General features: G+C 36.1%; 7 protein-coding genes and 3 long non-coding RNA genes across 13 annotated transcripts; all 10 read left to right on the top strand.

Annotated features, from left to right (window-relative positions):
- Window positions 1-1,361: 1,361 nt before the first annotated feature.
- LOC118437009 lies at window positions 1,362-2,525 on the top strand. Its single transcript, XR_004835839.1, has 2 exons — window positions 1,362-1,937; window positions 2,195-2,525. It is a non-coding gene; the product is annotated as an uncharacterized LOC118437009 (long non-coding RNA).
- A 2,344-nt stretch (window positions 2,526-4,869) lies between these two features.
- LOC118437041 lies at window positions 4,870-6,947 on the top strand. Its single transcript, XM_035855809.1, has 4 exons — window positions 4,870-4,890; window positions 4,983-5,619; window positions 6,616-6,752; window positions 6,843-6,947. Exons 1-4 carry the CDS (start codon window positions 4,870-4,872, stop codon window positions 6,945-6,947), a joined length of 900 nt encoding a protein of 299 aa, XP_035711702.1.
- A 2,240-nt stretch (window positions 6,948-9,187) lies between these two features.
- LOC110854925 lies at window positions 9,188-17,100 on the top strand. The gene is made up of 6 exons (XR_002548383.2): window positions 9,188-9,365; window positions 9,488-9,541; window positions 9,691-9,754; window positions 9,859-9,970; window positions 10,072-10,168; window positions 17,008-17,100. It is a non-coding gene; the product is annotated as an uncharacterized LOC110854925 (long non-coding RNA).
- Window positions 17,101-19,590: 2,490 nt separating this feature from the next.
- LOC118436972 (RCC1 and BTB domain-containing protein 1-like) lies at window positions 19,591-21,780 on the top strand. Its single transcript, XM_035855693.1, has 3 exons — window positions 19,591-20,356; window positions 20,489-20,590; window positions 20,669-21,780. Exons 1-3 carry the CDS (start codon window positions 19,958-19,960, stop codon window positions 21,242-21,244), a joined length of 1,077 nt encoding a protein of 358 aa, XP_035711586.1. The 5' UTR covers window positions 19,591-19,957; the 3' UTR covers window positions 21,245-21,780.
- A 3,121-nt stretch (window positions 21,781-24,901) lies between these two features.
- LOC110855119 (RCC1 and BTB domain-containing protein 1-like) lies at window positions 24,902-27,873 on the top strand. Its single transcript, XM_035855616.1, has 8 exons — window positions 24,902-25,369; window positions 25,450-25,817; window positions 25,879-25,980; window positions 26,044-26,439; window positions 26,551-26,678; window positions 26,965-27,071; window positions 27,138-27,268; window positions 27,586-27,873. Exons 2-8 carry the CDS (start codon window positions 25,770-25,772, stop codon window positions 27,757-27,759), a joined length of 1,086 nt encoding a protein of 361 aa, XP_035711509.1. The 5' UTR covers window positions 24,902-25,369; window positions 25,450-25,769; the 3' UTR covers window positions 27,760-27,873.
- Window positions 27,874-29,015: 1,142 nt separating this feature from the next.
- On the top strand, window positions 29,016-32,331 carry LOC110855006 (RCC1 and BTB domain-containing protein 1). Of its 2 annotated transcripts, none has more exons than XM_022103439.2 (8): window positions 29,016-29,362; window positions 29,442-29,812; window positions 29,874-29,975; window positions 30,039-30,434; window positions 30,546-30,673; window positions 30,968-31,074; window positions 31,146-31,276; window positions 32,091-32,331. In XM_022103439.2, exons 1-8 carry the CDS (start codon window positions 29,086-29,088, stop codon window positions 32,253-32,255), a joined length of 1,677 nt encoding a protein of 558 aa, XP_021959131.1. In that variant the 5' UTR covers window positions 29,016-29,085; the 3' UTR covers window positions 32,256-32,331. The 2 variants fall into 2 exon arrangements, with proteins under 2 accessions (XP_021959131.1, XP_035711508.1); XM_035855615.1 differs by lacking the exon at window positions 32,091-32,331 and adding an exon at window positions 31,354-31,447.
- Window positions 32,332-38,728: 6,397 nt separating this feature from the next.
- LOC118436927 lies at window positions 38,729-41,067 on the top strand. The gene is made up of 3 exons (XM_035855618.1): window positions 38,729-39,293; window positions 40,349-40,488; window positions 40,555-41,067. Exons 1-3 carry the CDS (start codon window positions 38,777-38,779, stop codon window positions 40,654-40,656), a joined length of 759 nt encoding a protein of 252 aa, XP_035711511.1. The 5' UTR covers window positions 38,729-38,776; the 3' UTR covers window positions 40,657-41,067.
- Window positions 41,068-42,807: 1,740 nt separating this feature from the next.
- LOC110854931 (RCC1 and BTB domain-containing protein 1) lies at window positions 42,808-45,881 on the top strand. The gene is made up of 8 exons (XM_022103363.2): window positions 42,808-43,146; window positions 43,226-43,596; window positions 43,658-43,759; window positions 43,823-44,221; window positions 44,326-44,453; window positions 44,748-44,854; window positions 45,162-45,292; window positions 45,604-45,881. Exons 1-8 carry the CDS (start codon window positions 42,870-42,872, stop codon window positions 45,814-45,816), a joined length of 1,728 nt encoding a protein of 575 aa, XP_021959055.2. The 5' UTR covers window positions 42,808-42,869; the 3' UTR covers window positions 45,817-45,881.
- A 3,419-nt stretch (window positions 45,882-49,300) lies between these two features.
- LOC110854930 (paxillin) lies at window positions 49,301-52,858 on the top strand. Of its 3 annotated transcripts, XM_022103361.2 has the most exons (7): window positions 49,303-49,456; window positions 49,603-49,628; window positions 49,704-49,845; window positions 50,692-50,976; window positions 51,628-51,804; window positions 52,167-52,337; window positions 52,462-52,858. In XM_022103361.2, coding segments are annotated over exons 2-7 (912 nt in total). In that variant the 5' UTR covers window positions 49,303-49,456; window positions 49,603-49,626; the 3' UTR covers window positions 52,597-52,858. The 3 variants fall into 3 exon arrangements, with proteins under 3 accessions (XP_021959054.1, XP_021959053.1, XP_035711510.1); XM_022103362.2 differs by lacking the exon at window positions 49,603-49,628 and having other exon boundaries at window positions 49,301-49,456; XM_035855617.1 differs by lacking the exon at window positions 49,303-49,456 and having other exon boundaries at window positions 49,485-49,628.
- Window positions 52,859-55,942: 3,084 nt separating this feature from the next.
- On the top strand, window positions 55,943-58,260 carry LOC118436928. The gene is made up of 3 exons (XR_004835780.1): window positions 55,943-56,147; window positions 57,364-57,446; window positions 57,682-58,260. It is a non-coding gene; the product is annotated as an uncharacterized LOC118436928 (long non-coding RNA).
- The last annotated feature ends 2,688 nt before the right edge of the window (window positions 58,261-60,948 follow it).

The raw sequence follows: 60,948 nt of genomic DNA, 5'->3' as shown, positions 1-60,948 counted from the left end.
ATTATGTGTGTAATCGATTGACACTGTTTGATTAAAATCTGTGAGCATATGTACATACATTCGGTTAAAGAGCTCTAATGTGAGTGATATGTAGTTCTTTTAGCCTGAAAAGGGGAAAGGGTTTTCGGTTCGAGGGGATAATGGACCGTACATAAAAGATGTTATGGTTTGTTGGACCCCATTTCCACTTTTAGCTTCATTAGGCCGCTGCTACAAATATACATATATTTGACCTGCTTAACTTTGACCAATCCCCAAAATCAAGGCACATATTGTTTGTACGGCCCTAAACGCAAACATTTGAAAGGAAAATAGGGTCCAGTCCGCATCTGGATCCCGAGTCGGGATTCCCGACAAAAAGAAAGACATCCTATTTATTCCGTGGTGAATTTCAATTCACATATTTAACTTAAACTGGAGCAATTTCATAAAATTGGACATTGACAAGTATCGAATACTGGCAGGTCCCAAATAAAAAAATTTATTTAAAAATATATAAGAATACCAATTGCAAATTAAATATATGCAAAATAAGACAAAAAATTAGCCGAAATTAACAATAATACATATTGTCTAGATTTTTATAATGGAGCCTCCTCCAAAGAAAATAAACGCTCTGGAGCTCGCACTAAATAATCCGATTGTAAGTATGTACACATTACTGTTCAGCTGATATTAATAGTCTGAAAAAAATCTGAGAGGTTTTCTGGCAGATAATTGATATTTTTTTTCCAAAAAGCCAAATAACCTCTCAAAAAAATTTCTAAGGAATTGGGACTGTTAATATCGGTTCAACACCAAATTCTAAAGGCCAAATTCTAAGATTTGGCAACCAATTCGACAGAAAATGACAAACAATTCAGTTTTCTAACAATGATTCATTGTGAGAAACTTTCAGAAATTTACGTTCACTTCCGCCTCAAGCGATTTAATTCATTGGGAATGCATTAAATCACCCCAGAACTTGTTTATTTGATAAAAAATGAGCATTACAAGAAAATATATCAAAAAATTAAGCCAAAAATTAAAAAAATAAAATCGTTTTTATGGTCATATTTTGGGGATTTTAACGGTCATTTTTCATTCATATTTGGAGGTTTTATCGGTCATTCATATCCGACATCTGCACATTACTGTTCAGCCGATATTATTAGTATGAAAAGTTCTGAGACGTTTCCTGGCACATAATTGATATTATGTTCAAAAAAAATAACCTCTCAGAAAAATTTCCAAGGAATTGAGACTATTAATATCGGCTGAACAGTAGATACTTCGTAACTCGAATAATTTGTTCAAAACAATGCAAAAAATTTTACGAAATTTGAAACTGTATTTGAACCTTTTAAAACTTACAGATTTTGTCACAAATTTTGCAACAGAAATCCGCCCCGCTAAAAGCTGCCCGACACGTGTCCCATTTTTGGAATGAAATCGTCCTCTCCCTTCAAAATACGAGACTCGCGCTCTCCCTTAAGTACGAAATTTCCCCCTTTTTCGATTTCATAGACGACCGACTCGCGAAACGAATTAGCGCCAAAATTGAAATCTATCAAGAGCACGAATTACAATCCAAATTGATCCACCTTTGTGACAAGTTTTCCGACCGGGTAGAAATTTTGAAAATTATGATCAGATCCGAGAGCTCTCTACCAGCCGTTTATCAAATTTTAAAAAGTGGTTGTCCAAATTTGAAACAATTTCGAATTTTTCACACATTTGTATATTCCCATTCCGAGGAAGTTTTGTGCGTATCGCTGCAACCAAAACCGAATTTGACGCAGTTGGTGGTCAGAAGTTTGGATGCGGTGGCTCCATTTCTCACCAAATTGACGCACCTGGTTGTGCACGTGGCGCCAAATTTGCGCGAGGTCACGCTTCCCTGGGGATGCTGTCCAGAATTGGGAAACTGCAAGGATCTCGACTCCCTGACCATAGCGGTGGGTGAAAAATTCATGAACAATGAGTGATCAATTTTCTAAAAACATTTGGACGAATGAATACTGAGGGTAGTCCACATCCGTGAAAACGTTTTTCACCTTTTATATCTTTGGCGCTAGTAGAAATTTTGAATTGACATTTTTACAATTTGTTCACCTTATAGTCAGCAATATGGGTGCAAAATTTCAATTCTCTAGTGTAAAAAGCAGACCTTCAACTAACCCCACAGTAAAACAATGATGTTTTTTTGTTTCAGACATAAATTACCCGGGTAGAAGACATGGAGCAGTTGCTGATAGGCTAGAAATGCCAGGAAATAGCAAATTGTGTGAGCCCATGTCTGTAGTACACAATGCAGTTTAAATTTTGATAAAAAATAGCTGGGTAGAGTTTCAGAGTAAAAGTTATAACAGCCCCCAAACTGTCAAAATGTCGCTAATTTTTCCCAAGTACCTCCATTACACGAAATTAAACATTTGTAGTCCAAAATCTGTTTTCATTTCCATCAGTAATGTCTCCTCTAACTTCCAAAATAATAAACATAAAAACATTTCAACTATTGTGATTTATAAAATTCCATTTAACTATAAAAACAAACTTTATTGACACTTTTTTTGTACAAATCCACCTGGTATGAAATGAATTTAAAAAAATTGGGAAATTTTGAGTTAGTAAGCCACATAGATGCCAAAAATTTTCGTACCACCCACATAAAATTCCACAAACAATTCACAATTCTAGAAGGTTTTAAAAATATTCTGAAACGTAAAATTTATGCAGTTTTGGGCAGTTTTAGAATAGCACTATTTTTTCGTATGCAAATATCTCTGGCGCCATTTGGACTAGAGAATTGAAATTTTGCACCCATAATGCTGACTATAAGGTGAACAAATTGTAGAAATTTAAATTCAAAATTTCTACTAGCGCCAAAGATATTAAAGGTCAAAAACGTTTTCACGGATGTGGACTACCCTCAGTATTGCATAAATATTTATTCACATCTCAGGGAATGTATGTTACGAAATCCATCTGATAAGGCGAATTTCAGATAAAATGTACAAAACATGATTTCCGGATTGTTCCAACCCACACAGACTCCTACCCATTATTTTCTAAATCTCTCCCGAAATTATGACGGTTTCTACTAGAACTGCCAAATCCGGATACTTCGAATTCGAAAAATCCGGATTTTTCGGATTTCGAATTATCCGAAATCCGGATTTCATTTTGGACTGAATCCGGATTTCCTTAATTTAAAAACTAATTTTCATATGAACTGCAAAGATACAAATTGTTGGGAAAAGTGTAAATTAACAAACGTTTATTCATGTTATTCATCCCAGGTAGTTACTTTACTATATTCGACATCAAACTCACCTTTTTTGAAATTACACATTTTTTTAGTCCATCAACTTAAAAATATACCAAGAAACTATCATCATGATCAAAAAATTTTAAAGCATGATGAAAATTTCAAACCAGCTTAAATTTCGATTGAATATGGTAAAGAAGTATTCGAAATCTATCAAACTCATTCAAACTTCAAGGAACTTGATAATAACAATAAATAATTCAAATCCGGATTTAAATCCGGATTTGGGCCCAGACGAAACCGGATAATCCGAAATCCGGATTTGAAAATTCGGAACGGATTTGGCAGCCCTAGTTTCTACGCGCACTACATCACATTAATTGGATCCAGAAGCCCGACAACAGATTTCAAAATTATTGTTCCGTCCAAGGACTCCTGGATACATATACCGCAGGATATCTTGCGACCAGACAGACGGGTGAAGTGTTAATTGATTTTTCCAATGATTTACATCGTCCTGAGCATACGCACCACGACGCTGGAACATTAATTTTACTATAGTTCATCTATAAATTACATATCAGTAAAAGTCTCATTTTGCCCCGACCACACCCCCTGCTGGCGAGGGGGTGTGGTCGTCAATATGTCTTTACTTGTGCTACCATATGCTGAAAGCCGCATTTAAAAATATTGAACAGTTCAACAGTTGTCTTGATTTTAGTGGTTTCGATGAAACCACACCCCTCTGACTTGAAGGGGTGTGGTAGCTAGGTTAAATAATTTTTTTACGATGTAGGGTGCCATGGGGTACCATCCATGCGAAAAGAGAAAAAATAATTCCAAAAAAGGTATTGACCACACCCCCTAGAAATGTATTGCCGAAATCAATTTTCAAAAATATTGATCTATTCTGGAGATATCTTGCGGACAGGTGCCCAGTAATCTGATACATTTCCCTACCCGAAAATTTGAAACTTTCGAAATTAATTTCTCAGCTCTTTATGGCCATGGCATCAAAAGCCTCAAGGGTTAAGGTTCACTCATCCCAAAGTATCATTGGTAAAAATTTCAAGCAGATCTGTTATTAGCAACCTCGGAAGCTCCCCTCCTTAGCTTAATTAATTATTGCTTATTAATAAAATAAGCACATAACGGATTGGTTTGTAGACTGGTTGTATGTATGTATTTATGTACTGGTCAGAAAGAGCCAAAGTTCGTTCAATTTACACACGGAAAGTTTCGAGCGAGGCACTTTCTCTGATGGCACAAGGATTATAAATGACTATAAGAATAGTGTAGTAAATATTAATACCAAGGAAAAAAATATTGATACGAAAACGCAGAGAATCAGTCAGAATTGACGACATAACGGGTTGAAGTTCGTGGGTGGGGGATAATGGGTAGGAGTTTATGGGTGGGAGATAATTACGGGTAGGTATCCGTAATTATCCCCATAAACTCCTACCCATTTCCTCCTACCCGTAATTATCTCCCACCTGTAAACTCCTACCCATTAACTCCTATGATAAGAATTTACGGGTTGGGGATAATTACGGATAGGAGTTAACGGGTAGGAGTTTACGGGTGGGGGATAATTACGGGTAGGAGATAATGAGTTTATGGGTGGGGGAAAATTACAGGTAGAAGATCATGGGTATTAGGTCATGGGTGGGAGCTAAGCATATCCTACATAAAATTAATCCAATTGAATGAATGAATATATGTCCAACAGGTGGATGACATTCAACTATCTGACATCACTCGGGGGGACGATTACCTTATTGCCATTTCGCGAATGTTGAACCAACTAGCCACCCAGCTGGTCAAACTCCGCTTTTTAAGTAATGTCATCGAGTACAAAGGGAAATCTCTGTTCGGCAATTTCGATTACATACCCCCAACCAGATTCAAGTTGCCGAGAATGATGTCGAAATTACGGCTGTTTCGCAACGATCTGGTCGACATTTTTAGGTGTTCGGACGACCTCTTTGAAAGTATGTCTGCTATGGAAACTTTGCTGATTGGGGATATAAATCGACATCCAAGATTTGTAAATAAAATTTTGCGAAATGTTTGTTCCGCGAAAATGATTTGGCCAACCTTGCGGAATTTGCGGATTGTCGAGTTGCACGATCCCCAACTCTTGGAGGGATTGCAGGAGGCGTTTCCTAACTTGGTGAAGCTCACGGTGGACACACGGCACGCTGCGGACTTTCGCAGGTTAAACACCACGATGAAGTTGCCTTTCGTTCTACCGGCCTGTTTGGGATGGGAAGGGTTGAAACATTTGAATTTGGCGCTGCCAAGGTATCCAGAGAAGATTGTGGATGTTATCAAGATTCTTTTGGATTGCAAGGACTTGCTTACCCGTGAGTGTCAAATTTGTCAATTAGTAATTGTCAGGTTGTAACAAATTAAAATTTGCATACAAATAGTGTCAATTCACGACTTTAATGTCTTCAGTATTTCGTATCGCACCTGATTTACTTAGCAAACTTACGAATATCAGCAAATATTTGTGTCGTGAGAAGATTGGAAAAATATGACTCGGCAAATCTCGTAAATCTACAATAAACACATTTTTTGATATTATTTCCATGGATTGCTGCCTATTGTGAGCAGGGTTCGCTACCCCGGGTTTTTGTGGGTTGGGGTTTTTGGGGTTTTTGTGGGTTTTTCCGGCGTTTTTGTAAGATTTTGGGGATTATAAGATTATAAATTAGATTAGATTAGATTAGATTGTAAGATTATAAAATCCCTTAAATTACAACTTAAGTTAATGAGAATTAAATTTTCGGATTCAGCAGGAAAGTTTGAACATTTTATGTGCGACTTGAATTTTCAAGTATCATTACATATTCCTGGTTTATTATTGGGTTTACATGTTAAGCATTGCATTTTGACTTACAAATCCAAGTCAATGAAAACACATCAAATTTCATGCTGAGTACGAATATTGAATTAATTTTACTCTAACATATAATTTTAGGAATTTGGTCGTAACCCCGCCCCATAATCTGCAAAAACCCACAAAAACCCAAAAACCCACAAAAACCCCAAAAACCCCGGAAAAACCCACGGGGTTGGGGTTTTCTAGAAAAACCCCGGGGTTTTCCGAACCCTGATTGTGAGGATGACATTGCGAAATAATTTTACGAAATAGTTAAGAACATGTAGAATTACTGAGTAAATTTGCAAAAAGATATCTCACGGTTTTCTACCAAAATTTTTACGAAATCTCGCAAATCTGGGCAAGTTACAGAATAAATTCATATGCTGCTATGCTAAATTTGCGGGATATGCGAAGGTTGACATTATATTTAATTTTTCTACACTGATTTTTTTTGTGTCAACCTTCATTTCAGAGCTCAAAACGTTTCAAATTACGAAGTACGAGTCGTGTTCCGTGTATTCTGATCTAACAGAAGGCGAGCTCGATCTGTTCAAGGAACTTCTCAGCGCAATGAATGGAATGGAGGAGGTCGAACTTTGCCAGTTTTACGTGAGTTTTCATGTTATGATATCAGCATTAATTTAATTAATGCCAAATTAATCATTTATAAATTTTAATCATATTTGTAATTTTCTTCAGTTGAGCCAAAGGACAGTGAAAACTATGCTCGCTTTCATGAAGACGAACAAAATCTCCAGAATTAGAATAATTCAGGACGGAAAAATATTGCATGACATCGATTAATTGCAAATTGAATATTAACAAAATTTCCTCGAAATTCGGAATTAATTCCGACTTAATTAAGATTAATTTCTCGGAGAAAGATGAACCTCGAAAAACTAAAAAGTTATATCCCTCTTTACGTAAAATAATATTAGGTTTTTACGGGCTGTCGTAAAAGATTTTGCAAATTTCGAAGTGGACTCTGTCCCTTATTCGGGCTGAATGAAGTGTGTGCCGTATGTAGGTTTTATGGGCAAAATATCTTGCCAAAACATTTTTGTTTTCAGGATTTGTGTAACTATAGTTTTTTTGTATTACACAGCTTACTACCATAAATTTTAACATATATGTAGCTAAAATAAATATATTATAATTTCGAAAAGTCCTTCCCGTCAAATTTTCCGTGCCATTCCTGCACTTTGTAAGTTTACTTTTAGGTTACCATCGTAACCCCGTTTTTGAGAGTGTACTTCTGTACGAGCTCGTACGACCCAATCGTGTCAGTGCATAAGGTTTAATTTTACTAGAATTCAAAAATAATTGATTATTTGAAAACTTGAGAACATTTTTAGTCACATGTTCTAAAGATTTATTGCGTAACTAAAAGTGAGTTATTACACTCTAAGAAATTTTATTACCAGGCGGTGAACATAAATGACTCTACCGTGCTGGTAGATACTGCTATTACTGCGCAGTAACAACCCAGTTTTGGCACTAGACTAGATACTGCCTTGCCGTGGTGGAGGACGAATTGAGACTCTCAACCTAAACAGGCTGGTAGTCTTTGCTACCTCTTGGTGGAAGAAACGGTAATAGATCGTTACCATACTCCCGCTGATTGTAATACCTAATTTTAACACCAGGCGGTAATACGCGGTATTAAGAATTTATTACCAGATTTTTTAGAGTGCATGTACTTGTATAAATATGTATTTACTGATGCATAACGTGTAATAAACCTAAAAATATATGTAAAGTAAAAAAAATTCTAAATTAAGTATGTTATAAACATTTATGTATATTAGTAACAATGCCATTTACAAAGTAAGTTTAATCTTGACTATAATGATAAATACTGAAACACCTACAAATTATTGGTATAGTTACTTATCTATGTGAAAATTATTTGTTTATTACATACATATTTTCATGCATATGCATGTATTTCTGTAATTAGGATAAAATATAAAAACAAAATAACAACACAAAAGAAAAACGAAATGCCAAATTCAATTGGAAATACCATTACCATTTTACGATTACCAAAGAGACAATGTATAGAAATTTTTGTGCAAAATGGAAATAAACTGCAAAGGATGGTCTTCTCTTGCGCTAGGAATCCAAGCAGAAATGCATTAAATGGTCCTAGAAATGCGTAATCCTGTAATGGGTGGATGTACATATAGATGTATAATAAATGATCTGTTTGTGTGTTCATGTACGAATGAGCTAAGCCTGTTTGCATATACATTAACTGTGATTCATAAATTTACTGTATCTATGTACCTTACAATAAATTAGTGGTGAATTGTGAACATATAGTTTCGGTTCAAGCTGTACATCCGGTTAAGCCACGAATACGACATATGTACATATGTACATATAAAGTTGCAAGAGATTTTAACATTTTCTACTTGTCAAATTCTACATACATGCATATGTATCAAGTTTTATTGCATTTTATTGTTTTATTTTATTCCTAATGCACAGTTCAATACACTCTAATCAAAAACGAGCAAAACTTACTCAAGGTTGGATAAAAAATGGGATGACACAACCAAAACACAAAATTTAGCCAACACTGTGCAGAATTTGTTAAACGTTGGGCCAATTCTGTGGATCAACAAAAATTCAGACAACGTACCTAAAACCAAAAGACTACTGCATTCTGAATGTTATTTTAAGCATTTAGGGGCGCAGTCCTTTCTTGTACCCCGTCAAAAAGCATGCGAGTAAACCGGTAAGCCCAGGTGCGTGCATAAAGAGTGTCACCAAGAAATATGACTAGCGACGCTGTTTGACAGTATCACGAGGTAACTTAACGGGCGTGAGATACCATAACGATGGAGCAATTAAAACCAAAACTAAAATAATGTCGTTATTAGTGAAATGGCCCCTTTACGGACAAAGAGAACCACGCACGGACAAAGCTTTTGGTGTAGATTGTACTTAAATATGCACATCATGCTTGCGTTAACGGTTCGTTTAATGCTAAATTTGTACCCAACTCTACTTTTACTTTTAGTTATGTAAATCTTTACTGGAAAAAACGGCCATTTATTCCATGTCCTTACTTTTGTCGTGACATATGCAACAACTCATTTCCTGGTTGAAAATGTGAAGTTATTACAAATTGAGCCAAGGTGGGAGGTGTGAGGTGGGGCTGGTTCACTGGTAGAAGGTAGAGTAGAGAAACCAGGGTTAACCTAATTTTTTGTGGTAAGAAGTTATGAATTTATTCATAAAAATTTGGTGAATATTTAATTATACCTACATATATCTTTTTGCAACGATAGTTATCGTAATATATTTAATTTTTGAAATGTTTTGGGTTAATTTAGGTCGTTGCGAAGTGAAATTGTGAAATGTCAAATGTCAAATTTGGGCTTTAGAAGGTACACAATTTTGGACTCCAAAATTCTGCTCCAAAGTTTGGAGCAGAAATGAATTTGTTATTTATTTGAATACAGAATCATGCACATATTTAGTTGTAATATCTTGACATGTGTAATTTTAGAATGTTTTTCTCCAATGATTTATATAGGCAGCTGCTGAGCAGACTTGTGAACTTGGTACAACTCGGGTTCGGAAATTAATTGAAATTGCAGGTACGTAGATTTGAGAGGAAATTAATTCGTGTACAATTTTGCGATCTAAATTTGCAATGATCGAGTTTTTAATGTCGACAAATTTATGGTTTTATTGTTACAAGATTTTCCACCTATTTTTATTGGAAAGATTACCACCAATGATTTACACGTTCCTAAATTTGGCTTCATGTCGGACACCAGATTAAATCTTTGGTTCATGGGCTATTTATTACGGTAAGAGGATATATTTACATAAGCTAAAAATATTTTGTGAAGTTAAAAAAATATTTCGTGGCTATAATTTCGAAAATGATGAGTAATTTTGTTGTTTCTAGATTGAAATTGTAATTGAAAAAGTCATTTCTACCCAGACGACGAATGAAGAACAGTTCTAGGCGACCAAACAGGACAACTTGCACGGGGAAATAGTTTGTACGGATATTATCTAGTTCTAATTATTCAGTTGAATTATAGCATCCTTTTGCCTATGTTTTTGCATATTCTTCTTTCCTTAAAAGCAAATAGAAACGATAACACGAAAGATATAAATTTATGTATCACACCATGATAGATAAACAATTGAATAGGAAATTTTGGGAATATCTTGTGTTCGTAAAGAACTTTACAAAATATAGGGTAACCTTGCATTCATTTTATGTAAAAGCGTGGTTTAAAAATTCTTGGGTGCTTTTATACTCGATCAAGAATTTTGCAACCTTTACGTTACGAGATTTACCTTCTTTTCTAATTTTTCTCTAAGAATTTCAATGCCGCACTAAACCATCGAAATGGAGTTTAGTTAAACATGTGTACACAAATTTCTTCTTCACAGTAGTACTAAACTTCTATAAATAACAAAAGTATCTGTAGGTTTCGTTTTAAACCTAATTTAAAAGTAAAATCATTTAATTGAAATGCACATTTACGTTACACGAGTAATCATGCTTACCTAGGGTTGGGTCACCTAAGCTTACCTACATAGGTACAAAAATTATCTAAATTATCTACTAATTGTCATTAATTATAAAAAGAGTCATTGTAGATTTACATAAATTAATTAAAGTTGTAACACACTAGTAGTGTTTGCAAACTTTATAAATATGTATATATGGAGCTTGTTGCTTGAACGGATTTGCCGGAATTGAGGATCATAGTTCTGCTGTCTTGTCCTGGGTGATGCACATGCCCAAAAACTGATTGAGTGGTGATTTCGAAAGCAGTTCTGAAAGAAAGATGATCTAAAACTTGATTTATTACTTCTTTGCTGCTTGAAGTAATTAGGTCATCGCACACTGGTCCGGATTGCTTTATTTGTTTGCCAAAACCTCTAGCTCTCGAACCATTCCATTTTGTCTAATTCTGCCTTCGGGAATCGAGATATCAAATTCCAAGGGGCATGAGTAAAGCAACTTTAATTGACCACCACCCCCTCTTGGGGGTGTGGTCACAGGTCAATATTTATTTTCTCGCATTACCCCGTCAAGTGGGGTCTCATTTGAAAGGTCTAATCAAGCTCTAAACAACTACGACCATTATTGGAACATTATCGGCACACCCACTGCCAGGAGGTGTGGTCGAAATCCGAACTTGAAAGTTTTGTTTCGATAATTTTGAAGATGTATTATCATGAAATGACAATATTCTATAGTTTTATGAAGCATTTTTGCCCTCTAACTTAATTAACAAAAGAAATAGGACCAAAATTAAAAATTTCGTCATGCCTCCTCAGGGGGTCACTAATTCCTAAAATTCCCCCCACTCGAAATGAATTTTTTGGAGGGGTTTGTTTTATCATATTTCCTTCCCCAAGGAGTGGGCAAGATATTTTGAAGCGATTGTGTTATTTGGAACACTCGAAAATTTCATACGTGACAATGATTGGAGCACTCCAGATATTTTGCTTTTGGCAATTTGCAATTACATAAATTCAAATCTCTCTGGCTATTTGTAATGGTGGCAGCTGGTGGCAGCAGTTTTTGTAGATGAGATATGAGGGATTAATAATACATTCACGGTTCCTCAGAAAAGCACAGGAATAGACAGGATTTTCAACTTGAAGTTATTCCCATTTAGCCCAATGTTATGAGCCAAGTTTAGACACACGCCACGCCATAACCACTTGAATAATTCAAATGAAATTTTCCAAAATTGAACATCTATGTCAAAGGTACTGAAGACAGTACTTTGTTTTCGAATCGGTGAGCATAGGTTTTGGCCAACAAATTCAATATTCCGGACCAGCGTGCATCGTCAACGTAATCCAATAGGAATACACTAGTTATGAAGCTTTTGCTAATGTAAACGGAAGAATCACTTGTAACTTGGGACAAATTAAAGCTTGCAGCCTCGGGGACATAACCGTGCCTTTAGTCAATAGTTTTGTCTGCATTCATCTTAATTGGATAAACCCATTTTCCATCCAAGGTTCGAACGCCTTTAGGTTTCTTTACTATTTTGAAGGTTTTGTTTTTCAGTAAACTTTAAAATTCTGGATTCATGGTATCCATCCATTCCTTCTTTTGTCGGGACCATTGCTTCTGGTAATGATTTGGGTTCCTCTTTGAAAGCAGTATTAGGTGCATATGTAATATTGGAGGCGTTCTGGTGATTTCAGTTTGGTGCGATCCCGCAAGGCATGTGAATGCGAAGGCTGCTGCGGATTTATTTGTTGTGCATTATCTGCTTGTGGGGCGGGCCCATGCTCTTCTTCCTCTGTTGCTTCTGCTGGGGGTGGTTAGGTTAGGCTAACCTAACCTCACCTCATCCTCGACAGTGTTCTTCTCGTCACCTATACGTAGCTACAGAAGCATCAGCCTGTAATGCACACTGTAATTGTTGTTGTGGTGTTAGCTTTTATATTCTTCTCGTTTTTGCTCACTGCATAATTAAGCGAAAAATTAGATGTACGGCGGAATTTTTGAGTGGTATTTGAATCGTCTTCGCCGAAGCTTTTATAGTCGTCCGCCTGAGTGCAGTCTTTGTGATTTGCATCCCATAATGCTTTGCACTGTGTAAAGTTAAATATTTTTAGACAAAATTCTCCAAAGCTATTAGATCCTGTCCGAGTACTAACAGAAGGGCAAAAATTAGTACTTCGAGGAACGTGTGAGACGATTCCCGAGACGGTTTATCTATTCGGGCACCACACATAGGTATTCAAGAGGTGTTTCTGCGGGGATCTGGTTTTTATTGGCTTGGTTCGTGGGTGCCTGTGTCAGAGGGCAATTTCGCATGTGGAATTTGGTCCTGCTGTGACTTCTTGCCTAAATTCACAAAATTCCATAAAATAAAATCACAAAACCGACAGTTAAGGGTTGATTCATAAATCGTGGCACAGTTTTGCCTTTACCTCCAGATTTAACAAAGATTCAAATTTTTGTGTATGACTTGTTTCATATGATAGCCCAACCGATGTAGTATTAGGGTTTTAGTTCAAAAAGGCTGGTAAATAAACAAGAACATCGTCAGACAAAAAGAAAAACAAGTCCTACCAAATCTCTTGGTGTACTTTTACAATAACGCGGCGAAAAGTTTGCACCGAGCAATTTGTTATTGCTACAAGTCGTAAGGATATGAAATATGAAGTTAATGTATTTCCCAAAGTCAAATTCGCAAAAACTGACAGATTTGGTTAGCCTTGGACGAAAATGGAGCAATTGCAAAGCCCTCAATTTGGATTGGACCATGACCCCGTGTCTTTATTTATCAAATTGTATCAAACACCGATTAATTCCTTACATAAATGGTGATCAGGAGACTCAGTCAGATTTTGGTTATATGAAGCCACCTGCCATTACGGTTGAATTATTACCGACCACCTCAACGATAAAAAAATTTGGTTTCTGGCAAACTTGGAACATGCCAACAATTTTCTCCAGACAAGTGGGATTGAAAAATTTTAGGCTTGATGCGAAAGAGAACATTCATGACGACCGAAAGTGACGAAAATCCTGCTTTGAATTCGACTCGTCATGAGTCAAACCTGAAGATTGTGCGGAGAAAGTCAGGAAAAGCAGAAATCAACAGGATTGGAGAAACCTGTGAGAAATTTCTTCTAGAGGGTCGACGGGACCAAAGTGATTTTGGTCAATGTTGTGCATCGCATTTGTAACAATTATTAACAAAGTTGTTAGCATTTAAACTTATTGTTTAGTAATGAACGCCTTTTCAAATCGTGCCACGATTTATGAATCAATCCTTATTTTCTTCCCCGACTTGGTTAAATTTTTATTGTTTCAGTCACGATTGTTGCACTGTGAATAATGTTGCAAATTTGCAGCTGGAGAATTGTATTTATATGGGTTTAAGGAGTAAGTAAATTCCTGCTGAATAAAATAGCATTTGGCACAGGAAAATCTAACTCGCATTTGAGGAATCTGTAATTGGCAGAACTTGCTGATCTGTGCCAAATTGCTAGCTAACTAGGCAATTTTGGGCCGTTTGTTTTCTTTCGCGTTTCTGTGTTTTAGCATACCCATGGATAAACTCCAAACTTTTTTTTTCATTGTATTTATTTCTAAACGCAATTCAAGATTTTTAAAGACCACACTTTTAGCAAAGTCATGAAGAATTTGGGAAAATAGTTGTGCAAAAAGATTAATCAACCAGGTTAGTAAGATTTACCATCCTCTTACATATTTACCCAAGGTTGGACACACTTACAAAACTTTGTAGAAATTTTATCCAATTTTTTAAGAGTGCAAAGTAAGTGAAAGACATTTATCTGCTCACTTGTGACTTGCGGGTAGAAAGTCACAAGATAAAAACGAATTTAAAAGAAAAGTGCATATAGAAATCAAATCATGTATGCGACTAGACCAGATACAAATTGAACTGGAAACGTGACATTTTCCAAACTGGGTAACGCTTCATCAAACCCCTCATCAAAACTAGTCTCTATATGTGACTCTTTCTCTACAATTTAGTGGTTATTTAGTATGTACATAGCTAGCCTTGTAAATTACAATCTTTCAAAATACTTTTAATAAATTTACGCCATTAAGGTACTTGGCTTTACAAATTGGCTAAATCACCTTTAGCTTTGCAAAATACGTCATTTTGAGTATACATGGTATGATTAACATGAAGTGTATGTACAAAACTACTTATTAATTTAGCATGTTAGTTCGGTATAACCCAAGAACAAAGGGTTTTTCAAAGATTTTTGGTGATTTTATATTAACTCCACGAATGATAAAGAGGTAGCCGCTGGCAACTTGGCAGGATATTGAGATTTTCAACTGTTTAGTATGCTATGGTGTAGTGATATTACGCTTGTAATACCTTTGATAAAATTGTAACTTTACAAAGGATTATTTCGAATACGAATATTGTCTTTCGATGAATTGCTGGAATACTTAAAAAAATCAGTTATGTCTGTGTAACTTGATTTTCCAAGTTTACTTTCCTACAACAAATTAACTTATGGTGAGTATTTGAAATTTCAATAAATACGAATTTCCTGTAAATAATTTAGATTCTATTTCCTACCGGGTTGAATACTTAATGCATAGTCCACCGGGTTAGGGAATTTAGTGAAAGTGTAATATTTGAATTAAATTTTTTCGTGATTTACATACACTCGGTGGAACTGCTGATCATCCTCACCTAGTGCGCTCGGTTCCAATGGTCACCGAAAGGGGGACGGCCGACCAATACCAATCAAAATGGCATGAAATGTGCAGAAATATGTTATCAATCAGTCTATTCATCAACAACTTGTAGAAAGTTATCTAGATGCATTTTATACGACATTAACATGGAGAAATTCATAAACGGGCTCGCAACTACTGCTCATCCGCTTAAAGCAAATTCCATTTATTTTTAGATTTACCAACTTAATTTTACAATTAGTAGTTTGTGTGACCACCCTTGGCCATCAGGACTGCATTGACTCGATTTGGCATCGATTCCACTAATTTCGCTGTTGTTTCCTTCTGGATGTTGTTCCATTCTTCGTCCACAATTGAAATTAAATTTGTTCTGGAAGTCGGGTTCCTTTCAGCAACTTTTTTCTTCAAAATTGACCATAAATGTTCAATTGGATTTAAATCCGGGCTCTGTGGCGGCCATTTCATTACGTTTACCCGTTTTGTTTGCAGCCAATTCGTGACCAATTTGGACGTATGTTTGGGGTCCCCGTCTTGTTGGAAGACAAAATTCTTCCCTAGTCGCAGGCTGTTCCGAGATTTCATCAAATTTCGGTCCAAAATCCCTTGGTACACTTCTTTCGTCATAATTCCTTCAATTACTTCCATGGTTCCCACGCCTTTCCACGACATTGCACCCCAAACCATAATGGACCCACCACCATGCTTCACGGTCTTCTTGGTACAGTTACTCTTGACTCGTTCTCCTGGTTTTCTCCAGACAAAAACTTTGCCATCTGATCCAAATATGTTTATTTTGGTTTCGTCACTCGAAAGAACTTTTTTCCAATCGGATACGGACCACGTGGAGTGACTCTTCGCCCAATCCAAACGCTTCTTAATTTGGGGCTTTGTCAGCAGTGGCTTTTTGGTTGCGACTCGGCCTTTAAACCCCATATTTCGGATCCGATTTCGAATAGTGGAATCAGAAATCTTCGTACCAAACTGCTGAGCCAATTCCACATTGATTTTTCGGGCAGATAAGAAGCGATTGGAATTTGCTTTCTTCTGGATAAGTCGGTCGACTCGAGGAGTGGTAACACGACGGCGGCTATTTCCCTTCAAATCAGTAATTGTATGGTATTTCTTCCATTTCGACAGCATGGATTTGATGGTGGGAATCTTCACTTTCGTCTTGTTGCTGATTGCTGTAGGTTTCAATCCTCTCTCGTGGTAACTTATCACCAATTTCCTAATGTCGTGCGACAAGTGTTTTCCAGGCATTTTCAGCTCTGAAAAACCAAAATGACAATGAATAAAATGGTCTTCATTACTTGAATTAATAGTAATCAAGATGCACTTACCCGCATAAAAAAATGATAAATCAAGAAAATTGTTTCCACTCGAAAATTGTGTTTTTGTTGTGGCGGATGAAGACTAGTTGCGAGCCCGCTTGTGTCTTACTCTATGCTCATTCCGTGTAAAATGAGTGCAGTTAACTTTTTGGAAGTTTTTGCTTAATTGACTGATTTAGTACATATTTCTGCACGTCTGATGCTTTTTTGACATATATTGGTCGGCTATGCCCCTTTCGGTGACCATTGGAACCGAGCGCACTAGGTGAGGATGATCAGCAGTTCCACTCAGTGTATGTGTATATCTGATAAATTTATCTTCACGTAGTTACATATGTATGCTGATAATGTCTAACAATGTATAATTTGTTGATTAATTGTTTGATTTGAATAGTTGCAATAATAAAAATTGAAACATCCATAAATTTGTGCTATCCTTATTATCTGTACTTGGAGATACACATGGAAATTATTTATTACACGTGCATATTTTCTCATATAAATGTTCGAAAATATGGATTTACATAATTTACTTAATTTAGAATTCAGAGTGTATGCGCATTGTAAGTATATACATTTTTATCTTTTAAAATTTGTAACATGTTTTATAAGAGTGCACATTAACTCACATAACTGAATTTGTTTTCTTAATTTTATATCCATAATTGAAACCACGCTTCCTCCGAAGACATGCAGTATAAATACATATGTATTCCCGTCCCGCTACAAAAAATATGGCGGCTCTACAACATATCATTCTCCTGCTACTGCGACCTCTATTTGTAGACTGTATGTACATACAAATCGTATTGTGCGAAATTGACAGGTTTATACTGTTTAAATGGGTGCAGTGCGGGCTACGAAACTGAGCAGGATTTCCCATCATCTGCTCCCTTTTAATTTAAAATTTGTTAAATATTTAATTATTCTGCTACCAAATTACAAATAAAGTACTTCTAACAATACGATGACGCCAGTGGTCTCGCTCCGATTTTGACGAAACAACGATAATTATGTAACCTTACAGAAATAATTGAACACGTGTTTCGGGATTTTTCATAATGCTCAGCTTAAACGAAATTATGACGTGATCCGTGAGCGAGGATTTCCATTTCTACCGTAACGTCCGTAACATTTTTCTCGTGATGGAGAAAAATCCAGATTCATGCTTAGCGATTCCATCATAATTTCGTTTAAACTTAAAATGCGTGGGCATGAAGTGGCTTTCTCCCGATTTAAAACAAATTTTGAAAATTTTGAAAATTTTGAAAATTTTGAAAATTTTGAAAATGCAACAAACTAGAGATTTCCAAAAATTAAATTTTTTGAAAACCAGATTTTCCTTAAGTTACTCAATGTAATTCTGTGCAAAAATCTTTATGCATTTTTGAAACCGGATAAAAATTTGAAAATTTACTTTTTGCTTAAAATTTATTCCAAAATTCAGCAACAAGCGAAATAACCCTAACCGTATTTTTATTTTTTCATGAAGACGCGAGATTTCGGTTGTAGCGGAAATTGAGTCAATTAAGAAAATTCTTTTTGAGTAAATTAAGAAAAATCTGGTTTTCAAAAATTTTGATTTTTCGAAATTTCATGTATGTTGAATTTTCAAAATTTTCAAAATTTGTTTGAAATCGGTAGAAAACCACTTCATGCCCACGCATTTTAAGTTTAAACGAAATTATGATGGGATCGCTACCGATAAGCGTGAATCTGGATTTTTCTCCCTCACGAGAAAAATGTTACGGACGTTACGGTAGAAATGGAAATTCTCGCTCACGGATCACGTCATAATTTCGTTTAAGCTGAGCATTATGAAAAATCCCGAAACACGTGTTCAATTATTTGTGTAAGGTTACATAATTATCATTGTTTCGTCAAAATCGGAACGAGACCGCTGGCGTCATCGCATTGTAAGTATAAAATAACCCAATTTGCGATCTATCAAATAAAATCCATTCTTAGTAAAAAAAACTACCTCCTGGTTTTCAAGTTATAATTTCCAAAATCGAATGCAAATAGATACTAGAAAAATATGTGCAAAGGAAAGAGACGAGTTCCTGGGACCTCATTAATTAACCCACTGAATGTCAGTGACCTAATTTTAAGTGATGGTGAGGTATTTGGATCCTAAAAGGAGAAAATCCGCCATAAATTCGGAAAGTGTACATAAATTGTGTCAAATTTACGGAGCATTTTCTCCTTTCCGATGCAAATATCCAGCCAAACATGAACATTGGGAGATCATGTCTTCTGCGAAATATATTCGAATAATAAATTCATACCCTTAATTGCAAAGTTTAAAAAGACAAACAACCTGGTTCTATGTAGAAGCATTTCAAGTCTAAATTTACTGGGTAAAATTAGTGCCAACTGTGAACACGAGAATTTAATGAGCATACATAAATAAGTTATTGCAGCCTCTATATATATACGATTTATGTAGTTGAATCAAGAGAATTATGCTTCTCTGGGAATTAAAAAAACTGCAAACGGCTGAACAATGTATAAATTTACATAACTTTTTGCACAAATTTTCGCATCGCGACGTGACATTTTTTCATACGTAACTTGGTTGGAGATTTGCACACTCTATTTCGGTATAATGGGAACGGTGGAGGTTTTGTCATGGGATTGGAATGTATACGACCGGTTGACAACGGACACGAATCGATATGCAGGTTGTGATATTGTCAATGACAATTTGTCATAAACTTTTCAGTATGTTTTAATCACGATTGTGCAAATCAAGCTGCTCAATAGAAATAAAGTCAAGAGATTGTTCGCCAGGCCAGGATACCGATAAGATAAAATGGACTTTATCACTGAGTTGGATTTTATACAAAGCCCAGACTTGTACATTCATTCAATTGTTCAGAATTATAATTATTCAACATATTATGTGCAATTTTAAACTAATTATCAACTAATTTCTTAAAAAGAGGGGAATAAAAAGAAGGAAATTATGGGTGACTTGGTCGAATTGTGTACATTTCAACTGACCCAGAAAACAATACCTCTCAAGGAATTGAGAAAATGGAAGCTTTTCAACCCCATCGGCGACGGTTTTTTGCAAAATATTCGTCTCGCCCATGTCCACGACGAAGTTGGATTTCTCGTAACAGCGAACGATGATGTATACGCTATCAACATTTGCACATCACCAGGCATCAGAACGCGGGCGTCCATACCTATCAAAATAGACCCTCTTTGTCGACAAACCGTGAAAAGTGAGAATAATATTGTCGTAAGATTTGTGCTTTCGTGGAAAATGTATGTGCATGGCACTTTGGATAGAGTTCGCCATTTGGAGCAGTAAAGGTCCCTATTTCGTGCTTACTGCGGATGGGCGAGTTCTCTCGTGGGGCGATAATTATTGTGGTCACTTAGGGATTGGAACGAATGACAGATTAATACCTACTCCATCATTAGTTAAGTTTGAAGAAGGTGTAAGAATTGCTAAAATTGCGGTCGGATATGGGCACAATCTCGCTTTAACTATGGACACGTCTGAGGTTTATTCATGGGGAGCGAATGAACGTGGCCAGCTAGGCCTGGGAAATACCACGGATCAAAACCGACCTTGTAAAGTTGCTATAAATCTCCAGCACGTTAGAATCCAACAGATTTCTTGCACCTGGGGCAGCTCGTTCGCCGTGAGCGAGTCGGGAGAGGTACATATTTAAAGTTCTAACGATTTGCCTTTTTATATAATTTTAACCCTAGCAATGGATATAAATAGGGTCTAATTTTACAAAACACATCATACTGATTTAAATTAAACAAGATTAACATTTTCACCTAAGGTGTACTCATGGGGATATAATAATTATGGGGAATTAGGCATAGGAAGCACCACAGCTGTAAATGCACCAACAAAACTAATCATTGATCAACCTGTAAAGAAGGTGAGCGAAATATATACACATTTCAAAGTTCTTGCAGTATATGAATTTATTAAAATTATAAATGAGTCAACTATGTAGATTGCATGTGGGTCATACCATACCATTTTACTGACCACAACCGGGGTGATCTACTCTACCGGTTATAATGTACTAGGACAACTGGGTACTGGAATAAATAAAAATCTAACATCGCCAACCAAGATTCCAGCAACTTTGGAGATTTTTGATGACATTTGTTGCTACCCTTGGAGTCATCAAAGTTCTGCAAAATCTATGGACAGAAGTTATGTTTGGGGGGAAATCCATAAAGAAATCGTTGGTTGGAACCCTATCGAATTGGCGTCAGATTTATCAAATTTTCCACGACTTCCCCCCATGTTTAAGGGGACAGCACAAATTATGTTTAAATCGCTATGCGCAATAAACTGTGCGGCAAATCCCCCCACCATCCGAGAAACGCTACAAACGGCGATAGTAAGTTTTAGGCTAGGGTATACACATATTTGTATAGGCCACAAGGTTTACTTCGCGTATCTCAGCCCCATATGCTTCGCAATACATGTTAACGCCATATCTGCTCCTGATTTTTCGCTGAAAGAATATCTTTTTGGCCCTTTACCATTTCCTCAAGAATCGATTTGCTACAAAAGTTAAAAAAAAATACTATGTTACATGCAGCATATGGAAATGGAAATGTGTAACGAGTTGGAAACCCTACACCCATGTCTCTACAAAAATTTAGTGCAGAAGATCTAGATGATTTGTTATCAAAAAAGTTTTATTTCAACTGTTATTACATGGGAGCTATGGTTGGTCATCCGAAACTATCCGATCCGATCGGATTATCCGAGATTATCCGACCACTTACTACAGTCAAGAGCAAAACTTTACGACATATGGAAGCATACCTGGAATTTCTTACCCAACCACCCAGCAATGCTGGGAGAACACTTGGGACACTTGGGAGAACACTGGAAAAAATGCTTTGCATTTGGCCGGTAATGACGCAGCAAAAATTGAATTGCCAAACCAACTAACAAGGGACACTCACTACCTGTCGTTTGACTCAAACGGTTCGAGACCAGAGTACCCAGTATATTTTTTAGAATCTACTAGGATCCCAGATGAAGGATTCATTCATATTTCCGTGTAAAACTCATATTTGGCGTCGTGCCGTGGCGCCAAAGTCGCCAATTTTGAATGTTTTTATTTCTGAAACCGCCATAACTTTTGAAATCCTAAACGGATTTTCAAAATTTTTGGCAAAAGTCATGACAAGGAGTTCAACTTTCTTATCCCATGAAATTTTTTCCAAAATTATCGCTTTTAACTTTTCGCAAAATTTCGTAATTTTCTTAGAAATGAGGGTTCGTCGAAAAAATGCTAAAAATATAAAAGGATGGGTCAGGATGGGTGACCCATATTTATTTTTTGAAATTGCTTACAATGGAACCTCTTTTCAAGCTACACCTGAATGGACTAGCGAGTTATGTCAAAACATCAAGCCAAAAATTAAGTCACGCGACACTTATCTTTCCGTTAAATGGCCCGTTTGAAGAAAAATATTGGCGATTTTTGAGCAAATTTTCTCTTGCTTTTTCCTCCACGGGGTGAAAACCAGGGAGGAGTGCGAACTTTGACCCGGAATATTTTTCTTCAAAGGGGCCATTCAACGGGAAGATAAGTGTCACTTGACTTCTAGTTTTTGGCTTGACTTTTTGACATAAGTCCCCAGTCGATCCCGTGTAGCTTGAACAAAGGTTCCATTGTTAGTAGGAAATAATATAGAGTGGAGTGTTTATTTAGCCCGAATCAGGGTCAGAACCCGCTTCAAAATTTTTGTTAGATGACCCAACTAATCGTAAGGAGGGGAAATTCCGTACTTGCAATAGATTTCTATGCCCTTTAGACATGTGACACTGTCCCATGAGTGTACTAAAACAATGAAGTTGCTTTACCCGATGACCAAGGCCGCCACACCCACTTACACAAAGAACAAAAAAATCCGTTTTTACACGTTCAAACCTTCATAAAATCCAGTTTCTCTCGGATTAAAAAAAAATTAGCCATTATACGTCCAGAGAGTTGTTCTCTTATACCCTTATTCTCTTATAACTTTTTCAAGTTTTGATTTTTCCTACGATATGTTTTTACCTAGTCATGGAATTTATGATAAATAAATATATTTTGATGTAGGATATTATAAAACTATTATCTGGGACGACAATGGTACACGAATTTTCAAACTGAGATCAAATTAGGATTTTTGGCGAGCGTTTCTGAAAAAAAAACACCTGAGAACTTTTCTGGCAAATTATTTTGTATTGCATATTTAGCAATAGCAAAATAACCTTTCAGAAAGTTTTCAAAAACGAATTGGGACTATTAATATTGACAGAAATCGTACCAAGTACTATTCTACCAATTTCTGAACGCAGTGGAGATCATCTTGGGTCATCTGGCATGAAAATCTTACAGTTTAAAAATTTTGTATTTGTTTGTTCTACCCCAGTAGCTTTATACAAATTTAAGCCTTCTGTGTCCATTTTAGAAAATCAGTGCACGGGTGAAAAATTTAAAGGATTTTATGCATAAATTTGGCTGGGTTTTAAGCAGAGATACGGTAATATGTATGGAGCTTCTGTGAGAATGAGAAGTTTGATGTGAAGGTTAAGCTAATAAGGAACAAAAACGGACGCGATTCGATATGCGGTTGTGATATTATCATAAACTTTTCAGTATCTTTTAACCAAAATTATGCAAATTAAGCTGTTCAGTATGAAATAAAGTCAAGAGATTGTTTGTCAGGCCTGAACACCGATAAGATACAGTATAGGCAGAAATTCTTTCCACCCTCATGCTTTTTGCACTTAAAGCGTTATATTGCTCACGGAGCTTTATCGAATAAACTGCAATTTTGCACAATTGCTTACCACGATGTAAGGTTTTCGAAACCATACTTTGGATAACGGTGAAGCACAAGAAGCGAAACGGTGTAATTATATCCAAAATCCCAATTGGAAAAAAGTCTTTCCACCCTGATTAAATTTTAATGTAACAAGGTAAAAGAAGTGTCGAAACTCTCCAATTCAAGATTAATGGTGTCGAGAAATGGTTTGAGGTTTGATAGTTTGTGCTAAACAATTTTGGAACTCATAATTGACCATAAATGTTGACTAACATTTATTTTTGGTAATTTCTAACTTCAATCGGACAATTGATTCTTCTTTTTTGTCAGACAAGACTTCAATAATTTTGATACGTGCTCGGGACCACCATTCTATTTGAAAATAAAATTACTCCCAGATCGTAATTTCCTTCTGTCATCATCAAATTCGTTTCAGAATGTCGCAATAGTAGTTGGAGTCCATGATTCCTTTGATTTTATAAAAAAAATTGACCCCCTTCCAAGACTTTTACGCCCTAACCTTTCGATTTTCACCTCCATGCTTAATGGTATGTACACAGTACTCAGGTTTGTCAGCATTTTCTTGTCTTCTCCAGACCCAAGGGACCACATCTGAACCAAACAGGTTCGTACTGGTACCGTCGCTCCGAAGTATGCGTTTCTAGCCCTGAACGGTCCAATAAAGGTACTTTTTAGCTAATTTAGAATGCATGGCCATATTGGACTTTGAGAAAAATCGCATTTTCCGCGCTGCTGGGCCTTTAAATCCATGTTCCTCGATCCTATTCTTTCCAATTTGCACAGTAATTTGAAGGCTATATTCTTACCTGATTTCTAGTTGATTTTTTAAGCTGTAGCAGAAAGTTTCACTGATTCTTGAAGAGTATAGCGTCATAGATTCTATGGGTCGAATTCCGTAGTCTTTTAAAAGCTGGCTGGTTCGCCACTATCCCAAGTTTTTTGCACTTTCGGACTATTCTGGTAAATGTTTACTTCCTCATGAGCAGTTTATCAAAACTTCTTTGATGTCGAAGTCCATTATCACTAAACTTACCTACCTTTTGCCCCAAATCTGTGCTAAGATGTTTTTAAGGTAATATTAGCTAATATTGATAACAAACAATTAGTTTGGCGGTACACAAGTGTAATTTTTCAAAGAATTATTAACCATGAAGAGGGTACAGAACGATTTTGGACGATGTTTTAAAGAAATTACACCATAAGTGCAAAGAAGTCATAGAGTGGAAAGACTTTTTTCCTGTAGAAATTTTGGATATAATTACACCGTGTCGTTCCTTGTGCCCATTATCCATAGTATGGTTTCGAAAACCTTACATCGTGATAAGTAATTGTGCAAAATTTCAGTTCATTCGATAAAGCTTCTCGAGCAATATAACGCTTTAAGTGCAAAAAGCACGAGGGTGGAAAGAGTTTCTGCATATACTGTAAAACGGACCTTATCACTAAGCTACGTTTGATATAAGACCAAAACTTGTACAACCATTTGTACCACTCTAACTCCAATTGTGCAAAATTATTTTACATTTTATTTATCATCCTTAAATTAGTTAAATTTCTTAATAAGAGAGCAACCATGGGAGACTTGGTCGAATTACGTACATTTCAACTCACCCAGAAAACAATTCCTCTCAAGGAATTGAGAAAATGGAATCTTTTCAACCCCATCGGGGACGGATTTTTGCAAAATGTTCGTCTCGCACATATCGATGGGCAAGTTGGGTTCCTGGCAACTACAGACGATAATGTGTACGCCTTGGGTACCAATGCTTATGGATCCCTTTGTATCGGCAGCATAACTCGGGCCTCCATACCTGTCAAAATTGACCCTCTTTGTGGACAAACGGTTAAAGGTGAGAATAATCTGGTCGCACAATTTGTTCCTACAAAGAAATTGTATGCTCAATTAAAAGCTGCATGCTGCTTTCGATAGAGTTCGCCATTGGCTGCGGTAGAACTCACTGTTTTGCGATAACCGCGAGTTTTCGGGTGGGGCAGTAATTCATATGGGAGATTGGGGACTGGAACGGATGACACGTCAATATCTACTCCAACATTAGTTCAATTTGAAGAAGGGGTAAAAATTGCTAACATTGCGGTCGGAGGTTGGCACACTCTCGCCTTAACTATGAACACGGCTGAGGTTTTTTCATGGGTTACAACATATATGGCCAACTAGGCCTGGGGAATAACACGAATTAAAATAAACCTTGTAAAGTTACTGGAAATCTCGAGAACATTAGAATCCAACAGATGTCGTGCAACCTTTACAGCTCTTTCGCATTGAGCGAGTCGGGAGACGTAAGGTTCCAATCATAACATTACGAATTTAAATAAATAATTAACATTTATATGCATTAAGGTGTACTCGTGGGGATATAACGGTTATGGGGAATTGTGCCTCGGAAACACCACTGGTGTAAATGTACCTACTAAAATAATCATTGACAAACTTGTGAAGAAGGTGACTACAAGAATGAACAGTTATGGAAGTTTATGAAATTAAAATTATAACATAATGCAATAGATTGCAAATGGGTTACATCACACCCTTTTACTGACCACATCTGGGGAGATCTATGCTTCCGGTCATAATGCACAGAGACAATTGGGCACTGGAAACACTACAAATTTATCCACTTCAACCAAAATAGCAGAAAATTTGGGCATCTTTGATGACATTTCTTGCATGCCGTTTAGTAACCTGAGTTCGGCAAAGTCTGCGGATAAAATTTTTGTTTGGGGGGAAATCCATAAAGGAGTCACTTGTATTAATCCAACAGAACTGGAGAATTTATCAAATTTTCCGCCCCTAAATTTTATCAAATTTAAGGGGACCGCACAAATTATGCATCAATCGCTAAGTGCATCAAACTGTGCCGAAAATCCCCCCACTATCCGAGAAACTCTACAGACGGCGATAGTAAGTATTTTAATCTCTAGGCTAATTCTGATGAATTTAGTAAAAAAAAACATAGTATGTCCAACTTATTCGTAACTACGCTAAGTAGAATAAAATAAAATTTAATTCAAGGACGGAGCAGGGACCGACGTAGCGTTTAAACTTGAGGGACACCTCATCCGGGTCCACAAGCCCATACTTATTTTGCGAAGTGATTACTTTTCACGGAAATTTTCACAAGATTGGAAGCAACTAGATAAGTCGGTGCTTTGTAAATTAACGATTCAAGCCTAGTACTCAGGACGTACTTTTCATATGAAAAAGTTGAGCAAACACGGGGAAAATACATAATTTAGTAACATTTAGCACTGGGTTTTAAGAAACACTCCCATCTGGTAGACTTCATAATAAAGGTCAAGCAAATCCAGTGAAGGGTTATGGAATTTAGCCACATCCTTCTTTACGTGGGAAAAATACGTCCTGAGTACTAGCCTTAATATTGTGATTAGTCTGCTGGGAATTTACAAAAAGCAACTAAATTTTTAGCCCGATCGAATTGCAAGATATTAAACGGGAAACTTTCTACGCATTGCTGTATTACCTTTACACCGACAAGCTATATTTCTCGGATGGAGAAATTGATAAAATTTTAGGTGCAGTATACAAACTTTGTGTACATCCGCAAAAAAATTGTTCAGTTGTTTTTTTCTTTCATACAGATTTGCTAAAATTGGCTGCCATATATTGCGCTACTGGTCTAAAAGGAAAATGCGAATCGGTTTTGGCGAAGCAGATGGCGTTGGCAAATGTGCTAACAATTTATATAGCCGCCGGAAAGTGTAGCGCGCAAGTACAGTATCATTTTCATACATACTTCGCATTAAGTTTGTACAGGGTGGTTAAAATGCCATGCTACATAGAATGGAAAATTTTTGGATGGGAAAAATTCTAGAATTTCCATTAGTTACCGAAATTTTGTCTCTAAAATTAAACATTTTAAGACTTTTGTCATCAGTTTTGATGATAATTATAAAATAGCAATCTCAAATTTTTCAATTAATGGAGATTTACGGACTTTTCCCATTGACAAATTTTCCATTGTAGCGTAGTATTTAAACCACCCTGTATACAAAACGCTTGAGACACTTGTCTTGTACACTTTTTTAGAATCTGCGCGATGCTGCGTTCAACTTTGGAGTTGAAAATTGGATGACGTTATCCAAATCAGGATTACTTGACCAAGCCGACGTGAGCGGTCAAGACTTGAAGCAATTCGTGAAGGCTTGGGCGGCAAGATGTGAGGAGGCAAAGGTTGGTGAAAATTCGAATAAACCAAAGTAAATACATACACATATGGAGGTACATACCTTTAAAAAGTGAGAAACTTTATGTTAAGGTTACACTAATAAACTGTCTAAATAATAATAATTATTGCTGATCAATCACAACATCTAATTAATAAAATAACTCATTTTACTCAAATTAGAGAAGGGGAATTTTCAAAAATTTATTAATTGTGTTAAGGAACGTGCATGGTTTGGAAAGCTAAAACGCTTACCGCGCCACAAAATTAGACACATAAATTTGGCTAAATTTAAATAAATTCCTACATTTGAGTATTTTAAAATAAGTGGGAAAAGTATTTATTAAAATTATGTGCACATTTAAAAAAGCCGACAATAAATAAATGAAGTTAAATGGGACACATTTCGAATAGGTCAAAATATGTAAATAAGTTCTTCATATTCGCTCGTATTTATATAAATATTGAGGGATTTGAATTTAAGTTTTTAACCAAAATAACTACCTTATTTTGATAAGTTTACGCAGGCTTGACGTGAATTTATTATGAAGACAGTTTTTGCTACAAAATTTCCCGTCGGTGTAACCAATAGAAATATTTTATTTCAGCTTAAAAAGCAAATATCAAACATTCGAATTATTTACGAAGTTTTCTTTACGAATCAAAACCTAACTTTAATAAAAATTCGTGAGTGACATTTCCCTAGAAATGTATGCAAAACTTTAACAGGTTACAAACGTAGACGTGAGTTTGTTCTTTTTAATTTAAATGGTTTAAATTTACCGGGTAAAATTCGGAATTAGTGTCAACTATGAAGGCGAGAACTTAATGAGCATACATAGGTTATTGCAATCTCTATATGATTTATGCAGTTGAATCAACAGGAGATTTATGTCTCTCGGGGAATTGAGAAACTGGATGGTTCAACACTGTATATACATATATGCTAATTTTTTGCACAAATTTTCGCATCGCGATGTGAGATGATTATTTCATATGCAACTTTGTCGGAGATTTGCACACTCTATTTCCCTATAATGGGAACGGTGAAGGTTTTGTCATGAGATTGGAATGCATATGACCGGACACGATTATATAGGCAGCTTGTGATATTATAATAAACTCTTCAGCATGTTTTAGTCACCACTTTGCACAAAAAGCTCTTCAATATGAAATAAAGCCAAGAGATGGGTTGTCTGTGTGAACTGCGATAAGATAAAATAAACCTTATCACTGAGTTACGTTTAGCATAAGGCCAAAGCTGGTACATCCATTTGTATCATTCTAACTTGAATTGTGCAGAATTATGTTACAAATTATTTATCACGTTTAAATTAATTAAATTTCCTAAAAAGAGCGCAAGCATGGGCGACTTGGTCGAATTGCGTACATTTCAACAGACCCAGAAAACAATTCCCCTCAAGGAACTGAGAAAATGGAAACTTTTTAATACCATCGGGGACGGTTTTTTGCTAAATGTTCGTCTCGCCCATGTCCACGAAGAATTAGGATTTCTGGTGACTACAGACGATGATGTGTACGCCTTCGGTACCAGTTATAGTGGATCACTTGGTATCGGCAGCATAACACGGGCGTCCATACCTGTCAAAATTGACCCTCTTTGTGGACAAATGGTTAAAGGTAAGAAAAGTCTGGTCGCACAATTTGTGCTGCATAGAAATTGTATGCTCAATTAAAAGCTGATTGCTGCTTTGGATAGAGTTCGCCATTGGGAGCAGTCACTGTTTTGCGATAACCGCAGATGGACGAGTTTTCGCGTGGGGCGATAATTCACATGGCGAACTGGGGATTGGAACGAATGACCCATCAATATCTACTCCAACATTAGTTAAGTTTGACGAAGGGATTAAAATTGATAAAATTGCGGTTGGAGGTTCGCACACTCTCGGTTTAACTATGGACACGGCAGAGGTTTTTTCATGGGGTTGGAATGTACATGGCCAATTAGGCCTGGGCAATGCCACGCATCAAAATAAACCTTGCAAAGTTACCGGGAATCTTCAGAACATTAGAATCCAACAGATTTCGTGCAGCTTTTACAGCTGGTTCGCCTTGAGCGAGTCTGGAGACGTAAGGTTTTAATGATAGATAAATTGATAAATTTAAATTCATAATTAACATTCATATTAAGGTGTACTCGTGGGGATATAAAGGTTATGGGCAATTGTGCCTCGGAAACACCACTGGTGTAAATGTACCTACTAAAATAATCATTGACAAACCTGTGAAGAAGGTGACTACAAGAATGAACAGTTATGGAATTTTATGAAATTAAAATTATAAAATAATGCAATAGATTGCAAATGGGTTATATCACACCCTTTTACTGACCACATCTGGGGAGATCTATGCTTCCGGTTATAATGGAAGGGGACAATTGGGCACTGGAAACACTACAAATTTATCCACCCCAACCAAAATAGCAGCTACTTTGGGCATCTTTGATGACATTTCTTGCATGCCGTTTAGTAACCAGAGTTCGGCAAAGTCTGCAGACAAAATTTTTGTTTGGGGGGAAATCCATAAAGGAGTCACTTGTATTAATCCAACAGAACTGGAGAATTTATCAAATTTTCCGCCCCTAAATTTTATCAAATTTAAGGGGACCGCACAAATTATGCATCAATCGCTAAGTGCATCAAACTGTGCCGAAAATCCCCCCACTATCCGAGAAACTCTACAGACGGCGATAGTAAGTATTTTAATCTCTAGGCTAATTCTGATGAATTTAGTAAAAAAAAACATAGTATGTCCAACTTATTCGTAACTACGCTAAGTAGAATAAAATAAAATTTAATTCAAGGACGGAGCAGGGACCGACGTAGCGTTTAAACTTGAGGGACACCTCATCCGGGTCCACAAGCCCATACTTATTTTGCGAAGTGATTACTTTTCACGGAAATTTTCACAAGATTGGAAGCAACTAGATAAGTCGGTGCTTTGTAAATTAAGAAATCAAGTCTAGTGCTCAGGCCGTGCATATTTTTCATAGCAAAAAGTTGAGAAAAAAATTAAGTAATATTTAGCACTGGATTTGAAGAAATACTCCCATCTGGTACACCTCATAGTAAAATTTAAGTACCTAACTCCAGTGAAGGTGTATGTAATTTAATACGAATATGGGATATATCCTTCTTTACGCGAAAAAATCCGTCCGGTGCACTAGGCTTAATATTATATGTAATCAATTTGCTTCGAATTTACAAAAAGTAACCAAATTTTTAGCCCGATTGAATTGCAAGATATTAAACGGGACACTTTCTACGCATTGCTGTATTACCTTTACACGGACAAAATATATTTCTCGGATACCGAAATTGATAGAATTTTAGGTTTTTCATAAACGCAAAGTTTGTATCCATCCGGAAGAAAATATTCCGCTGTTTTTTTTCCTTTCACACAGATTTGCTTAAATTGGCTGACATGTATTGCGACGATGGTCTAAAGGGAAAATGTGAATCGGTTTTAGAGAAGCAGTTGTCTTTGGAGAATGTATTCACAATTTATGCCCTAGCTGGAGAGTTTAATGCGCAGGTAAAGTCAAATTTGCATATAGTATTCTCCTTGTTAAGGGTGTTGATTTAATTCGTCCCGAGTTTTCCTAAATACAGGGTTTCGATTGGTAAAACCCAAATTGACCACGGCAGCGGGAAAAAGTGGGAAAAAGGCATTTTTACCACCCACCCAAAATAGGTGGGAAATGGGTAAAATGGAAGAAATGGGAAAAACTGGTTTGGGGCAACCAGAAACAACTTCCTTAAAACTGATGATTTTCAAAATTTGACTTCATATTCGTGTTCTCCATCAAATTCTGAGAAAATAAGTTGGTAATACGGCTAATTTCGAACAATCTCTAAAATTAGCATGTGTGCATATGGGAAAAGTAGAAAAACAATCAAAATTGTTCAAAAGTGGCAGTATTACATATCAAAATTTTCAGAAATTCGTGGAGATGACGAATATGAAGTCCAATTCCGAAAATATTGATTATTAAAGAAGTTAGCTTTCCCCATACCTACCTATAAATACATGGGCAGCCATATTTTCCCATTTTGAACGGTAAAAACCGTTTTTCCCGGTTTTTACCACTTTTTCCCACCTGCCGTGGTAAAAAATCGTTTTTGACGGGAAAAACGAAACCCTGCCTAAATATATGAAAACTTGTAAGTAAACGCTACGAAAACTCTCTTTTGATGAACGTTATGACGGGATGACAAAATTTCCAAGAAAGATATTAACTTGTTTAAAAATTATGTAGTTTGAGCCCCGAAAACCATCTTCCGGACGAATTAAAGTAACACCCTTTATATGCAATACATTTAACACACTTGTCTTCGATCGATTACAGTTTTTGCTTGATTCTGCCTTCAACTTTGGCGTGGATAATTGGGTGGAGATATCGAGTAGCGCAGTGCTCGACCAAGCCACCTTAAGTGAGCAAGACTGGAAGCAGTTCGTGAAGGCTTGGGCGGCAAAATATAAGGACGCAAGGGTTGGTGAAAAGTCAAATTAACCGCGGTTACGGATTGTAACATACTGACGAGTTTTATGCGAAAGTTTCGCTAATAAATACATAACAAAAACAATAATATTTAGTGTGCTGCTCATATGGTTATTTGTGATACGTAAAACACTTAGGTATGTAGATAAATATGTACGTAAATTAGGGAAGGAGAGATTAAAAAAACATTTGTTAATTGTTGTAAATATGCATGATTTGGATAGTTAAAACTTTTACCCAAGGACAAAATCAGGAGAGAAAAATTTCAAGTGTCAATATTGGATAAGTAGTAATCTCCAACTCCAGGTGAAATCTAAACTATACATACAGACTTGGGTATACGGCAAATTTTTCATCCGGGTGTCGCATAAAAGTTGCGACGAGTGTCCACCCAAATTAATTTTTTCCCATATTTTTTCGTATGTTTCGAAACCATACCTGTTCACTGTTATTCATGAGACAGGGTATGAAAGAGCATGATAATGAATTTCCTGTGATTTGAATGAAAATGAGTGAAAGATTCAGTCATTTCAGATGAGTGACTGTGAATGAAAGGATATCTCACTCGTTTGGGGAGATCCTTAAATCGAGATTTTCTAGACCCCTTCCCCCCCTTCACATGTGTCACGTGAGCACGATATCGTTGAAGCCTTGAAGCCCCCCCCTCTCATGTCACATAATTTGTGGACCTTCCCTTTCATTTTTCACCCTATGCTTAATACCATATGGGGCGTATGTAAAAAATGAAGTCGGATGAAGTAAAATGAAATGAGTTTGAGAGAAAATGGGTGTAAATGAAAATCGTTAGTCAGAAATTGGGATGACTGAACTTTGAAAAGTTTTTTTTAACAGGTACCTATCATCAAAACATTTAAAGCCAAATGGGTTTTATTCATTCGCAGTTCATTAAAATCCTAGTACATGGACCCTACGAAATAAAGCTCGAATTCCCAGCCTGAAATACATATGTAGGTCACTGAAGAAAAGAAAGGGTTAGGGGCGATCCATGTGTTACGTCATCAAAAATTCTCGATTTTTGCACCAATCCACCCAACATTAAGATTGATGGATAGGGAATTTTGACATAGCCAGACCTAAAGCACCCACCCACTAAAATGATGACGTAATATAAGGACGTTCCCTTTTCTCACCGAGTCAAGGGACCGTGCAAAAAATATGCGATGTTTGGTTGAGTAACGTTAAGTGACACGTGCCGTCGCTATAAATATTTGATCGGCCTGTAATACAATTCCCAAATTCAAGGAACATTTTGTTTGCACGGTCCCCAACACGGAAATTTTGTCGTTGTGGAGTGAATGAAGAATATTGTCCAGCCAACATCTGAATCCAGACAAGAATAAAAACAAATATTTGGCTTAATTAATTATTAAAATAATTTTAAAATTGCGACAATTTCGTTAAGCTAAACATTGAAGAAGCAGGTTCCTACTAAAACAAAATATTCGTAAACATACTAAGTAATTGCAAGTTATATATTTCGAAAATAATAATATGCATTTGTTTATCACAAATTTTGAAATTTTGTAACAAATTTTCTGCAATAGTAGGGATTTTTTCGACCTCTGTTCACAACAATGGAGTCTCCCCCAAGGGAAATAAGCGCTCAAGAGCTTGCGCTAAATAATCCGATTACAATCGATTGTACGTATTCACATATCGAATAATTTTAAAAAAACTGGTTCAACATATTATATATGAGCGAATTTTTTGCATTGACCATTGATCGTAGTCAACTTTCTTATATTTCACAACTTAATACTTGCAATCGAACCTCTTTTCAAGCTACACCGGGATCGACTAGCGAGTTGTGTCAAAAAATCAAGCCAAAAATTACGAGTCACGTGACACTTATCTTTCCGTTGAATGGCCCCTTTGAAGAAAAATATTGGGGGTCAACGCTCGCTCTCCTACCTGGGTTTTGCCCCGCGGAGGAAAAAACAAGAGAGAATTTGGTCAAAAATTAAACTTTGCGCCAATATTTTTCTTCAAGGGGGCCATTCGACGGATAGATAAGTGTCACCTGACTCCTAATTTCTGGCTTGATTTTTTGACATATATGTCAAATCGACTGGCGAGTTATAACTCGCCAGTCGATCCCGGTGTAACTTGAAAAGAGGTGTTATTGTTTTTGTATTCTGCGAAATTCATCCAATTTCATATAAATTGTGTTCTCCATAGGCGCAGCCACGGGGTGGGCAGGGTGGGCATTAGGGTGGAAAATAGCAGGATGGGCACTCAAAGCAAATGCCTCAAAAACTCCAATATTCTTATAGGGTTTAATAAGCGTTGTTTTTACCTGGGATTAAATTTTTAATTTAGAAAAATTATTTGTTCTCCCAGTGTAAATTTTTTTGGTACCATTAGAAATTCTTTACACTCTGCATAACAAACTAAAGTGCTTTAATGCTGCATATCTTCGTCGGTTTTTAGTGTCACTCACTCAACCCATGTCAATGTCTTCAAATCCAATTTCTAAAGTCGAAATTATTTTTCAGGAAATTTATTGTGAAACATGGTAAATGAATTGGCTAATGTTTTCCCCATCGAATTGTTTATAGAACGCAAACTAACATTTAGATTCAAATATTAAAAGTTGCATTTATCTCTACCTACTAATTTTAAATTGATCGGGAACAGAAAATAGCTTACCTAAATATTTGCGATTTTTTAATGTGCGTTTTTTGTCTGTGACGGAATTTTTAAATATGGAGATTTTCTGCCAAAATCAAGAGGTTTTCAAGACTTACCAATTTTAGCCTGATTTCAAAAATTTAACAACATGTCTGTTCCGAAATGCATGGAGTAATTAGAAAAATAACTTTGCAAAATTTCCCGTTTTTGGAACTTTTAAAAGTCCGAAGTATCTAGCATAAAAATTTCGAAGTTTAAAATTTTTTGGAAGCGTATTTTTCTTAGGAAAGACCCTCTACATGCCCCTCTTAGATCTCGATGTCCTTTGGATATTTGATAGTCCTTGATGGATGAAGGATAACCCTGAAGTGGTTTGATGCCATGGCCACATTTACGCCCGCCACATCCACTCAAAAGTGCCCCAAAATCTCTTTCACTCCAGCTTTCACTTGCTCAAATCCACGCCAAAAATCAAATCTTACTCGTATTTTGAAATTTCTTTCACCATTGTACTTCCAGATAGTTGCTTTCTTATATCCAACATCAAACTCGACTTCTTGAAATTTTTAATATTGTAAAATTTAAAATTCTGAATGAGCATTGTTGTCGTAATCAACAACACAAATTATTCCTGCCTAATAAGCATCAAACAAGTTGAGTTTGATGTTGAGTATAAGAGGGCAACTATCTGGGAGTATAATGGTGAAAGAAATTTCAAAATCCGAGTAAAATTGGATTTTTGGCGTGGATTTGAGTGAGTGAAAGCTGGAGTGAAAGCGTTTTTTGGGCACCCTTGAGTGGGTGTGGCGGGAGCAAATGTGGCCGTGGCACCAAACCACTCTAGGGTTATCATTCACTCAGCTAGGGCTACTACATATGCAAAAGTCATCGAGATCTGAGAACGGCGTGTAGAGCAGTGATGGGCAACCTCACATGGCCTCGGCCTAACCGAGAAAACTCCAGGCCTCGACCTCTCAATTTCGACCTCGTCCTCACCTCGAAAATCTTGCGCCTCAGTGAGGTCGGCCTCGGCCTCTTCAATTTTCAAAGAGTAGGCCTCAGACCTCATAGGCCTCGGCCTCCCCGAGAAAGCTCTAGGCCTCGGCCTCTCCGAGAAAGCTCTAGGCCTCGGCCTCACACTTTGAACCTCAGGCCTCAGCGAGGTCGGCCTCGGCCTCTCCAATTAAAACTATGGTGAGGCCTAAGACCTCACTAGGCCTCGGCCTCACCTCGAAAATCTTAAGCCTCAGTTAGGTCGGCCTCGGCCTCTCCAATTTTCAAAATATATGCCTCAGACCTCACTGGCCTCGACCTCGCCGAAAAGTTCCCGGCCTCGGCCTCATAATTTCGGCCTCGGCCTCACGTCTTGAACCTCAGGCCTCAGCGAGGTCGGCCTCGGCTTCTCTAATTTTCAAAGAGTAGACCTCAGGCCTCACTGGCCTCGACCTCAAATTCCTTAGAGGGGCCGAGGCCGAGGCCTGAGGTCACAAAAAATGGCCTCAAAGAGGCCGAGGCCGCCCATCACTGATGTAGAGGGTCTCTCCTCCTTAGGATTAGTGAGACAAATACCTAACGGCGAAAAAAATTATTAAAAATGCGATGGTACGATGTGTAAACTTCCAATTTGGTTAATATTTTAAAATTACGTACTCCAAGTTCATAAAATAATGTTTCTTGAGAATGTTTGTGAGATAGCCGGAATTTGTCAAAATATTCGAGGTCGAAGTGGAAAAATGGACGATTTTCCCATACGTGGAATGAGTGGTCTCTTTTTACCAACAGAATGGGAGAGGAGTTTGCTTCTTCGGCTTGTAAAAATCGCCCATTTTTCAACTTTGACCTCGAATATTTCGTCAAATTCCAGCCATCACACAAACATCCTCAAGAAACGTTGATTGTATTGACTTGGACTACGTAAGTTTAAAATTTAAACCAAATCGAGGGGTTACATTCCACACCATCGCATTGTAATCCCTTATTGCGAAGTTTACATTTGATATTAATTTTAAATTCAATTTTTGGATATTATATTTGAACACTAAATTTGCTCTAAAACCGATTTTGCAAAGAATCGAAAACCGGTTTCGTAAGATTTTCTAAAATCTGATTAATTGAAGACCGATTTCGCAAAATTTTGCAAACTCCGATTAACCGAAAAACTGGCTTTTAAAATTTTCCCAAATCCGATTAACCGAAAAATCTGTTTTTAAAAATTTTCCAAAATCCGATTAATCGAAAAACCGGTTTTTAAAAATTTTCGATTTTGGACGCCCAAGTTCTAAATTTTATTGGCAGAGTTGCGTCATTAAATTGCTGCTTTTTATTCTCCGGATTAGGGATTAAGGATTAATTTCTTCAGATTGTTTGATTAGAATTAAAATTAGCCAGTTTTCAGAGATTAGTTATTTTGGAGAAACAGCTTGGATTAAGGATGAAGATTAAATACTCTGGATTAGTTTCATGATTCTAGGGATTAGTTTTCTTCAGTCTTCAAACTAAATCATAAATAATAAAATTTGTCGACCCTGGGCGTGTTTTACCCTCTTTTTATGTAAATATCTCCGCCAATCTTGCGCTTTGGCAGATAGTGCCATTGGCAAATTTCGTATTAATTAAATTTGTGATCCAATGAGTTCCAGTGATCCAGTTTTTGGTCTAAATCTAGAGGAATGCGTTGGGAGACCTCTATTGCTAGATTTCTAATTTTTTGAGACCTTGTTTATTATGATTGCATGTAAGTAATTTTTAACAAACATATTATTTAATTTTTGAAATCGGGTCAAAATTTTAAAACTTATAGCGCCTTGAAAAATTACGATCTCGGCTGAATATGTATTCAGAAAATCAACTGCAAGCGACAAAACTAAATTGAGTTGAATAAATCGCCAAAAGATATTTCCGTGAGGGAATGACTAAAAATTTGTCGAAATCGGGGGAAAGTATTCCGTAGTTAACCAAGCCAATGAGTACTATATTCAAAAACTGGTTGTTCGTGATAAAAAATTGCCTAAGGCCCTAAGAAAAATTAACCTGACAATGAATTTCGGGATATTTCTAAATTAAAACCGCTTCCTAATTAAAAACGCTCATTAAAATCTGGAAGAATACGGGAATATTTTGAATTTTTTACAATTTTTGCATAATTTAAAAATAAAATGCATATAAATGCAAAAAAATATTTAATTTCTACTTACTAAATATTTTGCACTTATTGTATTTCTATATTATGAAAGAGAAAAATCAAAATTCTACATATAGTCTCTTTATTTTGCAAACCTGAAACATTCTATCTTGAGAGCCAAAAACATCTTCATTTAAAAAAACCCTTGGAATATGACACATTTCAAAATCGATGTTTACACAGAAAATGCCAAGAATGAAGAAAGATAATTTGACTTACAGGCCTGCAAATGCAAATAGCAGATTAAATATATGTATCTCCCAAAAGTTCTGCCTAGTAAGGTTGAAAGCACTATTTAAAGGTACACTCTAAGAAACCTGGTGATAACTACCACCACGCGGTGGTCATATGTGACTCTTCCGGAATGGTGACAGCTGCAACCACCGCAAGGTGACAACTGCACCACCGCACGGTGATTGATCATCACTGAGCTGGTGATGGGCATCCACCATCCGGTGGTCTTCTGCCACCTGCCGGTAGAGTCACATATGACCACCGCGCTGGTGGTAAAATTTCTTAGAGTGTATAATATTTTTCAGAAAAGTGCCCACCCTGGAAAAAATCCGTGGCTGCGCCTATGGTGTTCTCAATTTGTTCAACTGAATGAATTCTAAATGAAGGCATATTTTTAAAACAGGTGTATGCCCTTCCACCCGCTGACATCGCTCGGAGGGACGATTACCTTATCGCAATTTCGCGAATGCTGAACCAACTAGCCGGGCAGCTGGTCAAGCTTAGCTTTTCATTTCATATGCAACAGGAAACAAGCCTATCCAACGTGCTGGGCGGTCCACACAATTTCGACACCGCAACCCAATCTAACTTCCGGTTACCGAGAATGATGTCGAAATTACAGCTGTTTCGGAACGATCTGGTCGACATTTTTCAGTGTGCGGACGACTTGTTGGAAAGTATGCCCGCTCTGGAAACTTTACTGATTGGGGGAACAATTCGAAAGGCGAGATATGTGGAGGAAATTGTGCAAAATATTTGCCATGCGAGAAAGATTTGGCCAAACTTGCGGAATTTGAGGATTATCGAGTTGCACGATCCCCAACTCTTGGAGGGATTGAAGACAGCGTTTCCGAATTTGGTCAGGCTCCAGTTGGAGACATATTACAGGACGGACTTTCGCAGGGAAGTGAGCAAGATGGAGTACCCAGAAGAGATTGGGGATGTTATCAAGATTCTTTTGGACTGCAAGGAATTATTTACTCGTGAGTGTCAGATTTATTGATTACATAAATAGCATTTTGCAAAAAGTTTATATATTCAAATAATTCCAGTATATTTATGTTAAAGGTGTTGATTTACGTCCCCGTTGAAATTACACAATTTTTTTTCATAACACCAGTATTGTCTAATGGCATTTTGAATAATGTCGAATTATGTAGACAGCAAGTTAACATAATTTTAATGCTACTTAACATAATTTTTCTACTGTCAGTAGGAAACTTCCATACTTGCCAACAACACACTTCGATGCCCTTAGCATAGGTATTAGTATGGCATGAGTGAATAAGAACCCCCAAATGGTTTGTTACCATGCAATAAATATTATTCAATAAGTTATGTAAAAGTGTTTTATGCAATTTCACATAGGACCGTTGATTTACTTTTTCATTTTAGTTGTTTTTTTAAACCTGGCAGAAATTTATGAAGATCAGTACAAACTTAGAAGAAGAGAGTGTAGGGTATGATCATGTAGGATACACAAATCGCGGAAACACTAATTAGCAATATTATATCTCTGATACAAAAATTTAGCTCGACGTTTTCACCCGTTTTGAGGTGCAAGTTTTCAAATATTGACCCGAGAAAACGGGTCGAATTAATACAATAGGATTTATCTTCTATCTATCTTATATGCTGAAAATGTCTGTCGGCAACGGAAGTGAAAGCAAAGAATGTCAAGTTTCGAATGGCGTGAAATTAAAAATAAAATAAATTAAGAAAATTAAATGTTTGGTGGTGATTATCTGTTAGTGGTTATCTGATGGTGGTTATTTTGGGTGACCCCCCTGAGGTAGGTAGGAAGCTATTGACATTTTAATGAGACCTCAGACATTTGATTTTTTGAATTTAGTTAATTTAGAATTTGCGCAAAATTCGAAAGGCTACTTCTTTACTTTCACTTTCATTGCGGAATATTTGCTTTCACTTCCGTTGTCCCCGCAATTTTTGCTCGCCCCGCGAGAGGCGGGCTTATACGCTAGTATTAAGTATCTGAATACATTGCTGCTTTGATTTTTTGTCCGAAACTGAATTTCAGAGCTGAAAACTTTGCAAATTAAGCACTACGGTCTATGGAGTAGAGCGGATTTTGATCTAACTGAAGACGAAATTGATCTGTTCAAGCAACTTCTCATTGCGATGAATGGAATGGACGAGGTCAAAATTTGCCAGGTTTACGTAAGTGTTCATTTTAAAATTATCAGAATTACTGCAAAATTGAATGTTTGTAAATTTTGCTTCCAGTTGTGCGACAAGGCAGCAGAAACTATGCTCGCTTTCATGAAGGCGATCAAAATGTCCACGTCCAGGTTTATGATAATTCAGCGCGGCACAATGTTCACATAATTATGACAGAATTAATTATCAAGTTAAACTGGTTAAATTAAATATTTATTAATTTATTCGAGTAAGAAGGATCTCGACAAAGTATAAATTTCATATATGTATGTAGCTTTCATTTGTTGAAAAAATAATCAATCAATCACTTACTTTATTAGAATTTTCTTAAGCTACATATGCGAAGTACGAAAGCAAATTTGATTTAAATTTAGGCTTAAATAAATATGTAGGTAGGACTGCAATACAGAGGCTATTTTTTCGACCCATTTTTCGATACTTTCGATATTGTGGACTTCGGTATCAACAATGTTAGATATTTAAACAGATTGTGACATAGTGTCGTGGAGTTTTAGTGAAAAATATGATAAATACTTTGAACCACATTTAAATTAATGCAAAAAGAAACAAGCAAATATGTACGAGGGGCCATTTTTATTCAGATGGCCTGACCTAGAAGGAGGGTCATTTTGCCCAACTTTTTTAGTTGGTGTGAAAGATATACCCATATGTATCTCAGACTTCATAGCTTAAAATTTCACGGTCACGGTTGACTCCAGGAGGTCGTCAGATGTGACCAAAAACCGCGAAACAGACCAAATCGCTAAAATTGATACCAGGTATGCTATGCGGATTTGGACCTTCAAAACGGAAACCCGTACTTCTTTTTGTATTTACTCACTGGAGAATAAACCTGGGTTGATTGTTCTGGTCCTAATAGTAAGCCAGAGAGCAAGCAGTGGAAGTATTCATCCATAAAGGAGAAAAGGCAAGCAGAAATTGCCATTTTGGCAATGGCCTCCGTTTTTGGGGGTCAGAAGGACTTCTGCTTCTGGACGTTGTGGCTCCGAAAACGGCGATACCTGGTGCTTATCATGCCGCGATTTCGAAAAATTAATCCAAGCCGATGTGGAGAAACGATAAAAACAAAAGTTGCGTGGCTTGCGAAAACGCTCACTACAACTTTACGGGTCACAAATCCAAAAGTTAATAGGATGCCATTTCAAGCCAAAAAACACCAAAATTATTTCATCCCCCATACAGTCTACCCCTGGCCTCTAGTGACTACTACCTATTTCGACATTCTCAAAAAAACCTCAGGGGGAGGAGATTTCGCCGATAGACCAGGTGAAATCAGCAGTTTTGACTTTTTTCGAAAACCCTTCATAAAACCGGGGTAAAGTATTTGAAATTTAGCGGACCAAGTGTGCTGACCTCGCAGGGGACCACACTAAAAAGCAGTACGGCAAGTACCCCAAATTTATTGCTCCTTCATGGTCAGGGCATCTAAATAAAAATGGCCCCTCGTATGGGCAAATAATGAATGAAAAAAGAAATACATTAAACACACAAATTTGGTTAACGTACATTTAAATATTTTAAGCTCAGTTAGGGAAGTATAAATATTGCATAATTTTAATACCTAATTTTTTAATGTGAACATTGAAATTTCCAAAAATCCAGACAATGTTGTAAATAATATGTGGACGTTCTCATACCTTGTCAAACGTGAGCATTGATAGATGTTTCCTTAAAAGGAAACATCGCAAAATTGCGAAAAATACTCACTCGTTACTCTAATAATAAAGTACGTAATATGTAATTCATGCCCTGGATTAGAAAATTTGAATGAGGAAAACGACCTGGTTCCAGAAGTGTTACAATTCAAACCTAAATTTACTGGATAAAATTCTTAATGAGTGTAAACTGTAAAAATAGATGCGATAAGTTAATTTAATGACCTAACAGGGAATTGAAAATTCGAATCGGGTCAATGCTGTACATGATAGGATTTTGAACAAATTTTCGCATCGCTATGCTAGAATTTTGTAATCCTTGGTTATAAATTTACACACTCTATTTCACTCCTACATACATATTTATACTTTAAACGGTGGATGTTTTGTCATGGGATTGGAATGCAGATGACCAGTTGCCAACGGACTCGAATCGATATGCGGCTTGTGATAATATCATAAATTTTTCGGCATGTTTTAATCCCCATTTTGCACAAAAAGCTCTTCAATATGAAATAAACTTAAGAGATTGTTTGTCAGGCTGGACAGCGATAAGATAACACGGACCTTATCACTGATTTGGGTTTGATATAAAGCCAAAACTTGTACATCCATTTGTAACATTCTAACTGCAATTGTGCAGAATTATTTTATACGTTATTTATCGCGTTTAAATTAATTAAATTTCTTAATAAGAGAGCAAGCATGGGTGACTTGGTCGAATTACGTACATTTCAACTCACCCAGAAAACAATTCCCCTCAAGGAACTGAGAAAATGGAAACTTTTTAATACCATCGGCGACGGTTTTTTGCTAAATGTTCGTCTCGCCCATGTCCACGAAGAATTAGGATTTCTGGTGACTACAGACGATGATGTGTACGCCTTCGGTACCAGTTATAGTGGATCACTTGGTATCGGCAGCATAACACGGGCGTCCATACCTGTCAAAATTGACCCTCTTTGTGGGCAAATGGTGAAAGGTAAGAATAATCAGGTCGCACAATTTGTGCCTGCGTAGAAATTGTATGGTCAATTTAAGGTGCATGCTGCTTTGGATAGAGTTCGCCATTGGGAGCAGTCACTGTTTTGCGATAACCGCAGATGGACGAGTTTTCACGTGGGGCGATAATTCAAAGGGCAGATTGGGGATTGGAACGAACGACACATCAATATCTACCCCAACATTAGTTAAGTTTGGCGAAGGGGTAAAAATTGATAAAATTTCGGCGGGAGGCAGGCACACCCTCGGTTTAACTATGGACACGGCAGAGGTTTTTTCATGGGGTTGGAATGCATGTGGCCAATTAGGCCTGGGCAATACCACGGATCAAGACAAACCTTGCAAAGTTCCCGGGAATCTTCAGAACATTAGAATCCAACAGATTTCGTGCAGCTTTTACAGCTCGTTCGCCTTGAGCGAGTCTGGAGACGTAAGGTTTTAATGATAGATAAATTGATAAATTTAAATTCATAATTAACATTCATATTAAGGTGTACTCGTGGGGACTTAATGATGATGGGGAATTGTGCTTAGGAAATACCACAAGAACAAATTTACCAACTAAAGTAACCTTTGACAAACCTGTGAAGAAGGTGACTACAAGAATGAACAGTTATGGAAGTTTATGAAATTAAAATTATAAAATAATCCAATAGATTGCAAATGGGTTATATCACACCCTTTTACTGACCACATCTGGGGAGATCTATGCTTCCGGTTATAATGGAAGGGGACAATTGGGCACTGGAAACACTACAAATTTATCCACCCCAACCAAAATAGCAGCTACTTTGGGCATCTTTGATGACATTTCTTGCATGCCGTTTAGTAACCAGAGTTCCGCAAAGTCTGCAGACAAAATTTTTATTTGGGGGGAAATCCATAAAGGAATCACTTGTAGTAATCCAACAGAACTGGAGGCGAATTTATCAAATTTTCCGCCCCTAAATTTCATCAAATTTAAGGGGACCGCACAAATTATGCATCAATCGTTATGTGCATCAAACTGTGCCGAAAATCCCCCCACCATCAGAGAAACTCTACAGACGGCGATAGTAAGTATTTTAATATCTAGGCTAATGCTTATGAATTTACTAAAGAAACATATCCAACCCATCCTTAACTATGCTAAGCAGAAAATAATAAATTTTAATTCAAGGACGGAGCAGGGACCGACGTAGCGTTTAAAGTTGAGGGACACCTCATCAGGGTCCACAAATCCATACTTATCTTGCGAAGTGATTACTTTTCACGGAAATTTTCACAAGATTGGAAGCAACTAGATAAGTCGGTGCTTTGTAAATTAACAAATCAAGTCTAGTGCTCAGGCCGTGCATATTTTTCATAGCAAAAAGTTGAGAAAAAAATTAAGTAATATTTAGCACTGGATTTGAAGAAATACTCCCATCTGGTACACCTCATAATAAAATTTAAGTACCTAACTCCAGTGAAGGTGTATGTAATTTAATACGAATATGGGATATATCCTTCTTTACGCGAAAAAATCCGTCCGGAGCACTAGCCTTAATATTATATGTAATCAATTTGCTTCGAATTTACAAAAAGTAACCAAATTTTTAGCCCGATCGAATTGCAAGATATTAAACGGGACACTTTCTACGCATTGCTGTATTACCTTTACACGGACAAAATATATTTCTCGGATGGAGAAATTGATAAAATTTTAGGTACAATATATAAAGCATTGTGTACAGGGTGGTTTAAAAGTCACGATACAATGGAAAATTTTTCAATGGGAAAACTCCTTAAATCTCCATTACTAACAAGATTTTGGATTGAGATTACTATAATTATTACCAAAACTGATGGAAAACTGATGAGGAAATTCTTAAAATGTTGAATTTTAGAGACAAAATTTCGGTAACTAATGGAAATTTACGAAGTTTTCCCATCTAAAAATTCTCCATTGTAGCTTGCAATTTTAACCACTTTGTACATCCGGAAAAAAATTATTCATGTATTTTTTTCATACAGATTTGCTAAAATTGGCTGACATGTATTGCGATACTGGTCTAAAGGGAAAATGCGAATCGGTTTTGGAGAAGCAGTTGGCGTTGCAAAATGTGTTAACAATTTATGTGGCCGCTGGAAAGTGCAGCGCACCGGTACAGTACACTCAAAACAAAAATTTGTCAAATCGACACCGCCGGTGTCAATATATGACTTAACCGCCCTGGTTACAATGTTGATTCCGAGTTATGATGATTTTGATACCGGAAATAATGTTATGACCGGACGGAAAAATGTCATAACCACTCGGAATCACAATTGTAACCAAGGCGGTTAAGTCATATATTGACACCGGCGGTGTTAATTTGACAAATTTTTGTTTTAAGTGTAACATTTCCAGACTTATTTCGTATTACGTAAGTAAGTATACAAAACGCTTGAGACACTTGTCTTGTATACTTTTTAGCATCTGCGCGATGCCGCGTTCAACTTTGGTGTTGAAAATTGGATGAAGTTATCCAACTCAGGATTACTTGACCAAGCCGAAGTAAGCAGTCAAGACTTGAAGCAATTCGTGAAGGCTTGGGGGGCAAGATGTGAGGAGGCAAGGGTTGCTGAAAATTCGGATAATCAAAAATACAGACACAAATGGCGGTACATACGTACCTTTAAAAAGTGAGAAACTTTATGTTAAGGTTACGCTAATAAATTGTAAAAATAATATTTATTGCTGATCAAAAATAACTTATGTTAAAAATGTTTTTAAACGTGTTAATTGTGGTGAGGAGCATGTATTGTTTCGACAGTTAAAACGTTTACCCGGCCTGAAAATTAGGAGCGAAAACATATCGGTGTCAAAATTTCATTGCCCCCTCTGATTTAACAAACGCTTAACTTATTTCATGATATATTTATTACAAAGTTTACATATTCTTGACGTGAGTTTACTTTGTAAATCTTTTTTTTCTGATTAATGTCTCATAGGCCTAAATTTAATGCACCACTTAATTAGCTGAAAGTTCCCACTATTTTTGGCGGTACCTCCCACTAGCTGAAATCTTCACCATGTCGGTTTTTTAGCCACCCAATTAGCTAGTGGTAGCCACTCATTTATCTGATTTCTCACTTAAAGTGATTATGCAAAAATTCTCATAAAAAGCTCAAAAATGTTGATTCCCGTCTCCAAAATCTGCGCTACTTCATCCTTTATAGCGTCCGTCATACACACCTACCCAGTACCGCTAATTGTTATGTCCAACGCATTCCGCATTAGTTGAGTTGTTTTAGAGAGTTGTACTATTTTTTATTGCAATCTCCAGGCAATTTTCTATCAGAAACCATGTTTCGAAATTTGTTGTAACTCAAGGTGGCAAAATGATAGCTCGGAAGAAACAACATGTTGCAATTTTTCAGCAACATTTTGGCGAACCTGGGTTGCTACATTAATTTATGTATGTATTGGATATAACAATAAAGTAAACTTTTTGACATTTCCTGAAAAACTTAGAAAATTAACAAATATTTTGGTGCCGGATATTATAAAACAACTTTCTGGGACTACAATTGTAGAAGAATTTGCAAAATTTGATAAAATTTTGATTTTTGGCGAGCTTCAAAGATGGTGATTTTGTTTTTGGGCCATTATGAGTGGGTGTGGGGCAGGGCAGAAATTGTAATCAAAAGGGTTTTGGTGAACTAGTGGGATCCTACAAAATCTATTTTTGGCAAGTAAGGAAGCTTTCCATCTGAGAGAGGGTTTACTAGTAATTATCCTTAGGATTAGACTGGCGGAATTTCAAAAGGACTTGACTGCACAAGCCCTAGCCTGTTACCACAACCGTGTTCAAAATTTTAAGTCAATCGGTTAAATTGTATGGTTAGATAGACGGACGATCAGACTGACACAACGGTTGTATAAGGCCTGGTTACGACTAAAGGCATGGTTACTAAAATAATTGTTATGCGCAATCAATTCTTCACTGGTCACTTTTGTCGCCACACTATGGGAAGTAAAATGATTAATGTCTGATAAGTGTAACCTACATACATATATCAACCTCTGATTTCAAGTGAAAATGCAAATATGAAAAAAACTCGAATTATTTCTAAGCTTTTGTTTACGAACGAAAAGCATAATTTTCGTAAAAATAAAATTCCTGTGTCAAATTTCCTCAGAAATGTGTGTACAAGTTATAAACTCTACGCAGTTACGAAGGTTATAAACGTTGACGTGAGTTCCTTCCTTTTAATTTAATTCGTGTGTTAATTATGCACTTCCATTCATATTATTTTAGTTTAAAAATACTTGGTATTGAATACAAATGACGGAAAATGACGCATTTTGAGTGCAGTTTTCTACGAGCCTCCGACAAGGTAAGTGCATATTAAGTAAATGATAATATTATTCTCCATCAAATTACTTTGCACCTAAGAGGAAGGGGGATATTCATAAATTACGTCATAAAATTATTCATAAAAGTTTTGGCCGAACTGCAGACAAATTTGAAAAGGGGGTGTAATGCGGGTCTGAAAATTCGGCACTTTTTCGTCACGTAATTTATGAACGTTCCCACAGAGTAAGCAATTACTTATCTGTTTAGTTGTCATTAAATTATGTTTTTTCTTTACTTGTCCTCTCCATTGTACATACGTTAGGCTGGTGTGTGTGCATTACATGGTTTTGAATCCCACTCAATCATCCACTCACCATGAAAAAAACTACCATGAATAATGCAAACTTTTAATTATTTAACTAAGTATGATAATGTGAACTATGATTCTCCACAGTTTGCCTGTAAATATGTAATGTCGTGTAAAATATTTATATCAACAAAGCCGATAAATTATGTTAGTGAAAAAAGTATGTGATGTTCCAACCCATTTCATACCAAATATGAAAATCCTGGAGCCATGAATGGATCTAAAAAATAACAAAGAAACTGTACCAAATTGATGTGCTTATTGTGATTTTATTACGTATTTTTGACAAAACCAAAGGTAAGCGGAAAAAATATGTGTACACTCTTAAAAAATAATGTTGCCATTGCGAAAATTAAATACACTTTCAAATTTATATTAATTAAACTGTACCAAATTCAGAGCAAAATTTACTCTTTGTAAAGTTTACGTTACTCTGGATTAATCCTAAGTGTAATTTACTTAATATAGAGTTCAGAGTGCATTTACATATCTAACAAGGGACACTCACGACCTGTCGTTTGAGTCCAGGGTACCCACTATGTTTTTTTAGAATCTACTAGGACCCCAGATGAAGGATTCATTCATATTTCCGTGTAAAATTCATATTTGGCGCCATGGCGTGGCGCCAAACTTAAAAATTTGCATTTTCGACCAACTTCAAACCCCCATAACTTTTGCATTTTATGTCGGATTTTCAAAATTTTATGCTTAAAATGATCACAAAAGTCGAAATTTTTGACAAAAGAATAAAAAGAAAAAAAGAAAAAAAAGAATAAAAAAAAATAAATAATTCCATGAAATCTTTAGAAAAAATTTCATGGAATAAGAAAGTTGAACTCTTTGTCATGATTTTTGCCAAAAATTTTGAAAATCCGTCCAGGATTTCAAAAATAAAAACATTCAATTTTGGCGAATTTGGCGCCACGCCACGTCGCCAAATATGAGTTTTACACGGAAATATGAATGAATCCTTCATCTGGGGTCCTAGTAGATTCTAAAAAACATAGTGGGTACCCTGGACTCAAACGACAGGTCGTGAGTGTCCCTTGTAAGTGTTAAAATAGTCACATTATTTTTAAGAGTGTGCCAAATCGTGCTGCATGGATATGAATAAATATTTATGAATCATATCAGTCATGCATTCATCCCACTCCACACCATTTATGTAACTAATGCTTGAGTCAGTCCGGTGTGGGGCCGTACGTAAAGAATGTGATCGATTCTAGGACAATCTTGACCAATTGTGCGAAGGATACGCCCCATGTTATAATTAACATGGGAAGGATAGGATTCCTTGACACAAACCCTGACATCAAAACGACCACATGCTTGCTGCACAGCCTCTGTTAACGCTTGACTTGTTCATGAAAAGACAACAGGACGGGTGAGGAAATGTGTGTGGGTGGGCAGCAGGCAAAGTTGGTCATGTGAAGGTGGGCAGTTACATAAAAATGCAAAATATTCAGACATTTCGATGCCGCACCTGCATCTCTCACCAAATTCAAGAGCACTCATCGTCTAGTGAGTGACATGACCACAACCAAAAAACAGATTCGGTTGGTATGTAGAAATTAAAAGTTAGTTGGAAATTCTTATCAAGAAGAAGAGAAACACGAAGGGTAAATACCTAATCATTATTTCTTTGTAATCTTTGCATATTATTTTGCATAATTTTATTTTATTTCTTAGTAATCTTCGTATACATACATATTATTTCTTCGTAATCTTCGCATATTATTTTTCTTCGTAAACTATTTATTTTAAGGCAGGAAGCTGGACTCGGAGATATATGTAATTATTAATCTCTCGCCAATTTTAGCGCACTGTGATTGCGAGTATTTTATTTTTGTAATTTTGTAATTGAAGGAATAACATGTACAAGAGGAGAGAATTGTCGTCGTCCTTATCACGGAATTCTTCGAGTGGGTTATCATCCAAACCGGCCACGAGAAATGCGAGTTCTTGCTCCACCTCGTCCGTCATGACCACGGCAACGAGCGGATATGGGGTACGTTCAGCAGATAATTTTTTCAATGCACTATTAAAAATAACTTTGTCAACTTTTTGAAAGGTAAATACATACACTCTGAATTAAATATTGGTAAACGGTACTAAATCCAGACTAGACTTAACTCTCATCAAGTTATCGTTCCTTACGATTTAGCAAAACCTAAATAAAAATAAGTAAAATTAACTCCATGTTAAGTAAAAAAAAATGAGAATGACAAAATCAAAAATTATATACAATTTATCCAACGTTTGTGATACATTTGTCCAAAATTGAGTAAAATTTGTACAACGTTGAGTAAATCTTGTCTTTTGGTTGTGCCATCCTATTTTTTAATGTGGAAATTTTACTAATTTTTGTTTAGAGTGTACCAACGCTAACGTCACCTAGAATTCAGAGCCAATTTATGTACTTTCGATTACGTGATTAATTGCTTATTGTAAGTGTATCTTTCGATCATTACATGGCCACAAATGTATCCAAAAATGGCTATATCGTGACCCATTCATAATTACGTATGTACATACGCAGTAGAAAAATTTTAATATTAAATACACTCTTAAAAATAATGTTACTGTTTGGAAAAGTGAATGCACTCTTAATTTTATGTTAAGTAAACGATACTACATAAATCCAAAGTAACATTAACTTGATAATTAGTAAAGTTTACTCTGAACTAAGCAAAGTGTATTAAATTCTGAATTTATCTACATTGCATTCGCATTTAAAAAAATGACATTATTTTTAAGAGTGAACTTACATAAAAAATTTAATGATTGACCCGTAAAATCTAATTGTGTCGTTAATATTGCTTTAAGTATATTTAAATAACATAAATTCTTCCAGGGTTCGACAACTTCCACGTCAAAATTTTCTGAATTTGGAGAAACCTTTTCGACCATCAGTGAAAGCAAGTCTTCTCTAAAAAGCATAAATTTTGCGATGGAGTCGTCCGCCGTGTTTAATTTTGAAGAGGAAAATTTTGAGTTTGAGACTGGTGGGAAACTTTCCGTAAACAGTATTAAAAATCAACCGCCTAGTTCGAACCAGAAGGATTTCCTCTGCTATTTTGGACCTTCGGGCAGCATTACGGAAAAATGCGAAAAGTGTGGAGTATTCATTAAGGAGAAAGTAAGGACGTTCCAAATTCTATGAAAATATTTACGTATGTATACACTCTAAATGATTTGGAGAAAAATTGTCACCCGCAGATGTCTAATAGTGCCGTACTTTTGAGTAATATTTAAAGAGATGTTTCATCATAACAGGGAAAATAGGTCAAAAAGTCAAACCAAAAAGGGAAAGGCTATACCTGTTCAAAAGTTTAGTTTTCATTCAAAAGTCAGTGATTCGGATTTCTGACTGAAGATTTTCATTCACATTCAGACATTTTCATGTAAACTCATTTCATTTTACTTCATCCGACTTCATTTCTTACTTGCCCCATGTATCACATAAGCACAGACATTGTTTTTTTTTTCTTTTAAAATTTTACATTTTTATTATCCGAATACAAATTCTTTTAAATGAATTACGTATGAATAGTTCGCATGAGAAGCACACATGAGTTTTTTAAATAACCATTTCCCCCTAGTTATTACATATGTAAATTTTTTATTTCCTTAAATTAGGTGACAAAACGCTTCCTTAATCAAGTTACCCAAAAACGGAACACTATGTAACCTACGGATGATATTTGTCACTAAATTATTTAGAGTCTGAGATTAATTATTGAGATTAATTAGATAAGAGATTTTAAACATGAAATTCAATTTTATACAGTTCGTCACCGTTGGAGATTTAGTATTTCACCCGAAATGCTTACAGTGTGCGAAATGTGGGACAGAGCTAAGATCCGGAAGTCTTTATGAGGATGATGGCAATTTTTACTGCAAAAAAGATTACTTGCAACTCTTCTCAGAAATTTGCAGTAAATGTAGCAAGCCTTTAGATGAAGAGGTAATAAAGCCAAATAAATATTTACGAATATCATTTGAAGGATTCACGGTCACTTTGGCAAAGGGTTAAATTGGCGAATATTAACGTGGTAAAACATATCATGCCACGTGTGGAGATTATCTGTAATGACACGTTTGGCGAAAATTCTAAAATTAAATTTGGTGACAAACAAGTTTCACATTTATTCACGTCAAATCACTAAAATCTAAAATACATTAATTTAAGATTATTTTATCCCTAAAGTTTTTCGCCATGACAGTGTTCGCCAAAGTAATCGTCTTCCTTCTGAATGCATATGCAATTTAGTCAAATGAAACATCCAATGTGATAATTTCGGTTTGTTAACTTTTTTACATTTGCAGTATGTCCACGTGGGTGACAAGTTGTACCATTTTAAATGCTTTACATGCAAAGTATGCCACCGTAAATTGGACGGTTACATGGAGAAGGATGGAGAATTCTATTGTGATAAAGATTACCAGGAGCGTTTCTCACCCAGGTGTGGAAAATGTAACAAAGCTTGTAAAGACAAGGTGAGAAAAGAGAATACATAATTATATTAAGTTAAGTGAGATATGTGCGGTTGGGGCAATATTGAATTTCATTTTGTTGTAGCGGTTTATTTAAATTTGTTTTTCATCCCTTAATTTTTTTCAGTTTTTAAGGACCACCGATAGAAAAGTTTTTCATCACGATTGCTTCAAATGCAACGCGTGCGGGCGTAAACTCAAGAAGCATTTTATCAGCGGGACCAAGTATTATTGTTCAACTGCTTGCGCGAATAAGCGTTGATGCAAGAAAGAAAGTGATAAAATTACCAGTAAAAATACATATAATATTTAGGGATTATAAGGATTAATTATGTATTTCCAAGTCAGCAATGTGCATGTACTAATTAACACACGAATGAATTTGTTTGCCCTAAATAAAATGCATGTCCGTATATTAATTTGCCCGATATGTATGTACATGCATACATACATAAATTATGTATTACTCTACACGTAAATTTCGAGTGTCAAACCAGAATAAATATTTTCTCCCTGTATCGTAATTTCGTTTCGGTTAGTTTTATTAGCATAATGCTTGATAAGGTTGGATACATACGATTTAAATTTTACAGAAATTGAGAATTCTGTGAAACTACAAGTCTCAAATTTCCAAAAATTATGCTGACTGGGGACGGACGTGGCGTAGTTTCTCAAAATTCACAATCTCTGCAAACGTACCAGACAGTAGTGTGTGTGAATGGAGAGTATGTAAATATTCCCCATTTCCGGACAATCAGGACCAAAATGAGGTGACAAATCAGAGAATAATTGCGCAGCAACATATTTTGTACCATATTTATCACCCTTAAATTAGTGTATCTTGTGAGATGATCCGTTGGAACTTGAGGCATTTTGAGATCCTCATTTTCTTCCAGCGTATGCATTATCTCCGATTCTGACCAAATTCATTTCAACCAACCACAAGATTCTTGGAGTTGTTGAGTTTCACGCTTATGCATTATTTCACTGCATCGTTCTCACAAAGACCTGAAAAATCCGTTGCCCATCTTAAAAACATTGTCAACCTTTTTCTCCCCGTTCTCTAATCTGCCAACGAAATAAGAATTATAAATATGCATCTACAGTATAGGCAGAAAGTCATTATACCCTCATACTTTTTGTACATAAAGCCTCATATTGTTCGAGAAGCTTGAGAGGATGAACTGCGATTTTGCACAATTACGTACTATGATGCAAGGTTTCCGGAACCATACTTTGGATAACGCAGTGGCACAAGCAACGACACGGTGGAATTATATCCAAAATTCCGTCGGGAAAGAAGTCTTTATACCCTCTGATTTTTAGGTACTTTTAATGTAATCTTTAAAAATATCCTCTTAAATCGTTCTTCACGCACCAAATTATTCGTTATTCATTGCAAAATAACATTTGTCTAATGCTTAACTAGTTTTCTGTGATCAATATTAGCTCATAATCACCAAAAAACCCCTTAGCCGCGCCATGAGACGAAAAGTCGTAGATTTTGATGATGAAAGGCTTTCACACCAAAGAATTTCCGAGTAGCTAACCATTATGGATGGTACAGTTGCCAGAATAGTCCAGAACTGCAAAAACTTTGGGATAGTATAGAACTTAACAGCTTTTTCATGGACATGGATCACAACGCCATGGACGGATAACGGCAAATTCTCCAAAAGCCAAAGACTTTATGGCAATCTTCACCAAAAATCAACTTGGAAACAAGGGAAGAATATAATCTTCGAGTTTCTGTGCGAATTCTAAAGAATAGGATCACTTATTCTGGATTTGAATAGCCAGCAACATGGATAAATCCATTTCACCGCGATGCTTATATTGCAAACACATCTAAATGACCTAAACAGTATCCCAATTAGACGGTTAAATGTTCGAAACTCCTGATATTGTACGGCGACGTCAATGTCAACCTGTTTGGTTCAAATTGGGACCAGTGGAATATGGATTTAGCAAAGTGACGCTGATAAAACCAACTACTGTACGCTATGCATTAAGGATGAGGCTGGAAATCGAATTGTTTGGGCGTGAATTTGTGGAAGGGAGTCCGAAACCTTAATACAATCGAAGTAATAATGTACTCCAACTACTACGACGTTCTGGGTTGGAATTTGATGGCAACAGGAGGAAATAACCGTTAGGAAATAATTATATTTCCAAATAGTAAGGCGATCCTAAGCACACATCAAAATTATTGAAGATTTGGTTTACAACAAAGGAGATTGAATGGTTGAATTGCCATCCATAAGCATCGGACAGCATGTTAATGCACGTTTATGGTCAATGGCGAAGCTCAAAATTTCTCAGCACACGCCATCAAACTTCAAAGCCTTGTCGACGCCAAGTAGCTTGAATTGGAGAATTTAGACACTTCTTTCACCATCCCATTTATTGGGTAGATTCGAAGTTGTGTCCTTGCCTTCCCAAAGGATTGGGGTCAGCATCCCAGATACCAATTTGACTGTTATTTAACACAGAAGACTTTGAACAAGTTTTTCATGAAAATTTAATCGGGGTATAAAGACTTTTTTCCTCTCGGAATTTTGGATATAATTTCACCGTGTCGTTGCTTGTGCCACGCCGTTATCGAAAGTATGGTTTCGGAAACCTTACATCATAGTAAGTAATTATGCAAAATTGCAGTTCATCCTCTCAAGCTTCTCAAAAAATATGAGGCTTTATGTACACAAAGTATGAGGGTATAATGACTTTCTGCCTATACTGTATGTACATACTTAAATAAATCTACACTCTTAGAAAACTATGGTATTAAAACATTACTGACCGGAGTACATATGTATGCATGTATGTGTGTACACTCAAAACAAAAATTTATAAAATGAACACTGCCGGTATCAATATATATATCCTTGAGGTGTAAGGTCCCAGTAATGGGGTGCCTCATTGAAATATAATAAATAAATAAATAAATATGACTTAACCGCATTGGTTACAATTGTGATTCCGAGTAGTAATGAAATTTTTCCGTCCGGTCATAACATTATAACTACCCGTATCAAAATCATCATAACTCGGATTAAACATTTTAACCAAGGCGGTTAAGTCATATATTGACACCGGCGGTGTTGATTTTACCAATTTTAGTTTTGAGTGTATGTATGTGACTCTATCGGCACGGTAATTACGGGAATTACCGTTCAGTAATGTTGTGGTCATGAGAACCCTTCCACTCAGGAACAAATTAATACCAATCGGGTAGGAGATTACCAAATTAAAACAAGCACGGAGTATTTATGTGATTCTATCAGATTTTTAACAATGTACCGAATGATGCAGAATTATGTAAAAGCGCATTAGCTTTTCAAATGGGGAACATTTTAAACAAATATTTTTAAGAGTGTGCACGTATTTAAGTCGTAACCCGCAAACGTTTTTGATCTGATGTCTGGAGTTTAATTTGTCACATATGTAATTCTCAGAAAGGGTGGTTTGCTTTTTGCGTTGTGAATATGCATACATCTCGAATTACTTTGTGCCTCTGCTTAAATGTAGATACGACGGGGCGTAGTCTGTCATTTGAAGTGAGTCATTTCATTCCCAATCCGACTTCATCTTCCAAGTTGACAGATGAACCCGCTGCTGATAACATCTCGAACAAACATCTTTAACTAAGGAGTCTCTGAGGAAAACTCAGTTATAAAAATTCTAATAATTTCATCCACCTTTGTGGCTAAATATGTAAGTTAAATAAGGAAACTGAACGATTAGCTGGACAATTTTAAATCCAAATTGGCATTCGGAGACAATAACTACCGTATTAATTCGTCAGAAAAAGGGGTGAGTAATACAATTTCATTTACTGCTTGGCGATTAAATATTTTATTTGGGTGTGAAATTTTGAAAAATATTGTGAAAATTTATGCTATAAAGGGAGCCACAAATTAAAACCCGAATTTGGATTTGACTCATTTGAAAAATCGCATCGTCTCCGATTTTTAACACGAAGACGGGTCTATATTTTTAAAAACGGGTTTCATCAAAAGTTCTCTAATTTTTATTCTTGACTTTCGAATGTTTCTGAAATTTTTAGAAAATTATTGCATGATTTTTGACTTTTTTCCATGTAATTTTTATTTTCATTTTCAAGGGTCGCTTAATTGTGCTGAAATCATAAATAATATTCTAAAGGACAAAATTTTTCATTTTACAGAATTGACAAAATTTTAGGGTTTTAGTTGCATCATGGCATTTAAAAGTGCAAATATTACAGCTAAGGATAAAAATAAGTCACACAGATCATGGAATTGTTTATGAAATAGTTTCATTCCATGGGCTCCATTAATGCATGGAATTTGACTCGGAATATTTACCAAGAATTTGTCAGCAGTAGATCACGTTTCACTTTATGATCTCCTTCTTGTCCTCTGTTAAATACGGACGAGAACGTTTTCTTTCTTTCTTTTCTGCGTGAGTACACTTGCACTTGATTCAATATAACATCACAAAGGGCCGTACATAAAGAATGTGATCAATTTGTGGGAAATTTTTGACTACATACTGTCCACCAGGTGTGACCTACATATTTATATTTACATATACGCCCATGTTTTAATTAACATGGAATGGATATGATGACTTGACCTCCCTTCAAATCTATCACATTCTTTCTGCACAATCCCCAAAAGTAGGTACGGATTTTGTCAAATGCAAAGTACGAACTTAGCCATTGGAAAGAAAAATGATGATGAATAAGTAATTCCAGGATCTGCGAGCTCTTAATTTTAAAGGTTTTTACAAATCTGATGAAACTTTTATATTTCTTTTGCCGAATCCGAAAATTTATTCATGTTGTTTATTCATTTGCATATGTATATTCAAATGAAAATCTAAACATTCAATTGATTTCTAATTAAAAATTAAAAATTAATAAATATTAGACTAATTTAAATATTTGAATTCAATTAGTTTTATGTAAATTATTTTGATTTTTAAAAATCGCATTATGACTTCGACTAACATATGCACACATAAATTATTTCTTTTTGCATTACAGAAAATCACCCAATTCATGGCATTGTTTTCGCCCACAAAATTTCCACCACGTGGCAAAAATGGAGTCAAATTTAGAAAACAGTGGTAAGCAAGTGAAATATTCCTTTCTGAAAATGAATCTCATTATTTCTCAATTTTTTGACACTTGCTCCAAAATTCTGCAGAAAGAAGTTAAAAATTTTAAGCTTTTATAGTTTTTAAGTAAATATTTACTTACTTAATTTAGAATTACACAACTTCGAAAAATAATCGCCGTTTTTATTCAACAATCACTGGATTTTATTTCCATGAAAGTTAATGATAATTTATATTACCACAGATTTAATGGACCCGTCACCCCCAATATCAATTTGCACCCCTTTGGAGGAACGACGTCATCACTCTTTTCGTCATCATCATCTCTGAAGCACCCTCGTCTGGATTAGTGACCTGCAAACCCCACACATTATCGAGTAACTTCAACAATAAGTAAATTCTCGTCGTCTATTTCCACATCATTTTCACCTAATCTACATACTCCATACTTACCAATACATACATAAACTGCACACGTATTTATGTATGAACATATGTACATACGTACAAATTAAGCATGAGCACCGTATTATTTAAATTGTTTGCATTTCTGAGGTCCATAATTTTCGACTTCACGTTTAAGTCAGACTAACAACTCGCCAAACTAATTACATTTATTTATTTACAGATGTATTTATTGCTAATATTTTAAAACAAAAAATCAATTTGACGTGAATATCTGTGGCGAAGTTGCCATAAAAGGGCACTATTTATTTCTGAAGTTCCATCTTCCACAAAATTTTATTCTTAATTGTTGCAAGTTTAACTTGACGATATTTTAGAAAATCTTAAAAAGTGTTATAATACGCACTAACAATGGAGGTCTCCCAACGTATGCTTCCAGATTTGGACCAAACTAGCGTCAATCGATCACAAATATAATTAGTATGAAATTTGCAAATGGAACTATCTGCCAATGCGCAGGTTTGGCGGAGATATTTGCAAAAAAAGAGGAGAAAACGCACCAAAAGGCTGGCATATTTTTCATTTTCCAAATTTCCTGTGCATTGTTTCTGCTTTGAATGCTAATATCTCCGCCAAACCTGCGCATTGGCAGATAGTTCCATTTGCAAATTTCATACTAAATATATTTGTGATCGATTGACGCTAGTTTGGTCAAAATCTGGAAGCATACGTTGGGAGACCTCCATTGTTAGTAAAATTGAGTACAATCCACGATGACACAACAGGTTATAAATACATATATCGTTTACCCCACGAACGTAAAATCAACGCAGGGTTTCACGAAAATTTTACCACGTTGGATAGAATTTAAGTTTCAGAAGGTAAATCAGTTGTGTCGTCTAAAATTTTAGTTAATCTGGAAAAAATTTTGACCAAATTTATTTTTTCTATTTAGAATGTATGGACATACGTGTGTATAAACTTTCTAGACCCTAATTATATACGTTCAAGGGAAGGAGGAATTGTTTAGTACTTTTCAAATTTAAACATGTATCTCAATTTCATTTTTCTTGATCTTGAATACTTTTGGCGAATATTGTCCTTCCCAGTTTGACAGTAATTTGACATCCGTCAAATTGAAATTATTTGTCAAAAAGTACCCTCGTAGCGACAATTGTACTTTCGTTGTGGGTTATACGATTTTAAATTGCATATTACTTACAAGAAAAATTGTCCAAGTAATTCTCTCTAATGTGACGTAATATATTTGAAAAGAGGTAAACGATCACGTTTATAATTCCGTTTCTTGACGGCTAATATGTTTTATATCAGTTACGAAGATGAGACGAAATGAAACTGCAAATGAATGATAGTTTATGCTGCTTAAATATTATTAAGGGATAGGTTATTATTCTGTCTATTCATTTCGTCCGAAAACAAAACAAAGAACGTCCGTGATGGATGTAGCCTTGGCAACGGAATTTGGACTGCTGAAAAAGTAATTACATCTTTGTTTAAGTTTCTTACTGTTAGTTTCCATCACATAAGAAGACACATAATATGTTAGGAATTTCAGTTTACAAAGGGTAAAGCACCGATTGCTGTAGTACTTGGGGTGATTGTTAGGGTTAAAACTCAATATTTTTTGTAATGAATAAGTGAGCTTTGAAATAATGCTTTAATTATTTTTCTTCCATTGTACATACATAGTCATACTGAGCAAAGTATTTCCTCCAGGTATGTAGGTTACATCCTTTCGACATGATGAATTCTCAACCAGGAACCTCTCGTGTTTCCAGCAATAGTGATTTAGTTCATGACCAGGGTTCGCTACCCCGGGTTTTTGTGGGTTGGGGTCTTTGGGGTTTTTGTGGGTTTTTGGGGTATCAAATCTCCGGAAAAACCCTAATGCTTAATGGGGTTTTTGCGGGTTTTTGTGGGTTTTTGTGGGGTTTTCCGGGGTTTTTGTAGGAGTTTGAGGCAGATTGAAACAAAATCCCTTAAACTACAACGTAGATCAATGCTAATTAACTTTTCTGCTTCATCTTGAAATTTTGAGAATTTTCATTTGCGACTTGCCAAATATCATTACATATTTCCAGGTTTACATGTCAAACATGAATTTTCGATGTAAAAGTCCAAATCAATGATAACGGTTAAAATTGCATGTTAAAATTGTTCACTAAATTAGTTTATCTCTAATATATAATTTTAGGAATTCTGGTTCAACCTGCCCCAAAATCTACAAAAACCCACAAAAACCCACAAAAACCCAAAAACCCACAAAAACCCCAAAAACCCCCGGGGTTGGGTTTTTCTACAAAAACCCCGGGGTTTTCCGAACCCTGTTCATGACTTGGGTCTTCAGCTAGGTTCAAGCCAGGCGAACATAAAAAGAACGAGGACAATGTATGCATTAGTGGATAATTAGGAGGGCATATTTCTGGAACAGTTTTGCTACATATTGCCCTTTAAGTGATAGAAAGAAGAGGACTTAAATTCCAGAATGATGAGAAACAGGGAATAGAACGATTTTAAGAGTTTGAGATTTCTACGCATGGTAATTTAGCGTACTGTTATTCTGACTGAAATATGGCCAGTTTCAATGTAAGAATTATGAGTTTCATGCATCGACGAATTTAATTGAGGACGGCTTTCAGTTGGTTTTCGCGCAAAAGTAACACAATTTATATCAATGTTAAATTAATTGCAAACGCTTACCGCAATCGTGAAGGAGATTAGCTACGAGGAACATTTCGTTGATATCGGATAGGCTGTCAAGGATATAGTGAGGCCTGCCCACGAGGGCCTGCAGGGATTTTAAAGTACGATCAATTGTGGGGTGCGTCTCGGCATTCATTGCGCTCCTAGTTGCAACTGATAAGATTATTTTATCAGATAATGCAAAAAGAATGAAGCACTTCATATGACATTTGTTACTTTGGTCTTTAAAAGTACGCGTGTTTAAGTGTACATTTATTTAAATAAATTCGAAATAAATATTACTTGATGAATTTATCCCTCTTGAAAACTGTAATTTTTTGAAAGAAGGGTTAAGATGCGTAATTCAAAAAATATTTTCCATTGGGTTGAGATAAGCACGGCA

The sequence above is a fragment of the Folsomia candida genome, unplaced genomic scaffold (genome assembly GCF_002217175.1).
Source record: "Folsomia candida strain VU population unplaced genomic scaffold, ASM221717v1 Fcan01_Sc011, whole genome shotgun sequence".
In the NCBI taxonomy this organism is placed as follows: Eukaryota; Metazoa; Arthropoda; class Collembola; order Entomobryomorpha; family Isotomidae; genus Folsomia; species Folsomia candida.
The sequence above is the reverse complement of the archived record's forward strand: the minus strand, read 5'-3'. Positions and strand labels throughout refer to the sequence as shown.

Bases quoted from the DNA above. Each gene is read 5' to 3' on its own strand.
- LOC118437041 (XM_035855809.1), top strand. From the start codon at position 4,870: ATGGGTGGGGGAAAATTACAG. The intron at 5,620-6,615 runs GTGAGTGTCAAA...CCTTCATTTCAG, and splicing joins TTGCAAGGACTTGCTTACCC to AGCTCAAAACGTTTCAAATT. The intron at 6,753-6,842 runs GTGAGTTTTCAT...AATTTTCTTCAG, and splicing joins TCGAACTTTGCCAGTTTTAC to TTGAGCCAAAGGACAGTGAA.
- LOC118436972 (XM_035855693.1), top strand. From the start codon at position 19,958: ATGTGCATGGCACTTTGGATAGAGTTCGCCATTTGGAGCAGTAAAGGT. The intron at 20,357-20,488 runs GTACATATTTAA...TTTTCACCTAAG, and splicing joins CCGTGAGCGAGTCGGGAGAG to GTGTACTCATGGGGATATAA. The intron at 20,591-20,668 runs GTGAGCGAAATA...TCAACTATGTAG, and splicing joins TTGATCAACCTGTAAAGAAG to ATTGCATGTGGGTCATACCA.
- LOC110855119 (XM_035855616.1), top strand. From the start codon at position 25,770: ATGTCGTGCAACCTTTACAGCTCTTTCGCATTGAGCGAGTCGGGAGAC. The intron at 26,440-26,550 runs GTAAGTATTTTA...ATTTAATTCAAG, and splicing joins AAACTCTACAGACGGCGATA to GACGGAGCAGGGACCGACGT. The intron at 26,679-26,964 runs GTCGGTGCTTTG...CTAAATTTTTAG, and splicing joins GATTGGAAGCAACTAGATAA to CCCGATCGAATTGCAAGATA.
- LOC110855006 (XM_022103439.2), top strand. From the start codon at position 29,086: ATGGGCGACTTGGTCGAATTGCGTACATTTCAACAGACCCAGAAAACA. The intron at 29,976-30,038 runs GTGACTACAAGA...ATAATGCAATAG, and splicing joins TTGACAAACCTGTGAAGAAG to ATTGCAAATGGGTTATATCA. The intron at 30,674-30,967 runs GTCGGTGCTTTG...CCAAATTTTTAG, and splicing joins GATTGGAAGCAACTAGATAA to CCCGATTGAATTGCAAGATA.
- LOC118436927 (XM_035855618.1), top strand. From the start codon at position 38,777: ATGCTGAACCAACTAGCCGGGCAGCTGGTCAAGCTTAGCTTTTCATTT. The intron at 39,294-40,348 runs GTGAGTGTCAGA...ACTGAATTTCAG, and splicing joins CTGCAAGGAATTATTTACTC to AGCTGAAAACTTTGCAAATT. The intron at 40,489-40,554 runs GTAAGTGTTCAT...TTTTGCTTCCAG, and splicing joins TCAAAATTTGCCAGGTTTAC to TTGTGCGACAAGGCAGCAGA.
- LOC110854931 (XM_022103363.2), top strand. From the start codon at position 42,870: ATGGGTGACTTGGTCGAATTACGTACATTTCAACTCACCCAGAAAACA. The intron at 43,597-43,657 runs GTAAGGTTTTAA...ATTCATATTAAG, and splicing joins CCTTGAGCGAGTCTGGAGAC to GTGTACTCGTGGGGACTTAA. The intron at 44,454-44,747 runs GTCGGTGCTTTG...CCAAATTTTTAG, and splicing joins GATTGGAAGCAACTAGATAA to CCCGATCGAATTGCAAGATA.
- LOC110854930 (XM_022103361.2), top strand. The intron at 50,977-51,627 runs GTAAGGACGTTC...AATTTTATACAG, and splicing joins GAGTATTCATTAAGGAGAAA to TTCGTCACCGTTGGAGATTT. The intron at 52,338-52,461 runs GTGAGAAAAGAG...AATTTTTTTCAG, and splicing joins ACAAAGCTTGTAAAGACAAG to TTTTTAAGGACCACCGATAG.